We start from the raw sequence: 72,089 nt of genomic DNA, 5'->3' as shown, positions 1-72,089 counted from the left end.
CCATATCAAAATACATATGCACACAAAGGGCACAGAGCACAGCTTAATCTGTCACTGCGCTATTATTTTTAAAAAGCAGAGGCTCCCTTGGGGGGGGAAAGGGAATGTAGGATGGTTTAAGACTATATTGGAGAGAGGGATAGAAAAAAAAGTGGGACATTTTACAAAGGCTTAATAAATAAGAATAGACCATTTTAACAATAAGAGTCATGGTTCAAAATAATTCAAAATAAAACTAAGATCATAATAATAATAATAATAATGTATTCATTTAATCATAACTGTGATAATAACGTTATCAACCACAACAAATATTATATAATTATTATTGTTATTGATGATGATGACGCTATCACAGTTAAGATTAAATTAATAAATTAGAAGAAATTACTTTTATCCTACTACTACTACTACTACTACTACTACTAATAACAATAATAATAATAATAATAATAATAATAATAATAATAATAATAATAATAATGTTGTGGAAACGCACTGCTGTAGCTCCTGCCTGTTGTCAGAAGCCGGCTGGTCGTCTCCAGTCCGGTCGGTTGCTCTCCGGTCCCGACCTGACCTGGTGGTTCCGTTCGCCACATTCCACCCGCATGCGCAATTATAAACATCCTAGTCCCAGACCTGCGAGTGCAGGAAGTGCGAGAGAACAGGAATTCCACTCTTTCAAATTAGATTGAGGCCCGTTACAATGATGGCTCCTCAGCTCACTGGAGGCCTGCCTCACGCTCACATTATAGGAAAACTATGGCCTAGGTGTTGTACATATGTGGAAAATAAGTTGTGGCTGCGAGTCTATCATAAAAAGTAAACTAAAGTAAAAGTAACTTAAAAGAGCAAAACATTTAAACACTGATTGTTTTACAATTGTTGTGATTTGGATCATGTCTGTAGTCATCACGAAGATGGACTATATGGACTAAAATCTATATCGCGGGCTTGTAATACACATACTAAACATTCTCCTAACTTTAGGTGCATTTACATGAATATAAATAAAATATTTTTAGAAGTATTGGAAGTCTATCGGACTGTGTGCGGGTGGTGGGCCGGGGAGTTGGAGGCTTTTTTATTGGGAAGTTTTTCCACGAGGTGTCTGGGATTAAGCGATAACTTGAGAAGACTTTTGGAGTATGTGTATTTATCTAGGAAGAAGACACGGACTACTCTTGTCTCTCTGTGACAGCCTTTTGAGTCTCGGGAGTGCACGCCGCTATCTCGCCCATCGGATCCAGAAAATGTGCAGGGATAGTACTCATATCTGGTATTATTAAGAACAGGCAGAAATAATCCGAAACAACAACAAAAACGTTTGTGAGATGGATTTTTATTCGTGGGGTTTTTCAAAGCACAATTGCTAAGGTGCAGAGAAGAAAATTTCAAATAAGTGGAAGACATTTTAAAAAAATCATTGTTACTCTTCAGTTATACACCCTTTTATTATTTTTTATTAATTATATTATATTAGTAGTAGACAGTCTACAGGGAAGTTATTTATAGTCTATTTGTTTTTATTGTATGTCAAAGTTACCTTAAAAACAGGCTGTGCTCTCACATTAACATTCCCCAGGGCTGTCCTGAAGCCTGTAACTACTACAACCAGTTCAGGTTTCAGGGTCCTTATTTTGTTTACGGATTGTCGACATGCTGTTTACAGCTTTGTTATGTGACGTGAAGCGCGTGCGTGTCGCGCAACAAACCATTCCTCTATTAGGTTACAGGTAGAATGGAGAGAGACGGAGAATAATAATAAAATTGCCCTAAGACCAGCGGCTTGAACCTGAACAGACAAGTGTCAAGTAAGTCCTCTGACAACACAGAGAGAGAAGAAGAAAAAAAACATTTAGAGCTAGACTACCTGAACCGGAACCTAACGGGGTTACGTGGGGTCGTTTAGGTGACACAAATAAAGCAGGCCAATTATTTTGAGACAGCAGATGACCTTTATTATTATTTTCAAGACGTCATAGATTACAAAGATTACAGACTCTGGAATTACCTTATCAAAAGGCTATATTTAAATAAGCACACCCGTTTTGAAAGAAATTGCTGATTAAGTTTTGCTATTTAGCATTTTAGCCTAGAAGCGGTGAGATACAGGGTTTTACGGGTGCTGCACAGGGGCCACCGGGGAAGTTTGAAAGGGTTAGAGGACTACAATACATAATTAAAAGCGATAACAATGGGCTATATTTTGTAATGCTTTTATATATATATATATATATATATATATATATATATATATATATATATATATATATATATATATATATATATATATATATATATATATGAACGATCCCCCCCCCCCTCCCCGTCATTTTTTTTTTTTGTGAGTGCAGAAGCAGAAAACAGAAGAACAATGTGGAACAATAAAGGAAGACTAAACAAGTCATGGAATCGCGAGGTAAACCTAAACATTTAACGGCCGGGACAAAAGGTTTGTTTTTGTGATTTCTACTTTATTTGCACAAACGCAAACCACTCTACATATAGATGCCCTGTATAAATGAGTACAAGCAATACCTTCAAGTGCAATGGGAATAAACCTATAATTTTTTAAAATGTAACTTAACTTCCATGTATAAGCATTTAGCCTTTGATATTTCAAATTCAAAAGTGATTTCTCTGAGACAGGGTTGATTTTTCTCATTTAGGGCCGTTTCTTTGCACAAGTATCTTTTTTAACGATTTTACAGTTTTACGGACAAGTAAGTAGGAATTCTTAGTGTATACTCTTAAATAATATTTGTATTAATTAACATGATGATGTCATGTTTTAACCAAACCATATACTTGCAAAGTAAACCTGTAATGGCGGTGCAGAGCTTATCGGGAAGTGCTGTCCGTCGTAAACACGTGAAAAAGACATTGGAACAAGAAATAACAACGCGTCGTAACTCTCGAAAGTGTGAGTCGGCGGTAATTGCATGTTGAGAGATGGTTGGCTCTCAGCGCGGTTCAGCTGCTGCAGACTGGCTGCAGACTGGGTGCAGGGTGATGACACACATGGCAATGCTGCTCCACCTGCAAAGACTCCCAAAGCACGGAAATACACTCCCAGAGAAAGCCGAGGGGACCCTCATGGGTGGCCAGAGAAATGTATACTTCACCACGCACTTCCCTCTCCGCGGTGAGCTAATTAAGCACCACTAGCTATCCGGATTTTGTAAGAATTATGTGGACTCTACAGCCCTTTACAAATATGCATGACTCTGGTGAGAATGTGTGGACTAGATTGTATATTTTGGACTATATATTGAATTTACTAGAAAAAGTGAAATTTTATATTTCACATTCAAACGTGGAAAAATATAGATATATTAAACAGAATTACTTTGAAAATTGGAATACGTTTGTTCCAAATATTTAATTTTGGGGTTGTTTTGCGCAAAGACATATTTCGGAACATTTCTTTATCTGTTTTTGTTATTGTTATTATTAATATTTTCCACCCCTTTTTCTGAAAAGCTTGCTTCCTTTCTGACTCAAACAGCAGAGTCAGTCATGTTAATATAATATTTTGAGCAACGAATTCACTAGCTATAAGCATAATTGCATTCTTTCAACGAATACCTGTATTTCTATTTTCATTACTCACTAACTGCTTCAGGTTTCCTACAGTGTTTTATGCCTGCATTTTACTGTAAATAGGTGTTTATCGCGCATATTATTACTAGTATTTTGAACCCTTTCTGATTAATACAATTTTCAACAAGTGAAGAAGAGCTCGTTTTTTCATTGACTGGAACCACGGAAGGCGGAACTAAAATACGCACAAATCACAAAGCACTACGTCGCTCGGTGTAGAGCGCTAGAGCGAAAGCAGCCTGTCAGCGGCCCTGAAAAAAAGGGGAAAGGGCTGGCCTTACTGACTCACAGTCCAAAACTTGGGTTGCGCGTCCATCAGAAAACAGCTTAGAAAAATCTCAGCTGAAGAGAGAGGAAGGTCTGGTGCATGTCACGTACTGATCCGCAAAAGTACAATTAAGATTTCTTCGTGCGCAATTTGGAGGACAGTTTTTGACTCACTGGTGCATCCTGAGATTCTGCAGCGCAGCATTTCACCGATCGAGACAGAAGCGTCAGAAAGGTGTTCTTTTCAAAGTTTAGACTGGACTTGTTTGTTTTGGTGTGTGCGCAATGATGGCCACTTACCAAAACCCAGAGGATGACGCAATGGCCCTAATGATCCACGACACCAACACGACCAAGGAGAAAGAGCGCCCAAAAGAGGAGCCGGTTCAGGACAAAGTCTCCGAGAAGCCGGATCCGTCCCAGAAACCGCCGTACTCCTATGTCGCTCTCATTGCCATGGCTATCCGGGAGAGCTCCGAGAAGCGCCTCACGCTGTCCGGCATATACCAGTATATAATCACCAAATTCCCCTTCTACGAGAAGAACAAGAAAGGTTGGCAGAACAGCATCAGACACAACCTGAGTCTTAACGAATGCTTCATAAAGGTGCCGCGGGAGGGCGGCGGCGAGAGAAAGGGGAATTACTGGACCCTCGACCCAGCCTGTGAGGACATGTTCGAGAAGGGGAACTACAGGCGACGCCGCAGGATGAAGCGGCCTTTCAGACCCCCACCAACGCACTTCCAGCCGGGGAAGGCCTTGTTCGGAGGGGACAGCTATGGCTACCTTTCTCCACCCAAGTACCTGCAGTCTAGCTTTATGAACAATTCCTGGTCGTTGGGCCAGCCGCCCACTCCGATGCCCTACACGTCCTGTCAGATGGCCAGCGGCAACGTGAGTCCAGTGAACGTCAAGGGGCTGTCAGCCCCCTCATCATATAACCCTTACTCCCGGGTGCAGAGCATGGCGCTCCCCAGCATGGTGAACTCTTACAACGGCATGAGTCACCATCACCATCCCCATCATACCCAGCAGCTAAGCCCTGCCACCGCGGCACCACCTCCGGTCTCCTCCAGTAACGGAGCCGGCCTTCAGTTCGCGTGCTCCCGCCAGCCCGCGGAGCTCTCCATGATGCACTGCTCATACTGGGAACACGAGACCAAACACTCGGCGTTACACACGAGGATTGATATTTGAAGTTTACCAACTGGTCCGTGCAAAAATGAAGACTCTGGGAGAAAGAGACAGAGAGGTAATTCCTGTGATTTCAAAACAGAGCCGACAGTATTTTGAAGAGACCACTCTGACTCAGATCTCTTCGGTTCCAAGCTGACATCTAAATGCCGACGGGGAGCTATATGCACGAGGTAATGCTGAGAAAGTTTTATGAAATGGAAACAGGAGGTAAAGGAGTCATCGGCTGCTCATTCATCAGGTAGCACAACCTCTGGGAGCCATTTCGTGCGCCTGTATTACACTTGGACTGATGGCCATAACTCGGTATTGTAAAATCAAAATTGTGAAATGAAAAACTGATTATTTTGAATGGATAGACATTGCTGACATCGGTCCAGCTGTATTTTTGGTGTGCGTAATGATTTGTCTCAGCTTTCCTTCGGCTTACTGCCGAAAGACGTCCTAATGAAGTCAGAGTTTTAATGTGTGATTAAATCAGAGCTAATTTTGGCTTTCTTAGTAAGCTGCACCGAGAAAGGCCTGCACGGTGATACTTCACCTCCTGCTATAGTTGGATACTTTGTTAGGTTTAAAAGGTGTGGGTAGAGATCCAGCAAACTACCAAAAGAAAAAAAAAACAATTCAGGGCTTTTCATACTTTTTGATTACATGATGTAAATTCCAAAGTGACGCCAGCCAGTGTCAGATTTTGTTCTTTCTAAATATCGTTTTTATATATATATATATAAATGTGATTAGTTATGTTTCATTAATGTTGGGGCCATGTTTCGTTTTAATTAGCACTTTCCCTTTTTTTAGGTTTGTCAATTTCTTAATAAAGTTGTATTTCTTAAATAATTAAGTGGTCATGAAGTAATCTGTTGTATGCTTTAGGCTATTATAGCAACCACTGCTGGCAGTAGGCGAGCAATCAGTAATAAACAAATCTGTGAACCTAACACGACATGAAAGTGCCACATTGGTTATGATGCAGGAGTTTTTTTCACAGCTTGTTCAAGAAAGAAAATAACACTATTAACAGCGGCGCGTGGTCGGCTGAGGATAGGCTTACATAAAAATGGCTGATAGGCGCACTCAGTATCACTTTAAAAATTAAATATGTATTCTATTGAACTGTTTGGCTCAAATTAGGCACATTTTAAAAATCTATCGATTTATTATATTAGTGTGACCAGGTAAAAGCTTTCTCTTTCAACTAAGAATCAGTGTCTGCGTTGTGTGCAATACAATAAAAACACATTTAGACTTATTCATTAGTATTTATGCCCGCTAAGGACAATTAATGTCATATGTTTAATATTTTATATTTTTCCCATCTGCAGCGGCGTTGCGTGTAGGTAACAGTCCTCTTTTTTACTAGTTAATTTCAAACAGACAAAGAAACAAAATACACACATAAACTGGAAAATTTCAGCTCGTAATTTATGATCATAAATATCCAAATATACATATACATCTAAATAGTCTTTCTCTATAAGTGCAGCAACACTACTAATGCCTTCTACCGCTAGTAATAATAATAATAATAATGATATAATATAATAATAATATTAATCATAATAATAATCATAATCATAATAATAATAATAAATTCGATAATATGGTGGAATTGATTTACGGCATTAGTGTATTGTTTGTTTGCGTTTTTTAGTATTTTTTTAGCTATAAGTATTGGTAATAAACAAATAAAATCAGTTAAGGTGTATATATATATATATATATATATATATATACCAGTAATAGTAACACGTTACACGAAGAAAAAAAAAAGATAAAGTCATTATCCCAAATGTAGTTTACAAAATATTGACATCTGCTGACAGTCTGCTCTGAAGGGTGAAAGTGGGGCACATTTAGACAGCTCCTCCTTCTTCCCTTCTTTTTGTTTTACTGAGAGATTGCAGGACTAAAGAAAATAAAATTCCATGCAGCCCAGAGGAACATCCATAAAGAAAATTAAAATAGCCTTTTGGTAAAACTTGATCTCAACCTCTTCTCTGCTATTATCACAAAGCATCGACATATTGGCGTTATCTGCTGTCTGCGTTTACATCTGAGTGATCGATCACTGCAAATAAAGTGTCTCTTTCGAATAGGTTATAGCTTTCACGCACAGTGGATTACTAAGGAATCGTCGGGTCATTTAAAAAATATTATTTCCTAAATTAATTATTGTACTATCATTTAAAGATGAAAAACTCCCAACACATGACTTCAGGGCACCACAGGAGGCGCATCCAAGCATTCACCTCTCTCCAACTTTTACTCGTCACAGGGACGGTCAAACAGGGTCATCGTCCAGGTGCGCCAAAATAGGACGCAAAAATCCTTTTTCTTGTTTTTTTCTACTGCAGAGACAATCGGTGACCGAACGAAAGCCACACTTACGGCGCCATGGATACGCACATTACATGAGGTTTTGCTAAAGTAAGCTAACCGTAGGCAATTATTTCATTGCATATGTACAAAATGCATGTGGGTCATGGATAATTTAAGTAATTTATTGACAGAAAAAGTCGCATAGACTTTTTGCATGTATATAAACGAAATTCAAACGATAGCTTTTTCTTATATTTTCTTCTTTTTTTTTTGAGGACTGCATAAACAAGGAATTCTCGCCCCTGGGTATTGGCTGCTGATAAAGCGCATAATTCACTTATAATCCTCAGACACAAAAGTCAGCGCATGTCGCATGATGACTGTTTTTCATTTATTATTCAAGCGCATAAATAAATAATTTCAATAATCCAGCGAGAAAACAGCACATCACTTCATCATGACAGACAGACTCTGCACAAAGTCATAATCACAGATAAATTGACTTGACACTCGGCCCAACTGTAAACAGCGTGTCTTCTTCTTCTTGCTCAGCAGCAGGCAGCTGTCGGGGATCAGTGAGCTCAGACAACCTCTTAACATTGTTGCCCAAAGCTCGTATAAAAACTGCGGGAACAGAAACACAGAATGAAAATGCCATCAGCCGGGTCTCACTCAGACCAGCACTGACACTTCTCCATCCTCCTGTGTGCAGAGGGAGCGTCGAGGCAAGCCTGAAATGTAGCTGTGTACGTTCTCAGCTTCCTCACATTAATGTTTTGTAAACAATAAGGAGATAAGGGCGCTTTTGAAAGGCAACTGTATTCTAAACAAGCTTACAGAAATAATAAATACAGGGGTTTAACAAGAAATAATGTTTCGACCAGTGCAACCTTTTACATAAACTGTCCAACCAGAGGTGGAGTTTATTTTATTTCTTTCTCCTCCTGATTTAAAGTTGGAATCCATCAATCAGTACAGCAGCTTTTGTCATATATTTATTGATTTATTTGTGCGTTTGTTTGTTTGTTTGTTTTTAAAAGGGGAAAGTTGAACTTTTTGTTTATTAACAAAGTTTATTATTATTATTATTATTATTATTATTATTATTATTATTATTATTATTATTATTATTATAGGTCTATTTTATATGACAATTGCTTTTTACACTTTATATTGGCGAAAGCCTTTCTGCACCAAAGGCTTCCATATGTAAACATACATCGCTGTCTCTGTGTCTCTCACTCACACACACACACACACACACACACACACACACACACACACACACACACACACACACACACACACACACACACACACACACACACACCTTACTAGTTAAACTTGAGGACCAAAAGGCTCGCCTATAAAAGGCGCGAATATACAAAGACGTGTGCGGACTCGGGCGCAGCAGGTGTGCAGTTGCGCAGAAAGGTTGTCAGTTCAGCAGGGCGGCAGGGAACAATGGGCCTGCATACAGGATGTCTCGGGGGGCTGAGACAGATAAGGCCAGCCGAGGTTCAGCCCAGGCGACACAGGCCTGCTTTAATATAGTCTTCTTTTACGCTGACCTCGGGAGTTTATAATATATCGAATTCATTATGAATGAATTGGTGGAATTTTTTTTAGACATATAAGAGCAGCTTCCTTCAGGCCTTTACACTAAGAGCACGTTTAGCAGCCCATATATATCTAGATGTGGCTGTCGGAAACAATAATAGAGTTCACAATGACATTAGAGCTGCTGAGACATGAAGAAGAACAACGATTTAACTATGGCGAGCACAGCCTTATGGACACATCTCCCACGTATCATCTTAATTGGAAAGTGACGCTTTAGTGACTAAGCGGGAATAACAACAGCAACCGTGCAGTCAGAATTAAAATAACACTGGCTAATTATTATTAAATGTGAGTCGAGCGCATTTCTGCATCGGTGAATATTTCTGTCAATCATAATTATTTCTCCACAAGGTGAAAAGGTTTAGCGCAATGTGCGGTTTGTTTTCACGCGTCTTTTCCGCAGAGCGCGTTCTGAATAACCATGATTGTATCCTTTGTTGTGCTCTCGGAGATGACAGATTATAATCAACAAGACGAATGAGGTCAACTCATTGTGGAGGCAACGCATTTGACCCTCGCTTCTTCTCCGGCACACACACACACACACACACACACACACACACACACACACACACTGGAGCGTACCTGGAGTCGTTCCGCGTATGACAGCCTGCATGCTCCACGGGGCATCGGCGATGCGACCCGGCAGGTCGAGTCACACGCAGGTTGCAGGTTTCCCAATGCCTGCACACAATTGAATTCCTGGCATTCTGGTCAATGTTTGAGATTGAAGAGCAACAGTTTCCACTTAGACGCGGCGCACATCACCCCGAACCCATTGAAAAGGAGAGTGGGGGTCACCACTGTTTGGTATACATCTGCTCCAAACAGGAAAATATGCAGAGATTTGATTCGCAGAAAATCCGGCAATTGTTCCAATCAGCATGCGTTTTTTCGTCTTCTCCTGTCAGAGTAGAAAAACTCAAAGTTTCAGCCTTTCTGCCACGTACTGTGCTATGTCCACGCCATTACTGAATTTGGAGTTGTTTATTTTCTGAGCGCGTCCTCTGGTGAATCTCCAGCTTTCCACGGCGATCTACGTGATGTTTTCAGTGACTGCTGATCCCTATCTTAATGACAACTCGACGAAACAATGGATGACATATAATAATTCTTTTATTAAGCCAAAAATATTGCAATGGTGTGTGTTGATACACCGCCACAGTTTATAAATAGGAACCGCGCGTTTGTTAACTGGAACTTTGGGCAACAAAGGTCCACAAAATGTCTAGAAATACCATATCTATAAATACACAGGAGTGTCATCTATTCAAGGAAAAGACAGTCATCCATCTGCAGAGCAAAATCATCACGCACTGACCTCTGAGTACCCTCCAGCCACCACGGGGCCACTCAGATGTCACACACACGCCATCCTTTGAGTCTGACAGCCTTTGAGAGGAGAGGTGGTGAGATGCTGACAAAGAGCGACTGAAAATAAGCAGTCACCGGGCTAAATATTATCTCATCTCACTTTGGAGGCTCTAAAAATATACCTGTTTAATTTGTCATTTCATGTATGATAATCTCTGTCCAACGTGATAATCACGAGCTCTTATCAAATAACAGTGTTTTCGTGACGGAATATCACCTCTCAGCAACGACTGGAGGTTATGCTCCGGCTGACCTGTTAAAGCAAACAAACAAACGTGCACACAAGGTCAAGATTTACCAGCGTTTGGCTCACGCTAACTTCTGCTGTGGATGTGGCGGAACTGACCAGCTTATACTGTAAAGGGAAATGCGATAAAAAACGGTTTCCGTTCCCTTGATTATGAGCTGCAAATTGCTTTGTCGGGATTTAAATGGCAGGTCTTTTCCCAGCGTGCTCTGATGGAGTCTATTTTTAAAGCGCTTTCCTTTCTCGCCCCTCTAAAAACTTCCGCAGGGTTGGCAACAAGAAGCTATTAGGATAACTCTTCTCCTGTTAACATTCCAATTAATCAAAGACGAAAGCAAATTCCCACTGGGATCATTAAGGGCCAGCACCTGTTCTTCTAATACTGTAGGCTGTATAATAAATCAGTCCAACTTCATGGTCAGACTTAGGCCGACCTCTGGGGATGGTGTGAGACACATAATCACTGAAAGCCAGTTATACATCAGCCCACTATCAGTAATAGAAACCCCACGCGGATATGAATGCCAAACACTGAGCTTATTTAAAGCAAAACATCTTCTGGACGCTCTCAAATTTATACTCTCAGGAAGCCTTTTAGGATACAAATTGCATGAGATTAACGACACATCCTACGTTTAAATGGATTCAGTCAGTTATTGTAATGCTCTTTAACAACTGTGTTTTGCATTGTCACATTCTAATATTCTCCGAATTTCCTCTAAATAATGAGATTTGTGAATATTTGGTTTAAATATACGTATACAAAACAGGAAGTTGGCCCCGCCTCTATGTGGATGCCAAACAATCCCAGGTCACATCTCAAAACAATCCAATTTCAGCCATATTTCTTTCAAGCAATTACATACCTCTTGGCAAGGCTTCACAATTAAACGAATGATCATACTTGGAAATCCATAATTGTACCATTCGCATAAGGTGCCCTTTCAACTTAAATGTGTGTTTTATTACATGCTTATCATCCGCGATGAGATTACGCACAGTGTGGGTTTGGACTGAGTTAGAGTACATTTAATCAAATAAGAGGAGACGTAATGGAAGCATGCTGGACCCAAAGCTTCACTGCCTAAGATGCTGTCTTTGAGCCCAGCTTATGTTTAGCAAATTTCAGACAATGAGAACATTATGAGAGGAACTCTGAGGGAGAGCCTTTTACCCCTGCCCACCAGAGGTCATACGCATGGCATATAACTAACCTCTACATCTCTAATGAGGCCCATCAAACATAAAGGTACAGAGAGATGTTTAAGATTACGCAAACAGGAAGAAATGCTTTTGATTCATAGCAGGTCCGATCATCATGTGGTGGCAATGGATATCGTCAGCTTTCACTGATTTTGAGAAACTCTTACGATTTTTTTTTTTTTTTTCGTTTTGGCTCTTCTTGGGAACTGTCATGGTTCAGGTCAAGTTTGCTGTGTGGCTCTTTGCTGCTCCCTTGTGGCTCAATAACGCCATTACAAAGAAACGCACCATAGCAGACGCTCTTTCTCTCTGTGTGTGTGTGTGTGTGTGTGTGTGTGTGTGTGTGTGTGTGTGTGTGTGTGTGTGTGTGTGTGTGTGTGTGTGTGTGTGTCAGGTTTGTTGGTATTTTAAATTGATTTTTGAAATCAGTTAAGGGATTATGTCCAAAAGTTGATTCTGTTCATCTGGACGTAGCGTTTTTGTGGAAAAAAATGTTTCATCACTCATCCAAGTGACTTCTTCAGTCTCAGCTGACTGCAGGTTTCCTCAATCTTATAAACAGTACATTTGCATAATGACTGAAACCAGCCCACTGAAGGAACAATGGGCTGTGAGGTCAGTTCCTTAATCTTAATTATGCAAATTCTCATGATCAACAGCCACTGACCAAAACCCACTGATCAAAGCCCACTCATCAATGGCTATGAGTACCATTCACAGGGAGTTGGGGAATGGCTGCAATCACAGCATTGTAAGATGGCGAAAGATGTACCCTTAGGCCCCCTCCTCGATTCAGAGATGGTCTTTCCCTTTTCACGTAAATGGCCTCCTTGATTCCGCGCTCAAACCAGCGTTTCTCCCTGTCCAGGATGTGTACATCCTCATCATTGAAAGAGTGTTCACTGGCCTGTAGGTGTGAATAGACTGCAGAGTGCTGGCCTGACAAGGTAGCTCTTCTGTGTTGTGCCATCCGCTTCGCCAGAGGTTGTTTGGTTTCCCCGATGTATAAATCCTGGCAATCCTCCTGGCACTTAACAGCGTGCACTATGTTACTCTGTTTGTGTCGGGGGACCCGATCCTTGGGGTGGACCAATTTTTTGGCGCAGCGTGTTTTGAGGTTTAAAAGCCACAGAGACCCGGTGTTTAGAAAAAATGCATCTCAACTGCTTCGATACTCCTGACACATATGGGATCACTACAGATTTCTGCTTAGGGAGCGGTTGTCCTTCTCTCCTGGATCGGCTGGAGCTTTTTTTTTTGGCGCCTTCCCAGCTTTGACAAAAGTCCAGCTGGGATAACCACATTTACTCAGGGCCTTCTTGATGTCCCGTTCTTCTGCCTCCCTGGCTGCTGTGTCAGTGGGGATGGTGTTCGCTCTGTGTTGTAGCGTCCTGATGACACCCAGTTTGTGCTCCAGTGGATGATGAGAGTCAAACCTTAGATACTGATCTGTATGTGTAGGTTTACGGTACACGTCAGCTTTTAGATGTCCCCCATTACTGATGGAAATCTCACAGTCTAAGAAGGCTAACCTGACACTTTTCATATCCTCCCTGGTGAATTTGATGTGTCAGTCCACCGAGTTAATGTGATCCGTGAAATGTGGTACGTCCTGAGATTTGATTTTCACCCAGGTGTCATCCACATACCTGAACCTGGTGTTCCAGGGTAGGATGGCAAAGCCCTCTTTTCCACTTCTTCCATGTACAAATTGGCCACGATGGGTGAAACCGGGGAGCCCATGGCACACCCATGTTTCTGCCTGTAGAATTGACCCTTGTACAGTGGGGCAAAAAAGTATTTAGTCAGCCACCGATTGTGCAAGTTCCCCCACTTAAAATGATGACAGAGGTCAGTAATTTGCACCAGAGGTACACTTCAACTGTGAGAGACAGAATGTGAAAAAAAAATCCATGAATCCACATGGTAGGATTTGTAAAGAATTTATTCGTAAATCAGGGTGGAAAATAAGTATTTGGTCAATAACAAAAATACAACTCAATACTTTGTAACATAACCTTTGTTGGCAATAACAGAGGTCAAACGTTTACTATAGGTCTTTACCAGGTTTGCACACACAGTAGCTGGTATTTTGGCCCATTCCTCCATGCAGATCTTCTCGAGAGCAGTGATGTTTTGGGGCTGTCGCCGAGCAACACGGACTTTCAACTCCCGCCACAGATTTTCTATGGGGTTGAGGTCTGGAGACTGGCTAGGCCACTCCAGGACTTTCAAATGCTTCTTACGGAGCCACTCCTTTGTTGCCCGGGCGGTGTGTTTTGGATCATTGTCATGTTGGAAGACCCAGCCTCGTTTCATCTTCAAAGTTCTCACTGATGGAAGGAGGTTTTGGCTCAAAATCTCACAATACATGGCCCCATTCATTATGTCCTTAACACGGATCAGTCGTCCTGTCCCCTTGGCAGAAAAACAGCCCCATAGCATGATGTTTCCACCCCCATGCTTCACAGTAGGTATGGTGTTCTTGGGATGCAACTCAGTATTCTTCTTCCTCCAAACACGACGAGTTGAGTTTATACCAAAAAGTTCTACTTTGGTTTCATCTGACCACATGACATTCTCCCAATCCTCTGCTGTATCATCCATGTGCTCTCTGGCAAACTTCAGACGGGCCTGGACATGCACTGGCTTCAGCAGCGGAACACGTCCACTGCGGGATTTGATTCCCTGCCGTTGTAGTGTGTTACTGATGGTGACCTTTGTTACTTTGGTCCCAGCTCTCTGCAGGTCATTCACCAGGTCCCCGTGGTTCTGGGATCTTTGCTCACCGTTCTCATGATCATTTTGACCCCACGGGATGAGATCTTGCGTGGAGCCCCAGATGGAGGGAGATTATCAGTGGTCTTGTATGTCTTCCATTTTCTGATGATTGCTCCCACAGTTGATTTTTTCACACCAAGCTGCTTGCCTATTGTAGATTCACTCTTCCCAGTCTGGTGCAGGTCTACAATACTTTTCCTGGTGTCCTTCGAAAGCTCTTTGGTCTTGGCCATGGCGGAGTTTGGAGTCTGACTGTTTGAGGCTGTGGACAGGTGTCTTTTATACAGATGATGAGTTCAAACAGGTGCCATCCATACAGGTAACGAGTGGGGGACAGAAAAGCTTCTTACAGAAGATGTTACAGGTCTGTGAGAGCCAGAGATTTTCCTTGTTTGAGGTGACCAAATACTTATTTTCCACCCTAATTTACAAATAAATTCTTTACAAATCCTACCATGTGAATTCATGGATTTTTTTTTCACATTCTGTCTCTCACAGTTGAAGTGTACCTCTGGTGCAAATTACTGACCTCTGTCATCATTTTAAGTGGGGGAACTTGCACAATCGGTGGCTGACTAAATACTTTTTTGCCCCACTGTATGTGAAGTAAGTGGAATGAAGACACAGTTCCAAAAGCAAACACACTTGGTAGATGCTGAGAGTGGTCCTGTTGCTGAGGTTGGGGTCATCCTGTAATCTCTTATGCACTACCTCCAACGCTTCTGTGACTGGGATGCAAGTGAAGAGAGATCTAACATCGTATGAGACCATGGTTTCATCTGCCTCCATAATGACATCTCTCACCTTCTCAACAAAATCCAGGATGTTCTGAATGTGGTGTTCAGAGCTGCCTACCAGCGGGTTGAGGATTGAAGCCAGAAACTTGGAGATGTTATAGGTGACCGAGTTGATCATACAGACAATCGATCTTAAAGGTGCATCCTGTTTATGTATGTTCAGTAAACCATACAGACTTGGTGTAGATTCCCCTGGGTATAGCCTGTGGTATGAGGTCCAGTCATTAGCCTTGTCTTGTTCTAACTGGTTCAGACAGTCTATCACCCTCTTCCTGTAACCACTTCCTGGGTCTCGTTTCAGGAGCTCATAAGTATTTTCATCACTGAGCAGTGACAAAATTTTCTCATGATCTTTCTGGTTTAGCAAAACTGTGCACCTACTCCTGTCTGCCGGAATGTTGTTGTCATTACTAAGTGATGTGAGTGCCTTCCTCTCCTCCATGGTGATGTTGGATGCTGGGGGCTTTGCATTGCTGAGACAGGCCGAAACCTTCGTCCGTAGTTACTCTGCTTCCACTTCTGCAATATTGTTGTTTCGAATTGCTGTTTCTGTGGCTGTGATCAGTTCCACTAGTGGGATTTGTCTCAGTGTGACAGCAAAATCCAGCCCTTTAGCACGGATGTTTTTTTTTAATGCTAAATTGATTTCATTTGTTTTATTAATCCCTGTGATAGTTGGAGAGTTGAGGAGAAAATTATCTCCACTATCAGTATAAAAAATAACTCACTGCATCCTTTCAGATTAACCGAAGAGATAAAGTGTAAAGTGTAAATTGAGAAAAACAAAAAAAATTTATAAAGTTTTATAAAGTAATAGAAGATATAAACGTAATAATAGTGCTATCAGTAACCAAAACAGAAAATGACCTTATATGGTTGTGTTGATGCGTGCTCAAACATCCAGGTAAGGATGTTTGAGCACGCAAAAATTTGATTCATTTCATCTGGAAAACGCTACGTCCACAATGTCGTCTGGAAACATCATGGAGACGCCCGCCTTAACTCATCTATTCAACCCTCCATCACCACTGCAAACGAGAAGCAGCTCAGAGCAGATTCCTGACGTAACTCACCACTATCTTCATACATGCCCTCCTGCACTACCAGAGTTCCTCTCTTGGCACCCTATCATGTGCTTTCTCTAAATCCAAAAGACACAAGTGCAACTCCTGACCTCATCTCTATCAGCATTCTCAAAGCAGACATCACATCTGTAGCGCTTTGAAGCCATACTATTTGAAGTCACCTCTGCTGATAAGCTTCAACAACTCTTTCTCATATCTTCGTGGTATGGCCCATCAGCTTTATCTGTCTGTAGTTATTACAGCTCAGCACATAAACCTTGTTCTTCGAAAATCAATAACAGTACACTTCATCTCCATTCTTCAGGCATCCTCTCACTCACCAAGATTGTTCTAAACAATCTGGTTAAAAAGTCCACTGCCCTCTCTCCCAGACATCTCCACTCCTCCACAGGTATGTCATCAGGACCAACTGTGTTTCAACTCTCAGCACTTCCTCATTTAATAACTTTTCTCCATCCATACATTGTTTCTCTCATTTTCTTCAATCATCAGTTTATCAAAAATGCTGTAGTCCTTCCATCTACACTCTCACACATCCTCTCTTCACTTGTTACTTTCTCCACCCTATGACTCTAATCTGCTGCACATCCTTTCCAGCTCGATCTCTCTGCTTAGTCTTTTGATACAAGTCCTTTTCTCCTTCCTTACTATCCAGCCTCACATGCTATCATTAAAATTCTTGCCATCTTGCTGTACACCTAACCTCATGCCCTCTTTATCTCCCAGACGAACCCACCTTTTCTTGCTAACCTCTTGCTTTGAATACTTTCCTGCCTCCTTGTCTTTCTTCCTCTGTCCAGAGGACACACAAACACCTTCTTGGCAGTTTCCTTCAACACTTCAGCTGTACTCTTCCGGTCTACTCCTCCCTAAACTCTGCACTTCCTTCTTTAGCGTCAACCATTTAATCATTGCCTTTGCCTCCACCCAGTTCCTCTTATTGGTTTTCAGAATCATCCTTTGACTAACATTTGAAACTCACAACATATCCAGTATAAAATAATTTACAGGATGCACATGACCAAAAAGCAGGTTTAAAATGGGTTTAGGTGAGGCACAAAAATCTTCACAATGCACCTTTAGTAGTGCTGATGTTGAAAACAAACAAACAACAACAATACTTAAAATCTACATATTGAACAAATGCATTTTCTATAATCATACAATCACAAGCTTGCTGGGTGACCTGACCGAAACAGAGACATTTGGAATGATTATTTGGAAGAGATAATTATTTTTGTAAATTTGTTCTTTTAAAATATGGCAAAATATGAAAGGTAATCTCCAAAACGACTTAAGTGTGAGATACTCAGCAGTCAACTTCTTTGGCAGCAGGTTTGTCGTCTACACCTGGACCTACAATACAGAGCAGCTGTGCCTTCATATTTATAAGAAAATAGATTTTTTAAAACATCTTTTTCATTTGTGTTTCTCAAAATAACAAACTTTTATATTGACAGACCTCTGGATCAATGGCACTCATTTTTCTTTCTTGCATCCCTCTTTAGGAATTCAAAATATGCCTCACATAATATCTTTGAAAATGTATCTATGTATATATGTATGTATTATTTTGTTTGTTTGTTTTTATTTGGGTTTACCAGTCAATGACTGAATGTCTGAATTTCTACGAACATTATTGCTAAGGATTGTCTTATTGCATTGGAGTCACACTGGGTTAAATATGTACACTTGGGTTTTAAGGGGTATTTATTATTTTCTTCTTTTTTTGGGGTTGTATGGAAGCCCCAAACGCAATTTCATTGTTCTTGACAATGACAATAAATAAATAAATACTAATGCTAAATACTAAATACTAAATGAGAATATAAAATAATTCAGGTTGAACTTTTGTTAAATGCATAACTTAAATCACGCATAGCTTATGTGTGATTTCTAAGTTAGCTATAACACAGTTTGATACAGTGGTCTATCAGCGTTAGTAAGGTCACAAGCGGTCTCGGGTAAAACAAGCTCTTTATTTAACGTTTAGTTACAATCTGGCCCACAGTTTGGTTTATTGGTTGACGCATTAACCATAGATAATGATAGATTTGTTCGCCAGATGGCAGCAAAGTTCAATATTTTACTAGCACTGTAGAGTTGTGCAGGTTTTGTGAAGATTATAGCGATGAAAAGGGACACTGTTTAATGAGGCTTCGTGGCCTAAGTGAATGATTTGGGGGCTACATAAAAATAAATGGCGACTAAAGAGTCGCATGGATCCTGTCCATAATCCGTTGTGGTATGAGCAATTTGAATGCGGAGCTTGCTTAATAGGCTGCACTCACTCTGGCAAGCTATTTCTCAACAAGGATGTTAAGAAATGTTGTGACATTACTTCGGCGTTTTGTACATGCTGTGAGCGGCTGTTGGTGAAAAGCCCGGTATCCTTCACAGCTCATCCGGAGAGCTGCCTCACACAAGCCTCAGAGCAAATCCCCAAGTTGTCGCTTTCAAAATAAAAGCCTCGCCGTGTCGCCACATGTGCTTGTTTTTTTTTTTTTTTTTAATTATATTTAAAAAAAAAACAAAAAAAAAACAGCACTGAATGCAGAATTTTGTATCCGTATTTTGCCACAAACAAAGAAAATACTGTACAAGTAACAGTTTCTAAAAGAGCGAACCCACAAAACCCCTGCATATTTGTGTTTTGTTTTACATGTGAAAGAGACTGACCAGCTGCTGCAGTGACCCTGTAGGCCTAATCTGCATCAACGGGATGAATTTACTGTAAGGCCCACATTCAAACATGATTTGGATTTCATAGGCCCCATAAGGAGGGCAACAGGCAGTCGTCAGGTTACACGTGATGATCCTCGTTATAAGCAACGCTTTATTGCATACAACAGGATGTTTCTGAAAAGATGCAGTCTACAACATCAACATTCATAACCTCTATGTTGCAAGAATTTGTATTTAAATGCAAGACCGTGTGTTTCAAGTAAATCAAGATAAGAGCAGTTTTGTGTTGCCTTTGGGTGCTGCTGCACTGAATGCTCTCAGGGAGGTGTTGGGTGTCAACATATGAGTTCCTTTTCTGCATCTTTATCATATTTTAAACTAAACTGCAATTCCCACTCCAAATAATAGCTTATAACCTCTAAAACAAACAAACAAACAAACAAACAAACAAAAAGTTATCTGAAGACATTTACCTTCCATATAGACAACGCCATGTCTTATTTGTATGGCTTAAATTTGTATTTCACCGCGAATTCATGAAAATTAATTTTTATTCTTGAACATTTACCGGATGTCCTGTTCTTGTTTTACTGATCGGGCTTAATAGAGCCGGTGGCGGAGGGAAATGCAGCAACGGAGGTGGTGTTGGTGGTGGTTGTTCACCTTCTGAAACAAACAGGAAGCACACAGATCTCTTGTCCACCTGCGGGATCCGTGCTATTCGTGGAGAGGCTGTCGAGCGGTGTTGTCAGATACGCGGACTCGCTGTGCGTGAAAGTAGCCTGGCCCACTCCGTCGTGAAGATAAAGCAGCACTTTTAACTTTCAGCTCTTCTGGCGTGTCCTCTGCGTTTTTAACGACCTCCCAGGAGAAAATTAATGAAGGTAAGTCCCACTTATATATAAAAAAAATCACTTTTTAGCTGTGGGCTTTTCGCTCGGGGAGTGAGGACGTCATCACGCCAAACTCAGTTCATCAATTCGTCTAATGTTGCATTTATTGCTGTTTATATTTGGCATTAAAATCCCAGCCCTGCTGTGGAGAACGGTCACAACTTCAGCTAATCGTAGCAGTCTAGTCTGTCACCTTTTAATTAACCCCGATGAAGAGGTTTTTTTTTTTTTTTTGTTTTTTTGTAACCCCCTCTTAAAGCTAACTAATCAGCCTACCCGGTGTGGTGGGCGGCGGAAAAACAACCATAGTTTTAAGTTGAAATGTTATTCTGATGTTCACAGAAAACCTTGTCGGCGTGTTAAACGTTTAGATGTTGTTTGAGGGGTAGTGGATTTCATTATCTAAGCAAAACAAGTAACACATTCCCTTTATCGTGAGCTCTCTCCACACGAGAAAGGGACGAAGCATTCCGGAGTGATTACTCCTCAGCTGAGGGGGACTTTGACGCTCGCTCATCGTGTTGTTAGTTTTAAAGTCGGAAACCGGCCCGCACCTTTAACGGATCTGTAGTCTCTGTGCAACTGACAGCTGTGTGTATCTCATTGTTGAGAAATGGACCGACAACAGAGAGGATGTGAAACTTAAGGGAGCAATTCGCACAGTCAGCTTTTCTGCAATAAGCATGATGACCTTTTTGTTTTTATTTCATTAAGAATCTTACAACTACAACAAAAACCCTCAGTAATTTGGTAAACTTGAGTGGGGGTAAAGCTGCTACGTCAGTCTAAATCAGGGGTGGGTAACTCCGGGCTTTAAGGGCGGGTGTCCTGCAGGTTTTAGATGTGTCCTTGATCCAACACAGCTGATTTAAATGGCTAAATTACCTCCTCAACAAGTGTTGAAGTTCTCCACAGGCCTGGTAATGAACTAATCATTTGATTCAGGTGTGTTGACCCAGGGTGATATCTAAAACCTGCAGGGCACCGACCCTTGAGGCCCCACCCCTGGTCTAAATGGTAATGTGACACCTGTGGGGTTTTTGTGTTTTGTTTTTGTTTTTTTGTTTTTATTATTTTAAGTCTTGTTTGACTGTCCACCCAACATAATGTCTGTTCCAACTAGTCAGATGTGCCTTAGAGGTTGTATGAGACCGTGCATGATGTCTACCTGAAAGATGCACAAACCCACTCGATTCATTTATAATAAAATGTAATCAGTCTTGATAAAAGTCACAATTGGCGACAATCGCAATCAGACTAAATTAACAAACAAAAACGGCTGAGTTCTCTATCACTTATAGTACACACCGGGAAACATAAGTAATCCCCTGGAGTGTTGCTACTTGGAGTCAAGTGTTTGTGTTAAAGACAGAAGATTAGAAGTGTCGGTCCCTGTAAATAAAGCCTTACAAAATATGGGTCTGATCTTAAAGTTTGTTTGGAGTGAACCAGACTTTGATCACCTTCACGGGACCTTAGAAGAATCTTAATAGAGATGCGTGAAAAAGTATTTTTAAAGACCTTTGTGCTTGTCAGTCCGCAATACGATTAACACTTTTGAACAAATTCAAGACTACAGCTACTTTCTGTAGCTGTGAGTGTCTGAGATCACAATATGGAGTCCATTAGGAGGTGAAAAAGAATTCAAGGGTAACAGCAAGCAAGCAACAGCACTGAGATCTTTGCTCATTGTCTATGTTATTACAGGGAAAAGAAACACCACGACTGCTGCTCTCCAACAAATACTCTAGCCCTCCTCAAGCTTACAAAAGACCATCCCAATTTTCTTTAACGTTTTTCTGTGGACTGACTTTCAGTGACCTTTTGAATAGAATGTTACATTTGGAGGATTTTTTTGTTTGTTTTTTTGTTTTGTTTTTAAGTCTTGTATATCTACAGTGTAACATTATCCCAACTGTAAAGCATGGTAAAGGCTGCATTATAGTTTGGGCAGCAGTACAACTGTACAGAAGTACAATACCTAAAGCTTTGTAGAGACAGGGTAGTACGACAAGACAATCACCCAAAGCACAAAAGTATATAACCTATAGGAGAAAGTGCATGCTTTGGGATGGCCAAGGCAGACCTGACCTTAACACAACTGACATGGTGTGTTGTGACTATGTTGATGTTGTCGGATGGGAGTTATTGCTGTTAAAGAAAATTCTGTGAGTTACTGAATTAAAGATGTTCTCTACTTTTTCTACCCTGCACTGATTTCCCCAAGAGCCAACTACTTAAAAAAAACCAAAAAAAAACCCCAATGTTCTTTTTTTTTAAGAAATCAGTGCAGAAATCGTGGTGTTTCCAAAGGGTGCAGGAAATTGCAGCCAAACCTACTGATCATGTAATGTACGACTCAACAGTTGGGCTACTTCCTTAGACCTATTTTCATTCAGGTTTTGGCATTTCTAGTAAACCAATAGCCTTCTTTCCAACTAACCTGAGATCTGTGTTTGTGTGTGTGCACCTTAGTGTTAGTAAAGTCATTACATATCCTTTAGCTCAGTCTTAAATTTTTATTGTGAGTTTAATTTATGTGCATCTAGTTAATCAGCAGCTCAGTGGTGATATATTGCAGGCAGCACAACAGATGATACGAACACGCAGCTTTGCTAGCAGGCATGCAGCCACGGCCACCAGTCACTTTGTTCTTTTGGCCATTGTAAGCAAAGGACTTGGTTTTTCAGATTATCTAGAAATGTAAGTAGCACTGTCCATGTTTGAGTCCCCCCAAAAATGTAAACACAATATTCATAGCAAGCAAAAGCATTGCAAATGCTGCCTTACTGAACTTATTTTGTGTATCGCACACAGTTACACCTGCAGTGTATAACTCGCAGCTGAAGATCTAAATCTTTGCGGGCAGTAAATCTTGGACCTACACAACATTTTATAAAAGGGGAAAATAATTTCCCAGGGGAGCTGGGCAGTATTTGCTGCTTCTGTGGCACTTTGGGAAATATTGATGCCCAGTTCATGCATTTTGATATTATTTAAAATGGGCAATGCTCCTGCCTACTGTGTGTTGAGCAAGGTCTGCTGTCAGGTTCCCTCTGAGGTAAAGTTGGAGAACACTGATAAGGCTAACTGACGTCACTCCAAAGACATGAGCCAACAATGCAGCTATTTATTCCAAGCCAGATTTGGTCCCAAAGCAGGCCCCTGAGAAACGGGGGCACAAATGAAGGCAGAATTCTAAGCAAGTGTTTTCACAAAAAGAAAAAGTTTTTACAACTGTGGTGGTGCCTGTGTCACACATCATTTTACTTACAAGAATGAACACTATTGTACACCGAGGCTGTTTTCTGTGAGGATTTAGCTAGCTGGTTAATAAATGATGAATACTAATGTGTACAGCTAAAGTGGAGACAAAGCCAGGTGGACTACAAATAGAAGGAAGAGTGTATTAGAGGTCCCAGTGTCAAATGGTGTGGTGTAGCTAAGGCCCAGTTTAAGGGAAGAATGTGATTAATATAGTCAGTTACTTTACATAAAAGCAGAATGGATTTGATTTGATATACTTTTATTAGTCCCACAAGGGGAAATTTCCCCTATGAAGAAGCTATGTTTTTGTCATAGCTTCTTCATAGTGATCAGTGACACTTGGATTGTTGCACACACCATAACATCAAGGTTTTATTGGCATATAGCAGCATGGTGGAATTGAGGACAGTGCAGTCTTAGTATTTAGACAGTGGTGTTTTTCATTGCTTTGGCTTTACTCCACCAACTTGGATTTCAAGCAAAACAATGACTCTGAGGTGAACATGCTGACTTTCAGCTATCAGGATGTTCACATCCACTGTGTGAGCAGTGTGAGAAATCTCCTAAGTCATAGTTCAATTTGAAATGCATCATACATTTTTTGTTTGTTTGTTCCCAGTATGGTCCCTCTCTGGAAGGTGACAAGTATGGCCCAAATGAATGCACAGTTATGAGTAATCATTGTTATCCTTGAGCAAAACTGACGACCAGGATCACGAAGCCCCATTCAACAGAGTACAAGGGTTCACTGACTAGTTTGAGGATGAAAGGATAACCCATTTGAACTTTATTGTTACTGTTTCTCAAATTATTGAACACCTCTACAAGATATGACATCATTTTTGACTTTGCAGATGCTGCGCTTCATTATCAACAAAACAAAATGAGGGACTATCACCACTTTAAGATACCTTGCCTTTTTTTTTTTTTTTTTTTTTTTTTTTTTTGGTATTTTTGTTTTTTACCTTTTAGTTTGCCAATTTGTACTAGACTGTAAATATTGTGATTCCAAAAGCAATAGAAAATATTCAGACTTTCCTTTCTTCAACTGTCTAAATGCCCCATTTTAGCTGTTGAGCAAGGTTCCAGAGGATGCTCTTTAAATGGAACATGTTAAAGAGAATAATATGTTGTTTGATAGCACAGTATGCTCATAAGAAGTGTGTGTGCGTGCGTGCGTGTGTGTGTCCTGCTTTTGAAACCAGAATTGTGTTCTATTGGTGGTTTCTTGAAATGGAGCACATAGCTGTGGTTTGCAGTTTTTGGGTTGTTTATTTTTTAAATTTTCTTTTTGTCATCCCCCATTATATCTCTCTCACTCACTCACACACACCCACCACCACAATCTCTTTGACACTTCCTGCTGCTATACTTTTAAAGTAATGGCTTGCATAACATCCTCTCAAAGAGCAGCGTGTAAGATAGCCAGTAAAAGTAGTCTTCTTTCATTTGTGTGTGAGTAGGTGTGTTTGGTGTGGCACACCAGTTTGTCTGCTAGCTTTCAGGATCACTTGCATTAGATAAGCCCTATTTAAGCCATTATGGTCAATGAAAATGTTCAATTCCGCTAGCTGGTCCCAACTATACATAGAAAAGAAACTGCCACAGCTAGAAATGTGACTGACTGTGAGGTGAGAGTGGCCTGTTGGAATTCTCCACTCTGCTGCACAGCAGGCCAGGACCTGCCAAGGAATGCAAGGAAGACAGCAGGAGAGGGTTAGAGGGGGAAGAAATGAGCAGATTGAAATATGAGAGAGAAATCTGTCTGTACCCAAGCCAGATGTGGTCACTGACATATGTGGTTAGACACATCCATCCAGTTTCTTCCACTTATCCAATTCAGGGTCATAGTTGGGGTTGATGGAGACATATTTACCCTTGTTAAATCGAATGGTCAAGTGCCATAAATCAGCTTAGGTTTGACATGATCCTTTGAATCATCAATAGATCTTGTTCTAAGCCAACATGTTTACATTGTGTCAGCTGAGCAAAGGAAGTCTTTGACTTGAAGTTTTATGTTTAGAATCTACCGTAATTTAGATGCTCACTTGTCCGAAAGCCACAGATGTAAAAAGCTTTGAGAAAGCAGGAGTTTAAATCTGTTTTCTTGCATTTAAAGTTGTTAGTCAGGTGTTGAAAAGCGGTCTGTAAGCTTTTCTGGCAAGACAGAGTAGAATTCAGTTGATCTGCATTACAGGTCATCAAATATGAGAGAAGTGTGTTATGCACCATTGCTTATCCAGTCCTGCGTGCATGCATGCAGGAGCATAAACCTGTCACCTGATTGCATTTAGGCAAGTTATGTATATAAAGACAGTCCCAAAAGGTTAAAGCTGGGTATAAAGTGATCACTTTTGATGTAACATGTTTTTATAACAAGAGTTTTCCATGAAGTGCTCACTCGTCCGACATCCCTGTAAAGAAAACGTTTGACGTTGAGTGGATGTGAAAAGCTAATCTGAGATAAGCTCTGGAGCGCATTCCTAACTACACACTGTCCATATGAAAACATGGCAATGTCTAAGCTATGATTCAGTTAATTTTGTTTTCAGGTGAACACTGTAGTGGTGGATCATTCAAACGGGAATTAACTCTGCTTATTTTCTTACTGTCTGCCCACATAGCACATCCAGTAAGGGGAGCATCTATGCAGAAAATTATATTATCGGTTATGACATTACTACACTACATATAAATAGCTGAGACACTGATGACAAATTGAATTTGTGATATCAGACTGAGGATTGTTATTTCAATATGTTTCATAGAAGAGGTTTAGATGGTCCGTCTGTGTGTTTTGTCTTGTTTTTGTTAGCTTTCTAGATTTCAGTGACGTTCTAACATTTCACTAACTGGAAGACACTGACAGGTTTCTAGTGGTTGTTTACCCAGTATTTAAATTGTTATATTGCCCAGGACAGGCCTGGGATCAGCTTAGGCTTAATTAAATAATAAACCTTCTGCCTAATAAGCACAAGTAAAATCATTATTTATTTTTTACTAGTATTCAGATTTATTTCACATTGACAGCCTCCATTCTGTAACCTCTGAGGTCAAAACCTTAACCTGACGTCTCTATAGCAACACTTTCTCACAGCGCTGCTTCATGTCTGCCAAAGCTGATGACACGTGCACAGATGATGGCATTTGTTTTTCGCAAGGCTCGGTGTGTGCACACATATCTGCATATGCACGCATATGGCGCGTTCACATGTTACCAATGTTCCCTCACCCACACATCCATGCAAATGCTGAAAACTGGTAAGAGTTGTAATGATTAGAACGGCAGCTTGAATAAGTTGCTGTTTATCGGCTCTTTAATATGTGTATGCTAATCTGTAAAACAATCACATCGGTCTTAACTGCCTTTTATTGCAAAGGGATGTCTTCTAACTTCCTGTTGTCTTCGTGTTGTCCCTGCGTCCTTAAATTCCAGATTATGTCAAGACTTTTGGTCGTCTCTCTTGAGGTCTGTTTCTTGCTTCTGTTCTCTTTTTTCTCCAGTGAACTAAGTGATCTCAGTCAGAGGTCACAGAGTATCTGTTTTGTTTTGGCTTGTGCCAGTGTGTGAGCTGCAGGGAAGGGACCTTTTCTCTGTCAGCCCTGACAGAAGGTAACTGATTTACAGTGTCCGAGAGAGCTTTTTTTGAGAGTCAATGCACAGATAGTCTTTCACACCACCCACCTGAGGGCAGCCTCACAAACAGCCACTATAAATAGAGATTGAAGCAAGCAGCTAAAAAGGGGGAAGGTGTGGGTAAAGGCTAAGACATCGACTGAATGGGATTTTATCAAACACTTTAAAAAAACAAAAAACAACTTTAACTGTAAAAAATCAGCCTGTGTGTGAGTCTCCCATATTTGTTGGTGATTGAGGGTTCTAAACATCCCTCTGTGCTAATGAGCGGGTGTGTATTGTTTTTAGAAGACGACAGACAGTGGTCTGTTGTTTACGGTGAGGCAGTGATGACGCATGGTCAAATGTAAGGCCCCTTCAGACCACACTTGGTTTGGGGAGTGCTAAAAATGTGCATACTAGTGCATTCCTTCTGTGTGTTTTAGCTGTTGCTCTTTACTTGGCACCATTTCGACCCATATCTCAAAGCAGCAGTTTGTAGTTGTCGTTAACAGTGAACATTTGTTTTTAGCAGTCCGCTGACATCATACATCATGCACTATGTTTATGTGTTGGCTCTGGGGTTAAGTCAATGCACAAGGCACAATAAAAACATAGTTGTGTAGTCAGACAGGAAGTGCCCTCTAGGACATTTGTTGGGTAGGAGGGTGCCTTGAGGGTTGCATAATAAAGTAAAACACCTGATTAAAATCTGAGCTCTCACTGGTCTCTGTGGACTGGAAGTTGCAAGGAGGATACTAAGGAGAATAGCAACAGGATGGCAGCTATCCTGGCTCTCAAATAACTTCAGTGTAATCAATGTGGTCAGAGTACATCTGGGCAGATAAGATGCTCCTTACTGAGGACGGTGAGAAACTCTGCTGGTGATGAAGCCCCCCGGCCGTTTTAAGACTCCGCATTCCTCGCATTCCCGGACCAGAGGATGGGTGGAGGAGAGGAAGGGTGTGTGGTTATACGAGGAGAAAGAAACTCGGAGTCAGACTCCCACTGTGGTGTTTCTGTCACTCTTATCATTCTACAGGGAGTCTCCGAAGATGTGAAAATCCTGCATTAGGAATCTGTGTGTACCATAGCCTAATCCCTTTTGCTCAAGATGTACACATTACACTTGAGGTTAACGTCACTCACTACTGGGAATTGTTTTCCCCGTGCAGTTATCTTACAAAAATAACTTGAAGCTCAGGTACTTATTTGCTTAAACAAATGAAGTCTTCCTTACATGACTAGTTAGTATCCTGATAATGTAGCTGGAAACTCGTAGCTTCTAGTAAAGAGGCCATTTCAATCAAAATTGCCAGTCTGGAATTTTTATTATTAATTGACTTGAAATTTTATTAATCTTGAGTGTTCTGCTTTCTCTTCTCATCATTTTCAGACATGGTTCTGTTTACGCTCCATTGCTTCATGTGCAATGCCGCAATAGCAAGAATTTGATGATGGGCGTCTTATTTCTGTGCTTGTAATTTAATCATATTTTTAGTTTTCTCTTCCAGCGTTAAACAGAATAAAACGATCATTGTTCTGCATTCCATTTCAGTCATACCCTTGTTTTTGTCTTGTTATAAATCCCTTTACAGCTTTCAGCACTCTTCCTCCATCAGGCTCTGCACTGTGTGCAGGGCTTACGGCACCTTTGTTGCCTTCAACACCAGAGGGGAAAACAAACGCCATTAATGTTACAGATTTGATGCTCAAATATCAGTTCTCATGAAATCAGTGATTTGACGAGGCTAGTACGGGCTCCTTTACTCAGTTAAAATGGATGTTTAAGGGGCAAAATCTGTTTGTCAGAATAGTTGCTTGGTTATTATTTAGGTAGTAGTTATTTGTCAGGTGTAGTTGTAATCTTAGTGTTCTCACTGCAATTGTTTTAAAGTGGTCTTGTTTACGTGTGCAAGAGGATGGCAGAATGTCAAAATGATATAAGCTTTTTAGTCATTTGAGAGAAGAAAATGCCTGAATGCGTGTTACAGATTAAACGCGACATTATTGTCTGAATTTTCTAGTTCCTGGAAAATCACACGAGTGGTGGTGAGTTAATGAGTCCAAACTTAAGCATCATCTGTGACATTCAACCAGAGATCTGTGCTGAGTGATATCTCTGGAGTCTGCGATTAAACACGTTATTTTCGACTCTGTCCCAAAAACAAACTGGCAGCCACTGGCATTACAGTGAAGTTGTTTTGCGCAGAACAATGAAAAGGCTAAGTTTGGGGTTTGCCCTTCAGCATAAACGTCATCCCTGAATCACTCCATAGTGAACCCTCTGTGCTGGTTTGGAGCTTTCTCCTAAAATCTCAAACACACGCTTGCTGTGTATCATGTGATACTTTGAGTCAAATCCAGTCAAGGAGTTAAACATTGACCATCTCTGGCCTGAGATTTTATCACTGTTAAACAGCACACTTCCTGGAACTGGTCACCCCACGTGCCTTTCTCCTGTATCTGTGTGCGGTGAGTACAAACACATTTTGTGGTGAAAAGCCAAGTCTTACCTCTTTCTATGAATTTATTCTCTGCACTTTCATAAGTATACTCATTCTTACTTGAAATGTCCGAGTCTCACACACGCTCACTGCAGTTGTTCTTCTCCTAGTAAACAGGAGAGTGTCTTAACCACAGGGGAAAAAACGGAAGTTTACCAGCTTCAGTCATTGTGTGCACTGCGTGTCATCAGTGTGGTGTTTTTGTTTGGTTTTTTTTTGTTTGTTTTTTTAGATGCTGTATATTTGTTTGCCATATTGCCTGGTTCACATCTTGGCTTCCATAGTTACAGCTCTTTGAACTGTAGACGGTGTACAGATACAGAGACCCATGCATATCACTGCTTGAGGTGTTATATACAGTACAAACAGAGGTCAGGTCAGGAAGTCTTGTTTGAAGGTTTTGAGGTACCACAGAGTTTTCTATATTTTGCCATTTTAAAAAGTGGGAAAGAATTAATAAGTCTGCTTTTTATTTATTTTACTGAATTTATTTTTTATTTTGTAACACTCCGGATTACGTCTTGAAGGGCTTACTGACTCTGTTAATTTACCATCTTTTGGGATAAATAAAATGTATCTTATTATATTGACCAATATTTTGTTTAAGCATCAAACCTTATCCTTCCACTCACAATAATTTCCCCTGTTTAAACTGATAAAACATATATTTAGAATGAGGTGAGTCATCCACTGCTGTTTTTCAGTCATAGTGTTCAAAAGATAACACATGTGCTTGTTGCTCCAGAAGTTACAAATGCCTGCCGGATGACTGTTCTTGACAGGCAGTGTGCCTTGTTGGTCAGACTGTCTCCTCGAGGACCTGGGAGCCCTGATGCTCCCAGGTCCTGGAGGAGTGGGACAGTCGTCATAGAACAGGGGTGTCAAACATAAGGACTAGGGACCAGAATCAGCCCAGAAAAGACTCCAACCCAGCCCACAAATGTTTTCATAGGTTTTACAGCTTTTCCCAGTTATAAATTCCTCCTCATGGCTATTTATAGAAACAGTTAAATAACAGAAATGGGGGTTTGTTTTTTGTTTTTTGTTTTTACTGATATAGAAAAATCAGTTTGTGCAGTGGATTGGCAGTAAAATAATAATAATAATGGAATGATATGCCAGAACTTTTATAATTTATAATCTATTATAATTTAAGCCCAAAGAGTCGTGCTTACAGTGCTTTTATTTCACAGTGTGTGTCTGTTTACAGAAACCGACACACACTGTTGAAATTAACCTTCTTAAACTACACATTTACTCTGTGAAATAACTTCCTCACATTGACTGATGGGGAGTTTCACCTGTCTGGCACTTCAGCTCAAAGTAGGCTGTGAGTGGACCAGGGTGTTAAATGAGTTTGACATTCCTGTCATAGATGGAGGCGGCAGAGGAAAGGATTGTAAGAAAAGGACAGTTAAGAGGGTCAGTAAGGAAGTTTTGGTTTCAGTGCTCAGCCTTTTCTGTTTTATATCACGTTGCAGGTCAGCTGGGCCATGGAGGTAACACCAGGTTGACAGACTTGTTAATGGTATAATTTCTCACCTACAGGACCAGTCTCGTTCTGTTTCCGTTTTTCTGTATTAAATCCCTTTTTATATTTCCTGTTTATCTACCATCACCTAAACATCTTTTTTTTTTTTAATTAATTAATTATTTATTTATTTTTTTACTTTCTCGGTCCACAAAAACAACTACAGAAATGAGTAACAACATTCAGTGCTTTCCCCTCACCCTGACACTTTGTTCTTTTTCTTTATCAGATGCAGTGTCCCAGAAGCTATCCAGATCCCCCCAGCCAGGAGCTGAGCCACAGGAAATAAGTGACTTCAGGAAACTGGTAATACATGTGCATGTAAACATGCTGTATCTTGTAATTCCTTGACCTATTTTACCTGTGATTCTGCTGCTGTGTGCATGTGGAAGAGGAGGAATAGCGCTCAGTCTTAGCTGGAATCTGGGCGAGTAGGCCTCGTCCTGACAGGCGGGGAATGTGTGGAAGCCAGCCAGCATACCTTACTTCCCTGTTAGAGATCAGTGTTACACCATCTTGGTACACTCACTGCTTTTGGTTTATGATCCTTTATATCCTCCTTTCTGGGCTTTATTACTGTGGATCTTGTCTGGACAGTACAACAAAATCGAAGTCGTGCGTTGTTTATTTTCATGTCACTGCAGCTAGGTGTGGTGTTACTGCCCCCCCCCCCCCTTTGCTTCTCACTTGACTTTCGTTAATGTTGTAAAATCATTTAAGGTGCCGCTGGCCTTGGCAGTCATTTCCTTTCTGTACAACCTTCAGCCAGGCTTGAGACTGTTTATGTAATATTGTCCTCAGTGCAGGAAGTGGTGGCTCTGTGAGCTGATCTGTAAGTCTTTTTTTTTTTTAAGAACACACATGATGATTTGATGAACAGCATATAAAATTAACAGTTGCTGACATGCAGTGCACTCAGCATTAGTGGTTTCATTTTATCAGTCCAGCCCTGACTGTTTTGTTTCTGTCCTCGCTCATGCCTTCATTTCCTTTTACAAGTAGACTGAGATGAAGCAGTTTGACAAACTTCTTTCAAAAAGTCTAAAATAAGTGGTCAGAAATTAGTCCTAAAGTCAACCTTCTCAAAAGTTCTCCACTGAGAATCAGCAGATTTGTGATGGTGCTTGCTAGTCCAGGTGATAAATGGGAATAAAATGCAGTGTTTCTCACACACAGGCAGGTTGCCTACGTTTGTTAACTGCCTGATAAGTAGCTGTGGCAGATAGTTTCAGCATTTTTAATCTAATTTCAATCTGTCAGAACAATTCTCAGTTTACTAGTGAACCTCTCAAGTCCTCTTGGTCTTATTTTGGCTCTTCCCATCTTGTCTGCTCCCTACTGCCTGGTTCCCTGGCTGTTATAGTGGCCCTGGAAATTGTGCAGCTGCTTCTTCGGATACGATCTTATTCCAGGGTCAGACATCCTTCTGCTCTGGAGATCCACTGTGAACTGGCAGGCCACTCTAAGCAGGAGAATAACTGGCTCACGTGCCTCTATACCAGGCTGCACTTGAACACAGCTCCCAGCTGTAGTTCAAGTGGTGGTGGGGTTCATCCACAGGGTTGGACTCCCTGGAGAAGCATCTGACTTTTTCGCAGGGATTTGTTTGCTCTATGTGGTAAATGAAACATTTGCAGAAGAGCAATTCAAAAACTGTTTTAATTAGTAATTCACTTCATGAAGCCTGCTTGTGTCCCCTTTCGCAGCGCACATGTTGTACATACACATGTATGGATATGAACACAGCCCAGGTACAAACACAGTCTAAATCTGCGGGTGTGCAATGATGTGTGCTAGCTGCGAATGCTGACAGAGTAAACACTGGGTTAACATCCTTCTCCTCTCAATCACAGCACTGCATAACTAGGGCTTTACAGGTGCAGTTTTGACATCTGTCTGCTTAATAACCACATTTCATACGGTTGGTGTCTGTGGCCAGTAATCACCAGTAATTGGTACGGTCGCCTCCTACCTGCACTCCGTTTCTCCCCTCCCCCTCATCCTTCACTCCCACTCAAATGTGGAAAAATAGCTCAATCCAATTACTCATGCTGTGTTACTTCTCCATATCTTTCCACTAACACGACTGTATTGGAGGGTTTCCATGTTTCATCAGAAGTCAGTTGAGGGTCAGTCTGTGCTGACCTTTTTGTTTTTCACAGAAATGACCTCAAGTGTTCGCATTCTTGCTTCAAATATTAACATCAGTGTGGCTATAACCCTATAACACACAATCCTAGGAAGCCCAGCCCTTAAGCTTATTCTTAGGAGTGTGTTTGCTTGGCATTATCGTTATGGCATTGACCTTTCTCCCCGTGGTATTACAGAGGTTGCATATAATTAGACTTGTGTGTGTGATTTTTATCTGGACAATAGGACGAGAACTTCTGTATTTATCTAATTATAGATGGGTGGAAAGACACAGTGCCCTCGCATGCTACATGATGTTTTCTGTCACCGCAACGTGTGTGTGTGTGTGTGTGTGTGTGTGTGTGTGTGTGTGTGTGTGTGTGTGTGTGTGTGTGTGTGTGGTTAGCATTAGCTTGAGTTCTGTATTAATAGACGCCAAAAAGGATGCAGATGAGCGAGTGTAGAGTCGAGCCGCCCAGACAAACAGATGGATGCATAAACTGAAGAGGCGGGCATCAGCGTGTCATTTACCGGATCTAAGTGTTCCCAGCAACCCAGTCACCTCTACAGTGAAATGATAGCTGGAGCCAAGAAATGTCTTCCATTTCCAGGCTTGTGTGAGTTTCATTCATTGCCAGTGTGTGGCTCTTTGTTTATGAGGGAGATAAATGGCTGGGAGACGAGTGCTGAAAACTCAGCTCTGTTTGTGTGTGCCATCCCTGCTACATTTCACAGCAGCTTAGTGTTATATTTGTCTATTTCTTTCCACTGTTTTCACAAAATAATCAGTTGCTGCAGTCCTGTGGAGGCTATGTGACAGGCTGGGGTTTTCTTCAAGTCTATTTTCGGGCTTTTCCCTGTGAAAGGATCTTGTTGCAGTCAATTGTTCTTCTGACAGTCACCTGAACCGCAGTAAGCTGTGTTGTTTTGTCGATAAATTTGTTGTTTCATTGAATTCTGTGAGACAAAGTGACCCGACGATTGTACATTTGGCCTGTCATAAATAGAGCTGAAGCAAATGGCCTTCCCAGGGGGCTGTGGTGGAGCTGTCTGTGGGTGGAGGGAGACGCAAAACAAGAATCCTGGGTAAGATAAGAGAAGGCCACATGCAGGTGCTGTAAAAGCAGTGGGAGGTTAGTTTTTTTTTTTTTTTTTTTTTTTTTTTTTTTTTTTTTTTTTTGTAGGTTTGTCTGTTTATTTGCCATATTTATTAACACAGGCGGCAATTACAGCATCGACACCTTAATGCTGAAGTTTGGAGCGTTTCATTCTGTGTGAGGTAGCACTTGTCTTATATTTTCTATAGCTAGTCCAGAAGATGCATAGCAGCATAACGATTTATAAATAAATCTCGGGTATACGGCTACACATCTAAAACTAAATCCAAGCCCTTATTGGATAAAGTGGAGACATGACCATGTGAATTTCATTTACAGTGGCAACTGTGAGAAGATGTACTTTCAAGGAAGGTAAGTGTTGTAATCAGTAGGAATAAATTGATCCCAAGTGATATAAATAAGGTGGCCAACATGCTCACTCCCTCATATCATAGCTGTTCATTGTTTCCTCTTTGTCAGAGTTTCCGAGGAAAGCTTTCTCTGTTCTTTTCAAAAACAGAAGCTGTTGTGTCAAATCGAACAAAGGCTAATCCTTATGTCACCCTCACAGAGCAGCTTGTAGAACAGCTAACTACAAAATGGGAAGAATTAGCCGGGCCACCTCCAGTATGTCGTCTATGATTTAATGGATGGTGATTCCAAAGAAAGTCAGACTTTCAGGCTTCTGTTATGCAAATTGGTTTAAAGAAAAGAAATAAGGAAGTAGCTTGCTATAAAGTATTCAAAACATACTTGATTCCTGTTTTAATGACATCGTGTGTATTTAAGGAAGAGAACCTAAACATTTTCCATGAGTATACTTTGTCTGTGTAAAGTTTTCTGTAAGAGAAGGGGACAAGAGGTGTAGTAGTTTGTCTAGATATGCTTGCGATTAATTTTTTTTTCATTTCCTCTTTCACAGAATTAGATGGGCAAGGCTAACTCTGTATATAGGGGTTTATTTCCCCTCTAGGGCTTCCTTTTGCCTTTTGCGTTAGTATCAGAACTTGCTTTGAATAGTCGTATGTGGTCGTGTTCAGAGTTTGCATAGATCTTTAGCTTTTCAACAAAGGTATGGTTAGCACCAGCTATGTTTGGGTATGTTTGTTTGCATGTCTCACATGAAAGCTGGATTTCCAGTGTTGTATTTAAAGTATCTCTTACAAAGCAATTTATTTACATATGCTGATGACCCCGGTGTGCGCGTGTGAAAGCTACTGAAGGTGTGAGAAAGCCGCCTGAGGCTGCACATCCCACACAGCAAAATATGGCTAGCACTGTGTGACGACGATGCCCCCCTTCAGCCTGTGTTTTTTACTGCTCAGTATGTGTTTGTTGGTCTGCGAGGCCAAGCTGGCAGGGCAAGGGCAACACAAGGGCAGTGTTTGTGCAGGGCACGGGACTGGCCTTGGTGGCACACACGTACACATACAAACATGCGCGCACACACTTGGCAAAAACAGAGGCTTATTGTGGACTTCAGGCCCAGTTTGGTCCACCCACTACAGTCACACATTGTGTCACATTTTGCATTTTATCTCTGCCTTTTATCTCTTTTTATCTCATTGTCTATCACGGATTGGTCTGTTTTTTGTTTTTGTCTCTCCCCCCCCCCCCTTTTTTTTTTTTTTTTTTTTTTTTTTTTTTTTTTTTTTTTTTTTTTTTTTTGGAGTCTTTTAGTGAACTCATGAACTTAACATTCCCATTTATTTTCTACTGCACCTGTTTCCCTTTTTAATTCATCATCTTTTCTCCTCTCTTTTCCAGCCATCTCAGAACTGACTGCTTCTCAGACCCTCCTGAATAGTCTTTAACATTCCCTCTTTTTTGCTCTCAGCCCTGAAGTCTGACAGTATAGTCACAGAGATCTGTGCTGGCGCTGCTTGTATTTATATCTGTACGTAACTTGTCTGTCCTTATTTGTCTCGTGCCTGAGAAGTGAATCAGGCTCTGTGGGACATCACACTTGCACATCAGACGAGCTCACCCGCTATTCTGTCACCTGCCTCCTCACAGACACAGACTGTGATGAAGCTAAAAAGGTGAACACTTATTCAGCGTTTCAAAATCTTCACTATGCTGGTTTCATTTGTAGTAATTATTGCTTAATGCTTAATATTACTTAACACAGTCGGTATTTTGAAAGGATCAACAGCGTTACAGGACTAATTGTTGGATCTGCACCGCGTATTTGTTCCTTTATTCATTGCTCCCTCCACACTTTGTTGCTTCTGCTACTTTATCTTCTCGTGGAAAACATGCTCAGTGATTCACCACTGTCCCAATATGATGGCTTGCACCACTGAAGCATGATTATGTTAATAATTACAAGTATTTTCATTGTTCTCTGGCAGTTGGGCACCTACCAATATGTATACTGCTGAAAACCAACTGGTGGAATCGGGGTGGACATTTTGCTATGTGGACTCAAGAAACTAGGGTGTGTACCACAGACCATGTGATAATGAGACAACCACTCTCCCCCCGGCATAGTTACCCCATAGGCTTGTTGCATCTTTACATGTATGCGAGTTATAATATAGTTACATCTTGCATACATGAATATTCAAATGTACATCTTCTATTACACTCAGACATGCTGAACGTGACAAACCTAACCTAAGAGAACCAGCTGTACTTTCATTGAACATATTTGTTCTAGTTGGGATAAAATGTGTCCTCTTTTAAAAGGTACCAGTTGATGAAGGGGATGAGATTGGAAGGGTTTTGGCTAGATCATCTCTACAACCCATACTTCCACTCAAAATCGGGTTACTGATAAAGTCTCTGGTTAGAGCAAGCAAAACTGTGATGACTTTCACAGGTCTCATTAATAATGATGCACCAACCAAAGCAAGGATTAAAAACACTTATAAAGTGTTTTTAATCATGAACTCAGAGATGACCTTCTCCTAAGGAATGGTCATCCTGCACAATCTAATCTAAAAGTCTTAATGGAAAGATGTAAGGGTACCACAAGAGTCTCAGAAAAAGTATTCAAGCATGTTTCTATGAGCGCACTTCCCAGACATTGTGTGGTGGACACATGGGATACAAAAATGCACTCTAAAAGAAATTCATCACTGCACACCAAAACCTTATAACTGTGAAACATGGTGGAGGGAGCATCATGCTTTGTGCCTGCTTTGCTACCTCAGGACCTAGAGCCTACCATGGAGTTACTTAAACAGTGATTTCAATATTGTTTGTAAACCTTGGAAATCCCTTCAAAGCCCTTAAGGCTTGAGCATTTTTTTTTTTTTTTTTTTTTTTTTTTTTTTTTGAGCTTGGTTAAGTCCATACATCAGAAGGCAAATCTTCATTCCGTTCTTTCTGCTATATTCTGAACATGGAGTTAAATTCCCTGGGGTCTTACTCATTCCCTTTGGGAGAGGAATATGAGGAGAATTATGCATTGATCTAAAAGCAATCTGTGGTGCACAGGAAAAGGATGTTTCCATTGCTCTGTCTGTCATGCTTCATTTCTCCTCCACTCAGCTAATGACCCGGTCTTCCTGATACACAAATAGAATGCAAGGAGAGCATATTAGACCTTTTGCTGTCATTCAAACTTGATACCATCTAAACGCAGTCTTGCACGGTCACAATTTATCTGGTGGAGTGGCACGTCATGATGTCACAGATGGATGTAGTTTGATGTGGTTGTGCACAGTTGTCACAAGAGATTTCTCAGACGTGGATATTAAAGAAGATGGAGCTTTGCATGTTGTTTCGTGTCTTGTCTGTGATGTAACCGTGTCATAATGGCTTGGATATGATTAGTGTCAAGGTGGATGAATGGTGATGCAGCATCTGTCACATTGATTCCAGGTTTACTAGTAATTGTCTTTATTGTAATGCATCAGAAAGTTTGGCATAAAGTGGCTCAGTGAAGATGTAATAACCTGTTTATACAAGATGATGGTGTGATCGCGATGTGATGCTCATTTTCTGGCTTCTCTACTGTTTGGCTGTAATATTTATTCATATAGCCTTGAATAAGGCATTGCAAGTGATACCATGTTCAACAGCGATGTTTTGGCCTCATTGGTGGCCAAGATATCACTCTTGAACATAATGTGGAAGGATTTGCTTAATTTACTTTCTATGGAGCCGCATGTGGGCAGAGTGGACACTCTTGTCATGTGTTTGACAGATTTTCTATGCACAAGCAAGTATTATTGTGCATATTGTATAGTACATTGCATATACTAGGTATTGTATATTGGGTAGTCTACTACACAGCAAATGCCTATTTAAAAACTGGCTCTGTAGTGATTTTCAAACAACAACAAAAAACCTGTCCAGTCTGTGATTCAGCGTCCATCAGCTTTTATGAATGACTAGTTGGGACTTTTTTTTTTCCCTGGGTTTTTTTTTTTTTTTTTTTTTTTTTTTTTTTTTTTGGTCACTCACTTCCTGTCTGGTGTCATTATTTCCTCTTTAAGAAGTGGGTGTATACCATTGTGTCACAGGAGCCAGTGACACATGGCGCACTCTTGGCTGACCAGATGTGGTTTGTTCATGTCAACCCTAAAGATACGCTCACTTCATTCATGTTTTCTCCCGGATACAGTATGGATGTCGTCTTGTGACTGAGAATATTGTTTTGCTGGTGAGTTGGTTTCATTTCTGGTCCCTGCTCGTTTCCTATGTTGTGAAGATGATTTGGTTTTATATCATCAGATGAGTCATGTGGACAATGAACAAGAAGGTGTTCGGTACAAAAGAAAGGAAGTTGATTTTGTTAGAAATTGAATGCTTTAAAGATGAAGTGTTTATAAGTAAGTCTCATACTTGGCACGATACCTAAAAATATTACACCGCTGCATCGCTCGGCAGTCACTTCTGTGGAAATGTCTGAAAAGATGTGCACACAAACATGTCTAATCACCGACACAGTCACAGTGTGTCACAGTTGAAGTGACCGTTATGCCTGAATGTGTGTTTACCGTCTACAGCCACCACCTATGTCCACTCCTAATGACAGTAAGCAGTAGTACTACTTCTACTACTACTTCATGGGTGAATCACAGCCAGGGCTACACACCTCAGCTGATCACTTATCCACACAGCCGCCAGATAAACTCCTACTACAGATCTTAACAGCTTTTCAGTCAACCTACACACAGACTAGACTGTGTAGCTGATTCAAAGCAAGCGTTAAAGTTATGAAAAACAGTTGATTCATGCCTGCCTCTGTGGTAGCATACCAGTCTGTAATACCTGAGGTAGTCATTTCCTGTTGTTTTTTTTGGCTTTTTAAGTAAACATAACCCATTTATTAAAAAGGAATGCCTTTATCTCCCACTGCTGATTCAAATTTCAGGGTTTTTTTTGCTATCTGTGATATGAATGTTTTGTCTATGGTTTGTGTGGAGGGAATAATCTTTGTTATATTCTACAACTTCTCACGCTGAGTTTCATTCTGTGCCATTGTGGTTTGTGGCTGAAACTGAAACAAGAAATGTGGTGCAGGTGCTAATATGCAAAGTAGTACCGGTATACCAAGAAGTACACTGCTGGCATCAGTGCTGAAGCTGTTTGCTTACTATAACTATATATAGACTCTCATTTAAATGGCACCAAATCACTTTTTCAATGTATCAATGTGCCCTTTAGTTTATAAAATATATGAAATCTATAGAAAATTGCCAAGCCTAAAGTGATGTTTAATAGTTGGGGGTTTTTTGTTTTAGTTTTTAAAGAAGCTTGTTTTTAATCTTGTGCACAGTCATGCCCACATCCAGACAAATGTACGCACATGGACACACGCGTACACACTGCATGCCCAGAAGTGGAAAAGCTGACTCAGGCAGCGTCTGTCTTGCATATATTTGTCTGTATAGTCATTTACGGGAGGACAGTGGTTTGGAGTGGAGAGGTGAAGAGGTCCTAGATCCTCTTTGTGAATCTTTATTTTTAGCACAGTGTGAAGGAAAATGTGTCACAGGACCCTTAATCACCAGGCGTGACCTTTTACGCAGACACCATTTATTTAAGCCCTGCTCCCCTTCTCTTTTTTTTAATTACTTGTACACAGAGATGCACAGACACACTCACTCCATTGTAGAGAGCCTCACAGGCTTCTTACTGTTAAACAGAGAGAGCTTTAGAAAGGGAGTGCTGAGTAATACCAGTGTTACTGTTAAATGCATCTGGGCATGAAAGCCATCACAACATTCAGACTAGTTCAGAGGAAGCAAAGGTTCACTTTGTTTCTTCTGTGGTGTGAACTCGGTGATTACTTGGCTTGGTTGTGGTGTCTGCTAAATATCAAAAGTTGGTAGTCAGGGTTCTCCGTTACCTTTTTGTTAATTAAATAAAAAAAATAAAATCGTAACAAAGGAATTACTTCTCTTCTTTTACTGGTCTCCTTTGATTTACCCACAAACCCTGTTCCCAGTGCATTGGCAGCTGTCTGATCAAAAGACTAAAGGATTCTGGGATGTGAATAGACTGTAGCTGTGTTCTTCCCAGGCAATTTCTTTTGTTTTCTTTTTTGTTTTGTTACATTTGTGAGAGGTTAATTCCAAAATAAAGAAATGTTAGACAAGAAATATCCATTTGTGCTTTGTTTTTTGAAAGTGTTGCCTAATAATCGTCCTCATATTGCACAGAAAACGAAGGACATCCAAGTAGGATCATATTTCTGCGCCTCCAACCATCAGGAGTCATCAGAGTTTGCCTGTGGAGTTTGGGAATGGAGGCTAACATCGTGATGCGTTGTTTACTTAGCCAACTTCAGGCCAACTGGATGTGCACCTTCAGGCTTCTCTGTTTGTTGCCACATGAAACGCTCTTTCTTTAACTGAGCTTGCAAAGCCGCTTGTTCTTCTCTGATCCTCCCGCTGAAACCTGACCTAGCAGCAGACCTCTGGCTGACTGCCACCACATCCTCAATAACCCTGCTCACCTGTGTGTGTGGTATGTGAGAGCGAAAGCGGCTGAGTGTGTCTGCATCACAGCAGGATGAGACTGTATTCAAGCTGTCTGCTGTGAAAGTGTCATTTTTGAAGCATATAATTAGAGAGAGGGATGTTACATGCGTAGATGAGCTTGCACATGCACTCGTTCATCCATCCCTGATAACATGGTGCTGTGCTGTCAGTGTTTCAGACAGACATGGTGTCAAGTTACTCGTGTTTGTAACTGCGCACCTTTGTGGCATAACAAGTTTGCCATTGTCTGACCTGTGACTGTTAGTCTCAGTGGCTACTTGTGGTTTTCTGTTTGTCGTGTGAGAACACAGAGCAACACGAGCACACACTGTCTGCAGTATCTGGGTGTTTTGTTTTGTTTTCTTGGTCAAGGCAATAGTCTATAGTTCCAGAGCATACAGAAACACGCACGAGGCTGATTCCATTTGCATGGTTGATCATGTTAAATGGCTGGGATCGTGGCTCCAAATGCACCGCAGATAATGCACCACACTCAGACACGTGCTGAAATGGTTGCTCATATATGGCTTGCATGAGCACTTAACATAGAGGAGAAAGGCCATTAGAGGCAATCAGAGCTGTTGTTTTTAATGGGCTGATCGAGCTGGAATGGAGATGGCCCTGTGGCCTGGAGGAAGAGTTAATGTCCCGGGCCACTCGAGGACAACGTAATGAGAATGCAGGTGGAAGTGGTGCGATGTGCAGCTGTGGTTGAGGCAAAGGCCCAAATGGAAACCAGATTGTGGATTTTTTTTTTTCTGTTTTTTTTTTTTTTTTTTTTTAACACTAGAAGATGGAAACTCACTTATGCCATCTGTATGGAACTTTACGAGGTAAACTGGGTGGGTGCATGAGTTTGTCCGCCTGTCTTTGAATTGACTATATGCATAGTATGTGTCGATTACATGGCTTGGAGACTTTTGCATCTGCCAGTAATGAACTGTTACAAAAATAGCCTCACCATGCTCGCTTTCACTTTGGCACCAGCCTCTGAGTCTACCGACATATTCAGTAAATGTCTGTATACATGATTCATATTTGTGTGCATTCCTATGCATGCAGAACCCCGTTGCCAGTGTTTTCATTTTATGTGTGGTTTTTTTCCGGAGGCACCAGATTGTCAGATGAGGGGAAGGCAGGCTGAACTTTTCTGTTTGCTTAGTGGGCATTCTTCTGCACTCTGGCCCTCCTCCAAATTAAAGCAGCGGCTTCCCACTGGACTCAGCACAGCGCTTCCGTCACAGGGACACAGTGACACTGAATCATCTGCGCCTGTCAACTTCTCGCTAATGAATGTATGAGCGTAAAAATGGCACTGTGTGTGTGTGTTGTTGTGTCTGGAACTCTGATTTAAAAAGTTGGTGTTGTTGTTTGGTGAGGCTGGATTGTGTTTGGAGTCTAAGAAGCAGTTTTGGGGTTTTTTGTTTTTTGTACAAATGAAAGTTTAAACTTGTGACAACTGTTTGCTGGGTTGTTGAAATGCAGTACAAGTTTAATGCGTGTACATCTTTTATTCTTGAAAAGCTTTAAACATCTCCTTTTGACCATATTCAAATCTCTTACATCAGTTTGAAAATGCTGTCAGCTTGTCTCTTAAGTTAGTCGAGCTTATTCTGGGTTAGGTGGGGAATTACTCATTATTTGGCATCTGTTAGTTGTTTTTGTTTGCTTTTTACAGTAGAATAGCAACAATGAACTTAAGTGTACAATTTGTTTGTCTCTCCAGGTCCTTATGGTTGAGGTGGTGTTAACTTCCTCTTGCCATGCCTCCCGCCATGACAGACCTCCTGGACATATGGGCGGCACACTCACCTCTGGCCGGACACGCTCCGGACCAGATCACTGTGGACTTTTTGCTTCCCACTGGTATTTATATCCAGATGGACGTTCCACGCGAGGCTACAATTCAGCACATCAAACTGGTGAGTGTCACTGGGTTGGTGACTGCACAGGTTTCCTAAGCAACAAGGTTATTTAAAGTTTTTGTTTTGACCAGTGTTAATATTACACCTCAACTATTTAAACCTCTTTCAGTATCCTGCTCTGTTTGCACACTATCTGTACTCTAATTTTAACTGTACTGTACTCTGCTTTGGTAATTATTGTCCATGATGTAAATATGTAAAAAGTGTTTCTGTTCTGTGTCCTGTTCTGTTTGTATATGGTTTTTGTTTTTGTTTTGCTGTGGATACAACCAAATTTCCCCTTGTGGGACAATTAAAGGATTATTCTAGTCTAAATACTTAATCAGTTCATATAAAATTCAACTGGGAACCTACTTTGAGGACTTCTTTTGCTTATTGTGTAGTTGTTCCTGCATGCCTGTAGGCTTGCTGTCACATTAAGGGAAAACAGAGGCTGCAGCCCAACATTCAGACAGCTGGTCAGTCAGTCAGACATTATCCAATGCCTGTTTTGACAGAGGTGATTGTTGTGGCTGGCAGAGTGTTTTTCTGTTTGCAAATGGCTTGTGATGTCAGCTTATAGGTGATGAGGCCATACAGTGGGGCAAAAAAGTATTTAGTCAGCCACCGATTGTGCAAGTTCCCCCACCTAAAATGATGACAGAGGTCAGTAATTTGCACCAGAGGTACACTTCAACTGTGAGAGACAGAATGTGAAAAAAAAATCCATGAATTCACATGGTAGGATTTGTAAAGAATTTATTCGTAAATCAGGGTGGAAAATAAGTATTTGGTCAATAACAAAAATACAACTCAATACTTTGTAACATAACCTTTGTTGGCAATAACAGAGGTCAAACGTTTACTATAGGTCTTTACCAGGTTTGCACACACAGTAGCTGGTATTTTGGCCCATTCCTCCATGCAGATCTTCTCGAGAGCAGTGATGTTTTGGGGCTGTCGCCGAGCAACACGGACTTTCAACTCCCGCCACAGATTTTCTATGGGGTTGAGGTCTGGAGACTGGCTAGGCCACTCCAGGACTTTCAAATGCTTCTTACGGAGCCACTCCTTTGTTGCCCGGGCGGTGTGTTTTGGATCATTGTCATGTTGGAAGACCCAGCCTCGTTTCATCTTCAAAGTTCTCACTGATGGAAGGAGGTTTTGGCTCAAAATCTCACGATACATGGCCCCATTCATTCTGTCCTTAACACGGATCAGTCGCCCTGTCCCCTTGGCAGAAAAACAGCCCCATAGCATGATGTTTCCACCCCCATGCTTCACAGTAGGTATGGTGTTCTTGGGATGCAACTCAGTATTCTTCTTCCTCCAAACACGACGAGTTGAGTTTATACCAAAAAGTTCTACTTTGGTTTCATCTGACCACATGACATTCTCCCAATCCTCTGCTGTATCATCCATGTGCTCTCTGGCAAACTTCAGACGGGCCTGGACATGCACTGGCTTCAGCAGCGGAACACGTCTGGCACTGCGGGATTTGATTCCCTGCCGTTGTAGTGTGTTACTGATGGTGACCTTTGTTACTTTGGTCCCAGCTCTCTGCAGGTCATTCACCAGGTCCCCCCGTGTGGTTCTGGGATCTTTGCTCACCGTTCTCATGATCATTTTGACCCCACGGGATGAGATCTTGCGTGGAGCCCCAGATCGAGGGAGATTATCAGTGGTCTTGTATGTCTTCCATTTTCTGATGATTGCTCCCACAGTTGATTTTTTTCACACCAAGCTGCTTGCCTATTGTAGATTCACTCTTCCCAGTCTGGTGCAGGTCTACAATACTTTTCCTGGTGTCCTTCGAAAGCTCTTTGGTCTTGGCCATGGCGGAGTTTGGAGTCTGACTGTTTGAGGCTGTGGACAGGTGTCTTTTATACAGATGATGAGTTCAAACAGGTGCCATTCATACAGGTAACGAGTGGGGGACAGAAAAGCTTCTTACAGAAGACGTTACAGGTCTGTGGGAGCCAGAGATTTTCCTTGTTTGAGGTGACCAAATACTTATTTTTCACCCTAATTTACGAATAAATTCTTTACAAATCCTACCATGTGAATTCATGGATTTTCTTTTCACATTCTGTCTCTCACAGTTGAAGTGTACCTCTGGTGCAAATTACTGACCTCTGTCATCATTTTAAGTGGGGGAACTTGCACAATCGGTGGCTGACTAAATACTTTTTTGCCCCACTGTATGTGAGTGGAGGTCAGAAGTCACAGACGTGATGAGGTTCACAACTCTAAGAAAATAACTTTGAGGCATTTGTTGTCAGCGTAGGTGTTTGTGTGCGTGTGGCCCTCATTCACAGCACAATCAGATTCCTTCTGTAATGACTGACTGTATGAGAACACAGATGCTCAGTCCTAAGATGTACCAGCTTCTGCAAAGGTAGCATTTATTGCTCTCAGTACAGGGCTGTTTATTGGATTGCACAGAATTTTTATTTTTATAATTCTGGTGTAAAACAAACATGTGCTGCACTGAAACACAAAGTCATTATTTCCCCAAAAAGGGCACCATTTAAAGCCTGAGGAGGTGGGTTGTTGCTGTGTGTACAGAGTGTCTGCTATTCATTGACCGCAAGTCCTGATTTCTCTCTGAAATTCATGGGTCTTTGAAATAATTTTTTTTTTTTTTTTTTTTTCTCTTCCCCACTGAGGTCTGCGTCCTTGCACACTGGTATAAACCCATACACGGACGTGTTTGCATTTTAAAAAGTACATAAACCTGTGAATAAAACAGAAGCCGTGTTTGTGAAAGGCCAGAGGCTGTTAGTTTAGCTAAAGGGTAGAATATTCTTTAACTTTTTGCAGGCTTTCAGACCGTCTGTACAAAACTCTTTATTAGTGATCATATGGCCAGCAGTGGGCTTGTGAATGACTGCTTCTTTCATTCACAAGCCTCCATTCATGTTTCAGACTACAGCCGAGCTCCCCAAAATGTTTTACAGCGATTCTGGGAAATGAGTTATCATTTGAAACTCTTTGTTTTCCATTTGTCACATGTTGAGATCACTTGCTCACAAAAGCAGTTCAGAGAAAGTAACTGTGGGAAATGTTTTGAATGTTTGTGGAGAGGAGAGAGGAGGCTTGTTCTGTTTTGCCAGAGTGCATCCCTTTTTCCTCACAAAAAGACTCGCTCTTTGACACCCATCCTGTGATCAGGCTGTGGGGGGCAAAGGGGCATGAAGTGTACCACCAGGGGCTGGCAGGCAGGGGAGTCGTACTCTGATTGCCTCACCCAGAAACTGTGTTGTAAAGATATGAGTCACGTCCATTTCTCATTCTTGAAAATGCTCTCAGCCTTGTTTTATGAAACTGTCAAATAAAATGTGATGTTTATTACAGTTGCTCATTTTATGTAAGATTTATTTAATATGGGCTAATGGCTACAATTTTTTTTTTTTTTTTTTTTTTTTTTTTTGTGTGTGGGGCAAAAATACCTTAGTGGAACATATTTGTTCTTCTCCCTTCTAGCTCTTATGGAAGCAGGCTCAGAGCTTCCCACTGTTTCCTGCACTCGGCGAAATGGAGAGCCACATGTTCGAGTGTGTCAACCAGGCAGCCGTACACGAAGAGCTGGAGGACGAAACGCGTCGGTTGTGCGACGTTCGCCCCTTCCTGCCCGTTCTCAAGCTGGTGATGCGCAACTGTGGTCGAGCAGAGCGCCTGTTGGACTCCAAGATCGGCGTGCTCATCGGCAAGGGTAATGCAGCATCGCTTTTAAGACTCTACCTCGGTTTGAAGCAGTACATTATCACACAAGATCTCTCACATGCGTTCCTCCGCTCCGGATAGATTCCTTTATTCTCCGTGTTTGACATTTCCAATAAAGAAAAGCACTTAAGAGCTGGTAAATGGGACTGTAAATCTTTCCTACCTCACAACAAGCCGTTAGCACCTCCTCCAGTATGCTAAGCAGCTCTCCCACTCAGCATGCTCTCCCATGCATTCAGACCCAAGGCTCCTGTGCAGATGGCTTCTATCACTAACTGATAGAGAAGCGTGATGTTTGACTGGACGTGTTCCTGACATGCCTTCCATCACATGTCACTTTGCATTTTCTCTGAAGATTGGGCCTTTTCAAAGAACACAGGGGCTCTGTCACTACCGTATAACAGCCCAGTCCTCTGAGGTGATTAACTATTTGGAGGAAAAGCGGTGTTAAGTCTTGAAGCAAGGTGAAAACCTTGCGTCATGATCAACACTCAGTTTGTTTATCATACATGAAAGAAGGCACAGTAACGTTGAGTTTCGGGAGTGATTCCTGAAAGCAGGCGTAAACGCATTACAGCGGGCTGCAGGTAAAGTATAGTGGAAAGTCTTTTCAGAGATTTTAAAGGCAAAACGATGCCGTGACTACTGAAGAGAATAACAGAGAGGTTAATCAGTAATGAAAGGGAAGTAGTGTAGCCCCATTGGATTATTAAACAGACACACATTCAGCATTCTTCCAACCAAGAGATTACGAATTGGAAGTCCTTTGTTCTTCAAAGAAGAAGAGAAGAGGCTCTGAGTGTAATTGATCAAGACTCAGGTGATATTGATATTCTCCCCCCCCCCCCCCCCCCCCCCCCCCCGACTCCACTTTGGTCTGACCTGATCTCTTAAAGGCTTTTGAAAGAGTAAAGCGGTGTTTCAAAGGGAACCTCACAGGCTTGTCTAGAAGGTCAACACACACACACGCGCACACACAGGCACACATACACGTGTCAACCATGTTTTCCCCCTCCAGTAATGCAGCCACACAAACTTGGTCTACACAGCTAATGTGCTTCAGAGCCTTCTTGAATGCTGAGGGTCATATGAATGTGAAATGCCTTTAAATGTCAACATGTTTTCATTACTCAAGAGTGAATGAAAAGTACCCTTTAAAAAAATTATAATAATAATAATCCAGTGATAAAAGCAGAAGGTGGACTGTGATCAGCCCAACAGCAACTTATACCTCTGTGTGTGAATATTAAGGGGCTCTACTGTAATCCAACATGGAGACAGTCATCATTTTATGCACATTCATTACTTCTGGTGTCTGGCACTGAACATCCCACAGGTTGTGCATTTTCTATTAATTTTAAAGCCTCTGTGTTCAAGTGTGTTACTTTAGGAATATTCACCATCTTCCTACTCGTTTCTCTTATTTCAGAAGTTTCGTACTGACTTTAGTTAAAAATGCTAATTAATTTTGTTCCATACTAAGAATCCACATTGCCATTTTTAATAAAAACTCAACTTGACCATTATCAGTCTTTAAATTGAACCTGTTATGCTTTGTATGATGTAAAAGAGAGGGAATATCTTTACTGTGTTCCTCTCAAGCAGATGGCCCCCACAATGTGCTGTTCAAACCTTCTGTTTGTGAGTCAGAAGAAAGAAATAAACTGGCTTATAGGGAACAGCTGGAACAGCTTGTTTCAGTAGATGAACTGAAGGGCTGCAAAGTTGTTGATGAATTGGTTGAAGTCAGTTTGTTTTTTTGGGGGGGTTTTTACGCTGATTTCTTGTAACATTAAGAATCATCAATTTAGATTTGTAGACAAATTACTGATATCCAAGTGCCCCTCTTTCTTAAAGTGGTGGCACGGCTTTCTTTTGCAATGTTGTAACGGTGTCCTTTACTCGTGTTCTCTAGGTCTCCATGAACTTGATGCCTTAAATGACCAGGAGGTGAAGGATTTTCGGAGTAAGATGTTTCGGATCAGTGAAGAGAGGATGCAACAAATACAAATGATGGCATTCTCGGAGTGGGTGCAAGCCTGCTACTCCCCACAGCTGGAGCCTGCGGCAGTGACCGCGATCACAGCCGGAGTCAACGATGCACCGGTGGACCTGAAAGTCATTATCCACTTTGACCAGTCCCAGGTGAGGGTCTGTAATGCAGAACAGTGCAGCGTAGCTTAATCAGTGGCAGTTTATGTAGGATAAATAAAAAGGATACACTGAACTATAGATGCAGGAGGTAGAGCAGGTCTGCTAATCAGAAGGTTGGTGGTTCGAGCCCTGGCTGCTCCAGTATGGATGCCAAAGTATCTTTAGGCAAGATACTGAACCTCAAGTTAGTCCTTTGGAGTGTGAATGTTACATAGAAAATTTGGGTATAAAAAGCATTTAAAAATGCCTGTAAAGTAGAACAGAAAACTAGTCTTTACTAGTTTAGTCTTTTTGTTTTGTTTTTTTTGTTTTTTTTTATTATCAAAGAAGGCTACATTTTCATTTCATTCAGATGCATAAACATGGGTTGGAATAAATGAGTCCTGCACAGCTTTATAGCCATTCTGTTTCAAAATGGGCCTAAACAGGATAATAGATGTTTTTACCTTCACTTCAAAATCATTCTGTAAAAAAGTGTTTTCTTTATTATAGTCCTGTAATTTCATAAATGCAAGGTTTGTGATGAAAAACTCAATCATGTAGTTCACAGGTTGCAGCTTTCTTTAGAATGCCTCATCCAGTCTGGTCTTTCTACCACAATCGCTGAACCTCTTACGGCTGTCCTCTTTTCAAAACATCAGCTTTAATCATTTTTACAGCATCAATAAAACCTGTTATACTTCCTCTCAACAGGCTCTGCACTAGCGTTGTAGGAATAAGTCAAAAAGAGAACTTATTTTGGATGATCTTAGACCTTTCCTGAGGGTTTTGACAGCTCTGACATTAATTCTTAATTTCTATTTTTAAAACAAGTTCATATAATGTATCCTCGTGTTGCTTCATTTTGTGCTTATATTGCACGATGCTGAGAAGGATCCTCAGTGAATTGTGGCTAATTTATATCTATTCTATCGTTTTTCTACTGCAATCAGCAAGAGTAGACAAAAAGACACTTGAGTAATATTTTTGGTGTTGAAAAGAGATAGCATGAGTGCTAACAAAGAAGCTGTCTTTGTTTTGTAATGAGCTTTACAATATACGTGTAAAGTTTTGTCTGTTCAACATCTCTGTATACATAATGAATTGAGAATAACCGTGTGACTTACTGCTCCACTACAGAAGACAAAACCACCTTGTTTTAGAAGCAAAAGTAACCATGTGACTCCACCAGCGCAGGCACATGTACTGTAGCTCAGCTTTTTTTTTTTTTTTTTTTTTTTTTTTTTTTTTTCCCCTCCCCTGCTCTCACAGTTGGCAGCTTCACAACAGTCACGTGATTGAGCCCAACTAGCAAGACATGTGACGACAATAAGTGGGTCAAAACCATCAGTGAAATTATGCCATTCTCTCAGATGCACGCACACATTAGCATGGCAGCTCAAGGGACCAAAATGCTGATTAAAATGAGCTCCCTTCTTTTCTCTGAACTCACTTGACTATGTCCCTCCATCTGTCTCGGCCTTTCTCTTTGCCTCTGTAATAGAAATAATATTATTTAATAATAAAACAGATGGTCACATCCCTCCAGACTCCTGTATATCAGCTTTGATCAACATCACAGGCACACACATGCACATAATACAAAGACTGACCATCTGTGCCACCGCACTCGGGTGAACATTGGCAGGAAGTCTTATTTTAAGAGATCAGACACAATAAGCTACATTATAGACAGGAAGTGCAGTGGTGTCGTTTATTGTTCAGAAATAACCAGGGTTTGGTGTGGACTGTCTAAATCATTGACCGACTTCCTCCTCCATGTTCACGTCAGTATCCAAATCAAGTCTCATTTTAGCGTTTAAAATATGGCTTTTATAGTTACCAGCTTCTAATTAGAAAAACTTTTAATATCTCTGCTGTGTGTAGATCCTCACTAATGCAGCTAAGGTCGCTTTTTTTTAAATTACTAATGAAGGATGTTTTTATTAAATCACCAGGAAATTAAAAGCAATTCCATCTCTGGTATCGGGTCAGTGCTGTGCTATAAATGGCATGACGCAGTGAGCCTCACGGTCACACAGCAAACCTGGTAGATTCCCTGTGATAAGGCGATGGAGGCTAACACGTATTTGAACACACATCAGTGGAAATCCTGAATGAATTCAGCCATCAGTGTACCAAGTGATTGCATGTATATGAACTCACTCTGTGTATCAGTTACTTGTACACATGAAAATTGAGAGACTTTTGTTATGGTCTTATAGATCTTATATCATTACTTGTTTTACTGTGCTCTTCCTGTTTAAGATAAACAAGCAAATGCAGCTTTGTGTGTGTGTGTGTGTGTGTGTGTGTGTGTGTGTGTGTGTGTGTGTGAAATGTTTGTATTTAAATCATAGAGGGTACCAAATATACACACAAACGATGATTTAAAAAAAACAAACAGCTATTTTATTCTCAGATGGTCCCAAATACATTTTGACCAGTAATAAACACTTGACTGTCTATTTTCCCTTCTTGCAGGACTCTGCCAGTCTGAAGGTGTCATTGTCTTGCACCCCCAATGAGCTGATGGAGCAGGCTTTGAAAAAGTGGCTGACCACCCACGGATCTGAGGACGCGGTATGGAGGGGTCAGTATATACTGAGGGTCAGCCAATGTCTGGAATTCCTTGGTGGAGACCATCCACTGATTCAATACAAGGTCAGTGGCTGCATATCAAAGCTGTGTTTAAGTGTCTGTGAGTGGCTGATGAACTTCAACATCAACTTACATGTCTCACTTTCAGGTTCATGCACAGATATAGCAGATACAGTCTTCTTAAAATGTTGTTGCTGCTGTATAGTAATACCAATAGGGAGACCACCGCAACTGAAGGTCAAAAAGGGTCTCGCAGTGTTATTACTGTGACAGCAACACACCAAAGCCTGTTTTCTGATTGCAAAGAAAGATGTTTACAAGTTCAAATAGTATGAGGTTGTACTCGAACCATCAGCATCAAATTGGTTTCTAAGAAATATTTTCAGTAGAGGTTTATTTGTGGGTTCTATTTCTTAAAAAAAATCAAAATAAAGTGTGTTTATGTACAACTCATTTCAGCTGTTTTGGAGACAATTTGGAGCACGATTACAGCTATTTGCTGAAACATATGCTCGCTAGTTACTCTTTATTCCCCTTAAGAATTATACGTTGTGTTTTGTGGGGTTTTTTGCACATTAATTTTTCAGAGTAATCAATTGCAAGCTTACGTTTTCTTGTTAGTTCATTCTGAATATGAAACAACTAAGCATGATAAAGTTTAAGTGATATTGAGCAGTATGATGGATGACTCAAAACTGCCAAAGTATTAGCTTGCAGGTAGCTGTTATAAGCTGAGAAAAAATATATACATGTGTATCTACATGTTATGCTTCGTAAGTTCTTGTCTTTCTGTTAAGTATATTGAAGTGGTTGCTTGGTCTGTGATTTTTTTTTTTTTTTTTTTTTTTTTTTTTTTTTAATGTTTTTAATTTACGTCTGAAATTCCATTGGGAAACACTGCCAGGTAGAAATCATGAAATATTTCGTTTTATAGATTTCTTAGGTCTGTTTTTATTAGTCCAGCAGTGTAAACGCGTGTGTGTGTGTGTGTGTGTGTGTGTGTGTGTAAAGATGTAGTCACATTTTTATGCATCTGAATCTTGTTTGGATCCATGTGGGCAGGCTGCATGATGTGCTTTTTAAACATTAAAAATATAATCAAGATAATAATGAAATACCTGAAATTGTTTGTGCACAGTCTTCCATGTTACATTGAAGTCTGCTGACAAGTTGTGCAGAGATTAAATTTCACTTCTCATTTATTCGGTCTCTAGCTCATTAGCTTAAGTGACTTTAGCACTTTTTCTGCTCCAGAGACTGCTTTAACATGACATGGCTACAACCTCCTAAAATCTCCTGTCCTGTCTTGTGTGCAGTACATTCGCTCATGCCTGCAGGCCAAGGAGGCTCCCCACCTCACCCTGGTCCACACCAGCACTGTAAAGACTATGTTTGACAAGGAAATCTCAGCCATTGGCGCTGTGGTTAGCCGCAAGTCCTCCAACCCACCTTTACCGCTACCTCCCAAGAGAAGGCCTCCCACGGTTAGTCCAAATATTATGCATGACTCTGTGAACAATATAATTTTTATGAGTGTGTCTGCTAATCGGCTGATGTTGTTTTCGAAGAAACTGTGCTTTGCTAACAGCTGTACATCATCTGATTTGATGGCGATTTGTTTGACGTGATCAGGCCTAAACAGGGGGTTGAAAATGTAAGAAAACGTTCTTATGTGCACTAGATTACAGTGACTTGATATCCACCAGCATTTGCTGCTCTCACATCAATATAAGAAAAGTTGCACACTTTAGTTGATTCACCTGCACAGGTGTGGAGGTTTAGTAAGTAAACAAGTACTTTTGGCAGGTGTCTCTTTTATGAGGCAGTGTGTCAGCCTGTACTGCAATACCAGCATTTGCCACGCTGTCAGGAAATCATTGCCAGCGTCTTAGCACTGCTTGCAGGTGCACAGTGACATCACAGCTCAATGCGTGCATCCACATTTTAAATGTCAGGTTGAATTTCATTGGCCTTCATTAGCTAGTCTCCTAGGGGTTTTAATTGCCTGATACTGTTGAAGCCCCGGTGATGTGTGGTTTCAAAAGTTGATAAATATTTCAACCATGAGTCACCTGATAAAGGATTGAAACGTTAAATTTATTATGTAACGCTGCAGGAACAGCTACGGCTTCATAACCTTTCCTTATACTTTGCACCTGCTTGATTTAAGATCTCTGTTCCTCTGCAGTACTAACAGCCAGTCATTTCACTGCCCTTCCATTTCTCACTTTGACTGCATGTAGCATACACTCCCTGCACTGAAACTATCACAATCATTTTGTGTCATGATTTGTGTCCTATCATGAAGTGACATTTATTCCAAGAACACAATTCCCTGTGATATCTTGTACCTGTAATTAATTTCACTTGAATTAGTTTTAATTGCCTCAGCTCTAAAGTTGGTATATTTTTTTCCTTTTTGTAACGCCTCTTGCTCAACATTGGAAATGTCTGTTAATCAAAACAAACTTAGCGCTTTTTTTTTTTCTTTCTCTCAACATCACAACAAGAGAATTCCTACCTCAGTTATCACCCTCTCACTAAACAGCTGTAACACCTTGCTTGTTATCTGTGAAGCCTTGATTGTGATTATATGTATGTCACTTGGACCTGGGCTGATATGGAAAGTGTAATCAAGGTTTTCTATTTACTGATGGCGCAGTTTTTACCTGGCAGGGTTTTAACTACAGTTAAGAAGCATTATGATTTTTCAGTAGTTGTTGTGGTTCTCAATGAAAATGTGTACTAACAGTATTGTGAAGATTAGGGTTTTTTTTTTTGTTGTTTTTTTTTTGGGGGGGGGGGGTTACCTGCCATCATAAATGCACTAAATGCTGCTCTGTTTAAGGGCTAATAGTAGAGCACAGTATGAAACTAGATCTGAAGCACAGTGTATGATGCAACCACGCATCTCCAAACTTTGTCATATAAGTGGCTAAATCACACTGTTCATCACAGGTAAAGGAAACTCATGGATGTAACTCTTTCCACCGTATTAAATGCAGACAGATATAGATATAGATATATGTTCTTTGTCCACTGAGTTAAGATATAAATCATTTTGAGTGCATGGCACGTGTAAATAAATGTGTTCATGGTCTATGACGATTACATCTCCTATCACTTCCTCTTGTTGTTGTTCTAATTAGTCTAAAAAAAGCTTACATTTTAAAGTGTTTTTCTTTTGTTTTGTGGACTTTTGCATATTTTCTGTGCTTTTTCTTTATTATATCGGTCTTGTCAGTGTTCTTTAAAGTACCATAGAAAAGAATGGTGCAATAGAGGAAGCAGACAGAAACGGACACTGGGCAGACTTTAATAAGGTTGCTGTAGAATTGCGGCTATTTGAGACAGGAAGTGAGATTTTATTTTCTTGCAAGGAAGTGGTTATTGGATGCTCTGCTGTTGGAAAGCTGACTGATAATTAGAAAAGAAAACAGAAGTACGGAGTGGTTTTTTTTTTTTTTGTTTTTTTGTGATTATGCTTTACTTGACATGGAGCTGTTTCTGCCTGCAACAGTAGAATCAAACAAACATACTTCCATCTTTTCTGATAAGGGATCACGTTGACATTACATCAGTCTAATCACATAGGAGCAAAGAGACGGGCAGGAAGTGTGCTGTGTTGTTCATAGTTTGTAGGTGTCATGTGACTGTTTGTTCTGCTGACTTGCTGACCCTCACAAATCCACTTGGCTTGACATCAGACTGACCTGCCTGACCTTTCCTGTTGTTTGTGCCTGTGTCTGGAACTGTTGCTGTTTTTGTTTTTTTTTATTTAGTTTTTAAGCATTTGAGTGTGTATATCTTCACAGTACATTATGCCAGTCCCTCAGTTTTGTTTTGTTTTTTTTGGGTTTTTTTCCCTCCTCTCACTCTTCCTCTGCAGCAAGTACAGACGTGTGTGTGGGACGTGCCTAAGCCCTTTAGGATAGTTCTTGTGAAAGGCAGCAAGGTGAACGCAGAGGAAACTGCCAAGGTAAACTCTTCTTGTTTGCATCTATTAAAAAGTCATGTGTGTACCTATTAGTTTGTCACTGCACAAACCCTGCAAACCTGTGCCATCTGTCTTTCCAGTTTCACACAAACTAGCAGAGATATTTTGTCTAAGTTTGCATCTATGGCCATTGGCAGGTTGGCTTGTAATTGTAAAATTCAACCCTTCCTGCCGTACACAGGTCCAGGTTAGGGCGGGGCTCTTTCACGGTACAGAGCTTCTCTGCAAGCCGGCAGTTAGCAACGAGAGTAGCGGGCGCTCAGAGCACACGTGGAAAGACAACACAGTGGAGTTTGAAATCTCCGTTTGTGACCTGCCCCGCATGACCCGCCTTTGTTTTGCTATCTATGCCGTGATGGACAAGGTTAAGAAGCAAAAGTCCACCAAAAATCCACACATCAACAAGTATCAGACCATCCGCAAGGCGGGGAAAGTGGTGAGTGGGACGCACATTATCAGACAAGTGCCTTTTTTCCAAACTATCTTATATTGACTAACATTTAATTGTATGATCCAGCACTACCCCATAGCTTGGGTAAACACCATGGTGTTTGACTATAAAGGGCAGCTGAAGACTGGAGACATCATCCTGCACTGCTGGTCATCATTTCCTGGTATAGACATACACAAAGTCACGGTATAATTTAATAATTAATAAAGGGCAAATTCATATCAGCTATGCATGTGTGTCTCTCCTGCCCAGATGAACTTGAAGAGATGCTGAACCCCATAGGAACCATTCAGACCAACCCATACACTGAGAACGCTACAGCACTGCACATCCACTTCCCAGAGTACTCTTCACACCCCATCGTCTTCCCTCCTTTTGACAAGGTCACACAGCAGTCAATCGTCATATTCAGTCAAATTAATAAGATGATACCCATTTGCCCTTTTAAAACATACCAATTAGATTAGATTTGTGATGTATGGATAAACACTATTCATCTGCGAATGGAAAAACTGAGTATGGGCTTTTTTTGATAGCATGAGTTCAGCTGAAATTGTCAGCAGAGTGGCTTAGTGCTCTTCAAAATAGTACCTAGTGATTATGATGAAGTGGTAGCTGTTAGCATGAGAGGATCAGGACGTGCTCGGCCTGTTTAATGCACTCTGATGCATCAGTGTGCGTTCACTCATGCATTTTTTTTTTTCATTTGAATTTTTTGCAGATACTGGAAAAAGCTGCAGAGATGGTCAGCGCTGACTGTGTGTCCATTGTGAGTTCATATACAAAAAAGGAGTTGACTGTGTGCGAATGTGTTTAGATGATTGAATTCATTCAGAATACATAAAAGTGCAGCGAAGCTGAAAGCACAGTAGTGATTGCTACATGATGGCTTACACGAAATGTGAGAAATGATGCAGCATGCCCATCTCTCTCCTCACACACTCTTAGAGTCACACAGTACAAATATAACCTCAACAGGCACCCGTTTGCTAGTTTCCTTGGAAACCCATTGTTATTACTTTGGCAGGGTGTAGCTGCAAAAATATTCAAATCCTCTTCAAAAGTACAAAACTACGCACGCTAATCAGATTACATGTACGTTTTCCTCTTACCACCCCTCAACTGAAAACCTACTCATGGGTGTGTTACAGCCAGTTACGTAATCTGCTGTTACTTAGAGGGCATGCCTGAACACGGTCTCTTTTTTTCCTTTTCTTTTTTTAAATATGCAGTCTGTGCGTGAGAGAAACTAGATTATCGCTGACTAAAAGTTGTAATTTCATTGTTACAGCGTGTCATGTTACATATTAGTATAGAGCGCTGTACAGCTCAGCTGTTATTTACCTGTAAAGAACGTGAATGTCAGGACTTGGGTTACATTTTGTAGCTACTAAAATCCTGCCTCTTTGTTGAATCAGACACTTTACAAGTTTTTAACAAACAAATGAATGCTAGTTCTTGGCCCACTCATGCACATTGCAAAGATGGTGAGAATGTTACTACTTTAATGCTCTCCTGCCCTCATGTGGTTATTTACAGTAAATGCAGTTGCTCATCTACACGCTCTGAGTTCCTTACGTCCACCTTTCTGCTCCTTTGTATCTCAAAATCCCAAACCCAGCTGACCTTTTCTCTCTTTTCTGAACCGTTTTGCTCTCAGGGTCGTGGTGTTAAGAAATTCTACATGGAGCTGAAGGAGATCATGGAGCGTGACCCGGTCTCTCAGCTCTGTGAAAATGAAAAGGATCTGATCTGGACACTACGACAAGATTGTCGTGAGACTTTCCCCCAGTCGCTGCCCAAGCTGCTACTCTCTGTCAAGTGGAGCAAACATGAGGACATGGCCCAGGTTAGGAAGCATATCCATTGTTATGGGGTGTTACTGAGGATATAATGATATTAAGTCAGCACTTGTTTCAAGGTTTTAAAAAATTGATTCTTTAAAAAGCAAACTGTTTGATTCAGTGCAATCCCATACAATTCAGAAAAGGTCATATTTCATATATTGAGCTTATGCACAAATGTCAGTCTCATATTTTTACTACTTTTGACATAAAATGTGTGACAGTATCTCTTAATGTATAGTAGTCTGAGCTCTACAAATGTTATGGGTTGGTGTCAAAAATGCACAGCACGGATATGATGTGCAATGTTAAGAGGGTCCTATGAAACTTGGTCACACCTTCATCTACGTCTATGAGTGCAGGCAAGTTGCACTGAATTTAAACTGTCCTCCTTGAAACTAAAATCTAATTTAATAATAAACCCACAGCTGCCAGCACTGTTGTGAGAAGCAGAGCGTCATCGGTCACGGCACAGATGAAGCAAAAAGCCTGTGATAGAGTCTCTACTTGGGGGCAAGATTATCACTGTTGAAATGATTAACTGCATCATAATAAAGTCACTCACACTCAACCGTATTTACAGGAAAGAAATTACAGTCCTAACTGTTGTTGCTATAGAATTTATTAGCATCTTTATTATGTGTGACCCCATGGGCATTTGATTCACAGGTCCATTTAAAAACTAAAAGCATTCCCTGATGTAAAATGTATCAGTCTCTATCTCTGTACTATTGCTATGTGTAGCGTAAATTAGTCCTCCGGGGTGAGGCTGTCGGCTCTAATATTCAGACGAAATGATCACAACTGTAGTGTGTGCTAAGGAAACATGGGAGTTTTTTTGGCCAGTCTTGCTCACCACCTAGGCCACTTGCCAGATTTGGCTTCCTCGAACTTAGTCAACTTCCCTGAAATGGATAACGAGTTTTGCACTTCAGAAGTTCTACAGTGTATTTAACAGGAGTGATCTAAAAATAAGAGAAGGTGCATGAGAAGATGGCTCTAAACAGGAGAATGATTTTGATGCTTTAGGATCTGTTGTCCTTTTTGGTCACACATCATATCTAACTGATTAAATGTCAGCATATCTGTTTCTAAAGTTGTTTGTCTCTCTCAGCTCCAGGCACTGCTCCAGATTTGGCCCAAACTGAGTCCTAGAGATGCTCTGGAGCTGCTGGACTTCAACTATCCTGACCAGTATGTCAGAGAGTATGCTGTGCGCTGTTTAAAGGACATGAGGTAAATCCTTGCACACTTTTATGAAATGCAGTAGACTTCACTGTCATATATTACATTTATTATACGCTCCAATAAAGTATGCTTTTTTTCTTTGTTCCATATACATCAACTGACCACAAACACACTTGGTCTGTTTTAAATGCTGTTAATCATACACTGGATTACATTACTGTTTAGAAAAATGGTCTTTCTAAGTTTCTGTCTTCCTGTTTCTTCTTTCCCCTCATCAGTGATGAGGAACTGTCACAGTACCTGCTACAATTGGTGCAGGTGTTGCGTTACGAGCCCTATTATGACTGCGCCCTCACTCATTTCCTGTTAGAGCGTGCTCAAAGAAACCGCCAGATTGGACACTTCCTCTTCTGGCATCTACGGTGGGTGTGGTTGTGTGTGCGCGTGTGTGTGGAGGCAATTGAGTGTTGTGGAAATAAACATGCAGGCTTTGAACAGTTACATATTCAAATTAAGGGAGAAGGAGAGGGAATGTTTGAAATTTCTAGATGTTTCTCGTTTGTCCATTCCTCCTCTGTGCTGCCCTCTACAGGTCAGAGATCCACATGCCAGCTGTTTCAGTCCAGTTTGCGCTACTCCTAGAAGCCTATTGTAGAAGCAACATCCCTCATATTGAGGTTCTAAAGAAACAGGCAAGCTGAACGCACCCACACACACCTATTCTCTCACACTATTAAAAAAAAAATAGTAAAAGTGATGACTGCTTTGTTTTAGACTCCCACGTTTCATTTGCAAATCTTAAAACTTGCTGGAGGCAGAAATCTTAAAGTATTGCAACTGTTATTTCAGGCAGTCAGGACATGATGTAGATATGTCATTATTAAGATTTAATTAATAAATCATCAACATTTTTCTGTTACTCAAATATGCTGAAATGTTTTATTGCTAGAAACTGCAATTTTACTTTGAAAAATCTGCACACACCTGACAGATTAGTGCTGATCTATTAAGTTCAGCTGGGGTAGCTCTATGGTATTTTTAGCCTCTCCGGTGCCAGCATTGTCACCCATCCTGCCCGCTGACCTTTGGCCCCTACACTGTTGGTTTTGACAGTCTCTTCTCAAATCATCCTGTGACTTCCTTATCATTTATCTGGCCAAATTTCCTGTTTGGTAGCGTATACACAGTGGTGACACAATGCTGACGTTGTCTATTTCAGGAGAATTATATCAGTTCTTAGTAACAGGAGAACTTTGTTCACGGGGTTAAATCAAACCTGTATGTTTGGTTCTGTTACATTGTTCTTCTCTTGATATGCCAGGTGGAAGCCCTGAGTAAGCTAAAGTCAGTCAATGAGCTGATTAAATTAGGGACCATCAAGAACACTCGTAGTAAAACCAAGGAAGCAATGTTGACCAAGGAGGCCATGATGACATGTTTAAGACAGAGTGGATACTCGGAGACTCTTTCAGACCTTCACTCCCCTCTAAACCCCAGTGTCCTGCTGTCTGACATCAAGTAAGATTACACAAGTTTTTATGTATTTATACCGGAGTGTGACAACCTTTGCTCTTACAGGAAGCTGATGGGTCTTTTTTTGTCTCTATAGTGTGGAGAAGTGTCGGTATATGGACTCAAAGATGAAGCCCCTCTGGATTGTTTACAACAACAAGCTGCTGAGTGGAGACACCCTGGGAATCATCTTTAAGAATGGAGACGGTAGGGATCAGAGAAGGGGGGAGGGGGGTTTGGAAAGGTGGAGATTAAAAGAAGCAGGAAGTGGCAAAGGAATGGAAGGAGAAAAGTCATCCTTCTAGCTTAATATTGCCTTTTTTTCCAAACTGAGGCACTTTCCCAGTATTCATCTTGACTTTTACTCCTAGACCTAAGACAAGACATGTTGACCCTCCAGATTTTGAGGTTAATGGACCTTCTCTGGAAGGAGGCAAATCTGGACCTCAGGTGAGTTTTTGTGTGTGTGCGTGTTAGACTGACAGATTTTTGCCAAGATTGTTTTTCTTCTTCCTGTGCTCTGTGGGGAGTTAATCTCCCCGTGCTAGTTAGACCTCTGGCCTCATTTTCTAAACATGTATACAGAGTTGTGTACAGGCACACATGTACTACACCCTGACCCATATATTCTATTGCTAATAGATAATAATATTTAAAAAATGACCCCATCATTTTTCTTTAAAATTACTTGAACATGCTGTGTACATATGTTACACAGGGTTGCTCTCTAAAAGCTGCATCAACCCCAGAAATTTTCTGTGCAATTCTGAAAGTCAAAAACCTTTTAATCAAATCCACACTTCACACTTTGCAAAAACCCTCTCTATACATAGACCTACACATCTGGAGCTAAGCGGTGGAGGGGGGTGTTTTGACAGTTGAGCCTGTGGCCAGTGTTTCAGATTACAGGGACACAGGTTCACAGTTCAAAAGCAGTGGGACACTGGGAATAAAAACAGGGACGATATAATAAAAATACTGAGATATTTTATCACTTGCAGTCTTCCTTGTCAGCTGTCTCTATTATAATTTACTTTGCTTTTTAATTTTTGAGTTAGACTGAGAAACAAATGCCTTTAAGACATTTGGTCTCCATTAAAGTCTGTCAAACTGCTAATACAATCTCTAACCTAAGCCTACTCTGAGTATTAGGTTTAAAAGACTAGGAGGGCGCTGTGTTTAATAGAACAGTGAAGAGGTCATTGTAAGCAGGTCCACGTCACAAAACAAGGACCTGCTGCCATCTTGTGGAACTGAAGGAAGTTAAAGTGAAAACATTGGCAATAACATGACCAACCGCATAACAAAGTATTGTTCCACACTGGGAGTGCAAAAACAGTTGGGGGGGGGAAAAAACCCTCACGGTTACATTTATCTACTTACCCAGAAACCTGTCACACATGTATTACTGAGCAAGATCTGAGAATTTCTTCATTTGTACGTTAAAGGACAAAAGTCACTACATCAGATATTTCAAGTGTCTATCCATGTATAAACCAAAAATAATAATAATAATAATAATAATAAATGTTCTGATATTGTTACGCTCTCCTCCGTCTATACAGAATTGTACCATATGGTTGCCTGGCAACAGGCGACCGCACCGGGCTGATTGAGGTCGTCTCATCTGCAGAAACAATCGCAAACATCCAGCTGACCAGCAGCAATGTAGCAGCAGCTGCGGCATTCAACAAGGATGCTTTGCTTAACTGGCTCAAAGAGAGGAACTCTGGGTAAGCTGGAGCCCAGTGATCAGATAAAAGCCTGCAGCCTCAGAAATGATCTTAAGTGTTGTTTGTGGTTGTGCATTTACAGTGATGCTCTTGACCGGGCCATCGAGGAGTTCACTCTGTCATGTGCAGGCTACTGTGTAGCCACTTATGTCCTGGGTATTGGAGATCGCCACAGTGACAACATCATGGTCCGCAGCAATGGACAGGTTAGACAATCTGAGTTTTCTTTTTCCATTCTCCACCTGGTTTTTCCTGATTCCACAGGCTTCACTGATTGGCCTTGTGTGTTTTGGGGTTTTTTGTTTTCTTTTTTAGCTCTTTCACATAGACTTCGGTCACATCCTGGGCAACTTCAAGTCCAAGTTTGGCATCAAAAGGGAGCGTGTACCATTTATCCTCACACACGACTTCATCCATGTCATACAACAGGGCAAGACTGGAAACACAGAAAAGTTTGGCAGGTTTGTTTCACTTTGCTGTTTACCTCCAGCCCCAGCACCTCTGTTCACACGAACCACTGTGATTCAAACTGTAACTTCAACCATTTATTGCAATTCAGTCAAGTTTTTGTATCATTAAGATTAATTTGATAATCATTTACATTTGATAGCTTACTCTGTTTGGACTAATAATAAACCAAGTACAGTTTAAGGCCCTAATTCTGGTTTTCCTGTCTGATGCTAAGTTTGTGTGGCACACTTTAACAAGATGGCTACCAGAAGTGCCTTTTGTAAACTACATCATGGTGAAATGTATTATTATTAATATTATTATTATTATTATTATTATTATTATTATTATTATTATCATCATCACTCATACAGGAAAATGTAACTATTTTAATACAAGACAAAAATAAAAAGCTTTACAACTAAAGAGAGTAAATGTTGCAGTATAGTGTGGACCATCGGGGGGGCCAGAACAGGGGGTGCAGCAACAGAAGGAGTTTGCTGTCTTAAATGCATGCTGCCATTCTTCATTTCATTTAAATTCATTTAAATGGCGCAGACTGGCTACACAATCTGGTCAAAATACAACTATTACCGAGAATTTTCTACAGAAACATAGTGTCCACTCATACCCAGAAACCTCCTAAATTGACGTCTAGTGGGTGGAACTAGGTAGCTCAATACTTGATAAAACATAATAGTTTCAAAAGAACTACAGGAGTTCAGCTATTACACTTCATGTATCTGAACACTGGTTCTCCAGTTTTGTTTTAACTTTGGGGACGTACACAAACTTTATTCATACGAGCAGATCAGAAATGCATTTTCTCTCAAAGCTATTCAGTGCTTTGAAATCAGTTCTTTGACAGAAGTCTGTGTAAAGATTGGAGAACCGGAGTGATCTGATATGCTTTCCTGTTCTTGGTGAGGATTCAAGAGTCAGCATTTTAGAGAGACCTAGAAACATCCCCTTACTATAATGGAGCTGAGTAAATTGTTTTAGCAACTCACAAGCGTATGATTGGTAAGTTAATAGAAGACTAAAATGTTAAGTTTTTGTTTCTTGGTTGATTTTTTTTTTCTTTTTTTTTTTCCTTGATTTACCATCCTGAAAATTGCAACTGACTTCATCATGCTATGAAAAAGCTACATACATTACATGACAGAAAATGCTCAATTTCCATTTGTATTTCTAAGTAACTCTGAAGTGATATTCCATCTGCAAACTTTAAAAAAAAAAAAAAAAAAAAATTGTTTCAGCCACATAGGAATGACATCACAGCTTTAGCAGTGTCAGTGCAGTACCTTCTCCCTCCAGCAGTTGGCAGTAGAGACTCAGTGAACAGCATGTGTCACTGAGCAAAAATGTGCTCAGTGAAGGATACAGCTTTCTACTTTTATTCTTCCTTTATATGAAATTTGGACAATCCAAATATAATAGAAAACATCCATGTAAGGCATTATGTTCTCTAGTAATCTAAAAGCTGCTCTGGTAACTGTTGTTGCTGGTTCTTTTTTTCTTTTGCTAAAGGAAAGAAAAAAAAAGTTTAAAAAAAGAAAAACCTGTGCAGAGCTGCTGCTGCCAAGTCAAGAAAAATATGGGTTTGATACTACATTAAGTTATTGCTCAGCGATAATGATACCTAAGCTCAGACATGTCAGTCACGTGGAATGGTGCATGTATTGTGTTTGCAGAATGAGGTGCACGTTGGCGGTGGTGTGCAAAGGCATTACGAAGCAATGGCTCTCTGTTGTTTACAAAGTTCTGATCTGTTGTGGAACAAGTAGATGATTCATTTTGTGACGTGGAAATACCCGTGTGGTATAGTAATCTGTTATTGTGGCCTATATGCATATCTGCATTTGTAACTGTCTCACAAGAAGGTAGATGCCTAGAAGCAAGTCCTGTGAAACATCAAATGTTTTTGCAGCTGAAGTTACTATAATTGAGCAATAAATGAACCAATAATATAAATAATGTCTTCATTACTACTGAAGAGCTTAAAGACCAGCCCAAGGCATTAAATGTTTAATTACAATTACCTCATGTCTGCATGCATAAGACCCAGTATGCTGAAGCAACATTTGAAGTTATCCAACTAATCTGCACAGCAGTGCGCTGGTGAAGAGCAGCGCAGAGATGCACATCCTGCATGATGTGAGCTTGAAAATAACCTTTATCGCTCAGCAAAGCATACTGTAAAAAGAAAAGTGGAGTAGCGGCGCATTGCTGCGTCAGTTGTGGTTTAATATCTGGCACATTGTGCACAAAATGTGACAGTTGGCATTTCCCTCTGGATCACAAGTAGTATTTATCAGAGGTGTCTTTTTGTGGTCTTTGCGTGCTTAAAAAAAATTATGCAGCAAGCTTTTATTAAAGCTAGAAGAGCAACTGTGATTGTGTCCTTCAGAAGTCTGCAAGGAAAAAGGTGGATTCAAAATGCTTCTTACAAGCAGAGACAAAGTCATGAGTGCAGCGAGTTACTGCATGGTGAAAAGGAAGTGTGGCACGTTACGAAGAGCGTGTTGGTCCACCCTTTAGCTCAGACACATTTGTGTTGCTAGCAACAAACAGTGTAAACAAAAACCTTGAATCACAATCACTGACTTCACCATGTGTACTTTGTTAGCATGGGTGGTTGTAGTTCAGGAGGTAGAGCATGAATGCATGCGAATGTTGGATAGAAAGCTCTTATATTGAAAAAAGCATAGAAAAAAGTGCTGGTGTGAATGAGGCAAGTTTTGTGAAGCACTTTGAGTGCTCAGGTCGAGTAGAAAAGCTCTGTGTAAAAACAAGTCCATTTAGCATTGTTTTATACATCAAATAACTCAAATACAGTTATGAAGTGAACTGCAATAAAAAACAGGCATACAAATGGAGTTTTTGTTCTTTTTGGTTTTTTTTGCTCAGTTATAGTCTGTATTTACAGTTTCCTGTAAAAAGACAAAACTTGAATCAAATGGGCACAGCAGTTTTTTTTTTTTTTTTTTTGTTTTTTTGTTTTTTTTTTTTTTTTTTTTTTAATGGGTTCAGTGGCCAGCAGTCTGTGCTCACTAAGAAATTCTGTGCATAAGGTTTTGTTAGAAAACTGAAATGTATTTTGGAACATTGTATTGGTTTTAGGAATGTGGAAAAAAACCTTTTTATAATAAAGTTCAAGAAAGATGGGGTTTGATTGACGAGTGAATCATCCCCTAAAGCCCCATCTCACAATTTTAAAAGGGAGCGATTTAGAGCCACAGCAGAGCAGCCTTTTTCTCAAGCCTTTTTCCACCTCTCTTAACAACTCCATTGAAAGTTTCAATGGATGGTACTGTTCGCATGTTCTCTTTTAGCTTTTGCTTTCACATTGGTGCAGATAAAATCTGACTGATTTATGGTTTTTGTTTTATTTGTTTGTTTTTAAGAAAATACAATAGACTTCATTAGAAAGCAAATAATTGAAACCATGTTCCAAAATGACTAACGTGTGTTTGTCTCTGTGTGCTCCTGTAGTTTCCGACAGTACTGTGAGGAGGCCTATCTAATCTTGAGGAAGAATGGCAACCTCTTCATTACACTGTTTGCCCTCATGCTGACTGCTGGACTACCTGAGCTCACTTCAGTTAAAGACATCCAGTACTTAAAGGTACGACAATCACAAGTGGCAATGCAAGGAGAGCACAAAAACTGTAGTTCTGTTACAGTGTGCATGTATAGATATGGTGTTGTAGTGGTGGAATGCACAAACATATCAGTATTTTATAAAGATTAACCAAATATTTTAGCTTAGCTTAGCATCCATATCATCCCGTTTTCTTTTTAGACCTCTACCTATGGTAAATGGCCTGTATTTGTATAGCTTTACACACCCAGTCATCCACCCATTCACACACACATTCACACACTGGTGGAGGCAAGCTACAGTTGTAGCCACAGCTGCCCTGGGGCAGACTGACAGAAGCGAGGCTGCCATATCGCGCCATCGGCCCTTCTGGCCAACACCAGTAGGCGGTAGGTGAAGTGTCTTGCCCAAGGACACAACGACCGAGACTGTCCAAGCCGGGGCTCGAACCGGCAACCTTCCGATTACAAGGCGAGCTCCCAACTCTTGAGCCACGATACCTTTAATTTTAATTTCCATAAATCATCTTTAAAAAAGAGCTGCTTATAGCTTCAGGACCTTCGTAAGAATCTTGATACTAACATTATTTCTTCAGTGTCAGTAATTCAGTCATTGTTCCTAAACCTTGCTATTTTTCGACCATTATGTCATCATGAAGTTAATTCACATGGGGGTGATTTGTCTTCCAGATTTCAGCGTAGAATCCTTTTATAAAAATATTAATATTCTCCAAATTGGTACTCTACAGATACACATGTCTATAACATTTTAAATAACTGAGTGTCAGCATGTATGCAGGGAGACTACATCTTCATCCTCCTGCCCACATGACTTATCCTGTCTTACTTTCCGCTCCCTTTTCAGGACTCCCTGGCTCTGGGTAAAACTGATGAGGAGGCCCTCAAGCAGTTCCGCCAAAAGTTTGATGAAGCCCTGAGAGAGAGCTGGACAACTAAAGTGAACTGGATGGCCCACAATGTGGCCAAAGACAACCGGTCTTAGGGCAGCTGTAACCTTTCAAAGGCTAGGGGAGTGGTCCCAAGAGGACGCAGTGAGGGAACGTGAGAGTGTGAGGGAAGAGGCAGGATGTGCCAAGGAGACAGGGTGACAGAGACCCTAATTTAAAGAAGGGAATCTAGCAGAATATCCAAAACTTGAGCAGAGTCGCCCCCCTCCTGTACTATACAGAATAAAATCTGCCCCCTCATTCTTCAGTTAAGCTACTCTGCATCCTTACTTGCTGTATCCCTCCTCACCTTGCATCACACTGGCACGGTGCCCCGTGAGCCATCTTCATTCATGGTCTTGTGACATTTCAGTGGAATCACGGTGGGTAATGTCATTGCAGATTTTGCACAGGCACGAAAGCCGATGGAGCACGCAGCCAAAGGAAGGGAACTGAAGCACCCACTGTGCCCACGCTAAACCTTCTCAGACAAAACTCCACACAGAACAGGCTGAACTACTGGCTAACAAGATAAAATTTAGGAGTGGCTGAGTTATGTCAGATGGACTTGAAACTCTGCCTGAACAGACCCTGATGGAGTGCATATTGTGCCCACACCCCTGAACTTGTTTTAAGTAGAGCTAAGAGATGGGTGTAGAAAGGACAGAATGGAAAAAAAAAAAAAAAACCCATCTGACTCTGTGTCTTAAAATGGTGTGCACCACAGCCACAGGAAGTGCATCTTAACACTCGCTTCCCGTCTCAGTGTGCCTAAAAGAAAATTCAGGAAGATTGTATCGTTTCGGACATTTCTTTTTCCTCTGCCATTTAAGAATGTATCCCTGGATGTGGATGTGCCAGAGTACAAGTCCACAAAGTCAACTTGTGAGGGAAATGATGAAAGAGAAGGACTGATGCGAGAGATGCTCTGAGCCTACTGGTCCACTGTCTGAATCTCACTTCACTTGGACCGTTGAACACTGGAATGTTTATAGAGAGGCATATATAAGAAATTTTAAATAGTCTTTTAATAAACTAAACAGTTCATTCTAGTTTATTTTATTCTGAATTGACAATGTGCGTCGTCTCTTTGTCAAATCAAAAGCATTGTTGGCCAAAGTGTTATCGCCTGCCAGTTACCACTACCCCAGATTGTCCTCCTTTTTAAAGAATTCAACGCATTAAAGCCACCAAGTACACTGAGAAATAACTGATGCTTTTAACATGGTAGGACCAAAACAGAAAAAATGTTTAGCAGTTTCTTTTTGTTCTTTTTTTCTACTGTATTTTTAACAGTCTGTTTCCATCGAATGTGCAGATATGTGCCGCTCTATTTAAGTGTATTTAGCCCCTTTCAGACATGGGATGAGTAACATTACTGACTGACTTGTCAGTGAGACAAGCTGCATGGTACTGCTGAGTGAGCTGCCCCCACCCTTCCCACACAGGCTCCAGTGAGGAAGATGTCTTCTGGACCGGCAAAGATGAAAATCATCATTTAAGGGCATTCTCTACTGACGGAGCAACTCACAAGGATGTTTAAAAGACGGGCCCAGTCATGTCATGTGACCTGAAGTGTACAAAAATGCTTATGGTGAGACTGATAGCTCAACTTTTCCATTAAAGTGAGCAGACATGACGGTGGCCTGTTCAGGTGCCCACAGGTTAATTGGAAGGAGTGCATTTCTGAAAGGGCTTTTTGTCCTCATACAAGCAGATGTGGGCGGAGTCTGAAGTCTGGACCTGTGTGGGTGGGATTTATCAGTAGGGACATTACACTGCAATGTAAAGCTATTTACTTGTTTCAACATATGGTGCTCTACCAGCATCTGCGTCTGTTTGGAATTTTTCTTTTTTTCTTTTTTTCCTGTGCAATATCCCAGTATATGAACCATATCTAATCATATGAAACATTGGTCCCGGGCCCAAGCCTGTAATGGTTTTGCCTGCTGGTTTATGTGTGATGCAGCTGCATTTTGCACTACCTGCCTTCAGAAGTCTCAGACACTGGATATTGTCAAATGTACAGGCTTTTAATGTTTTGCTGGTTTCTGTTTTCATAGGAGTTTTATTAAATTTATTTTCCACTGTGCTGCATTTCTGTCTGTGGTCTTTTTTTTATTCTGCTGCTTGATGTGGGCTGAGTGACTTCTGCGCCTACATAGGCCAATGGATATTTTTTTTCCCTCTTCTAAGAGGCAAGAGAACTTTTTGATTCTAGACAGAAATATACACAGGCTTATTTTCGACAGCTATTTTTGCTAAAAAATATAAAAGTCAAACCAGTTTGTATACATCCAGAAATGAGTGAGTCTAGTTATAAGAGAAGTTTCCCTCTTTTTCCCTCTATTTTAATTTAAATGAAAAATATCAAAAGGGCAGAAGGTTTCAAACCCTCTGAAATTTTACAAAAATGTGATGCCCTCTCTAGCAAAAACTGCAGGCAACTTTTTTTTTAAGACCAGTTTGTGTATTATGAATAATCCCATGTTCTCATGCTGGTACGTGTCCACTACAGAAACATGCTTTAGTAGGAAGATGGCCCTTACTGCACTGAATAAAACATTCAAAAACAGCTATAGGAACGTGACTGTTAATGCTGCTTTAGTTTCCAAATTCCCCAGCTCTCAATTAGATTGAACTAATAATCTGCAGAGCCGTCTCACTGCACCTTTCAACTTATCTGCCATTAACTTCTTGGTGACTCACCCAACAGATGAACTCTGAGGTCTTGAGCACATACCTTGAAAAGTCAGAGCTTTTCTGGCAGGGTGGGGGCAAGCTGAATTTAAGTATAGGTGGCTTTAATGATCTGGCTGCATGCATAAATTTGCACGTACACTCAACAAAAATATAAACGCAACACCTTTGTTACTGCTCCCATTCCCCATGGGATGGACGTAGAGACCTAAAATTCATTCCAGATACACAATATAACCATCCGTCACAAATCAGTCCAAATGTGTGGTAGTGGGCACATCTGCTATATTGAGATAATCCATCCCACCTCACAGGTGTGCCACATCAGGATGCTGATCTGACATCATGAGTAGTGCACAGGTGTACCTCAGACTGCCCACAACAAAAGGCCACCCTGGAATGTGCAGTTTTGTCTCACAGCAAAATGCCACAGATGCCACAAGCAATGAGGGAGCGTGCAATTGGCATGCTGAGAGCAGGAATGTCAACCAGATCTGTCGCCCGTGCATTGAATGTTCATTTCTCAACCATAAGCCGTCTCCACAGGCGTTTCAGAGAATATGGGATGGATTATCTCAATATAGCAGATGTGCCCACTACCACACATTTGGACTGATTTGTGACCACTGTTTGGGAGGGATGGTTATATTGTGTATCTGGAATGAATTTTAGGTCTCTACGTCCATCCCATGGGGAATGGGAGCAGTAACAAAGGTGTTGCGTTTATATTTTTGTTGAGTGTAGTTAAAAAAGTAATATTTCCACCAGTGAAATTAGCTGTTAAGTGTAGACTTGAAAAACAAAAGCAAATAGAAATCAGCCATCAAACTTGCACATGTCAGTAGCGCTGTTTTTCACCTATCTCTACAGTTAGAGGACCATAAGGGGATTTTTATAAATGCCACCCTGCTCATCATGAAGCTCCTTTTGTGTCTGAGCGGTACAAAAATGCTCTTTATTGCTGTTTGGATGACTCAGGGACTGATTTTTATTTTTCTCTGTGGGCAATGCTAACAAAGTCACTACCTCCAGAGATCATCAATTATCAGTTCTCTTTCACTTGGGCTACAATCAGTGCTCTGTGTGACTCATCTGCTGTACGTGTGTTGTTCTTCAGTGCAGTTACATAATACAGTAACCTGTAGAAGCTTTGGTCGTAGGGAGTGTAGGCACGGTGTCAGATATTGTGTATACTGGGTGAAAACATAATTTTTTTTTTTCTTCAAATTTTCAACAAATTTGACACTGTTGGGGATTTATTTAAAATAGTTGGAAAACCACTTCAGGTGACTACACAATGAAGCTCATCCAATGCAAGGAGTGTGCAAACAGTCATGAAAATAAAGGTGTGTCCAACCTTTTGACTGGTTTTGTGTGTGTGTGTGTGTGTGTGTGTGTGTGTGTGTGTGTGTGTGTGTGTGTGTGTGTGTGTGTGTGTGTGTGTATATTTTTTTTTCAACTATTAAAATGTGTAAAAGTTAGGAACGAATCTGTAATAGCAGCTTCATATTAATATAATTAGTATTACATCACTGATGACTTCACACTACACCACAGACTGTATATTACAGATAGATGTAGCTACTTCGATGTGACTGTTTGTGGGCATTTAGAAGGCTCAACATTAGCATTTTGTCCTGCCACCATGGTAGGTTTTTTTGGAGACAAATGTGACCATATTTATATGGGATGGTGGCTTGCTATGTTATCAGCTAAGGCTGGCTAGCCATGTTAGTAAGCTGCATTAATAAACTATATAAGTTCAATACACAGACTAATTGGTGCCAAGTATCAGACTAATAAAATAGTAGATTTTCTTACTGAAATTTAAAGCACAAACCTTTTAGATAGGTTGCACCACACAGTCTATCATATACTTCCATTAGAAATGCTCCAAAAAGCACACGGACACAGGTCATGTTCAGGACACTGAACTACTTAAGTCCAGAACTGATCAGATGTAGCACCTATCAGTACAAATGGCAACACTTCTGAAGAGACTTATGAGCTAGAGTCGCAATACAATAAGAACTAGAAATTTTGAAAGGACTTCATCCTCCCTAGTTTTTAGAAGTAACTGTATATATAAAGATATACAGAATTATTCCTTCATTTGGCATTAAAATAGTATAAG

At 40.7% G+C, this 72,089-nt stretch overlaps 2 protein-coding genes across 2 annotated transcripts; both read left to right on the top strand.

The window, feature by feature from the left end:
* The first annotated feature begins 3,867 nt into the window (after nt 1-3,867).
* foxl2a (forkhead box L2a) lies at nt 3,868-5,877 on the top strand. The gene has a single exon (XM_080889493.1). The coding sequence runs from the start codon at nt 4,159-4,161 to the stop codon at nt 5,068-5,070; it is 912 nt and encodes a 303-aa protein (XP_080745619.1). The 5' UTR covers nt 3,868-4,158; the 3' UTR covers nt 5,071-5,877.
* Nucleotides 5,878-19,826: 13,949 nt separating this feature from the next.
* Nucleotides 19,827-69,352, top strand: pik3cb (phosphatidylinositol-4,5-bisphosphate 3-kinase, catalytic subunit beta). The gene is made up of 24 exons (XM_080889943.1): nt 19,827-20,068; nt 31,228-31,304; nt 42,893-43,088; nt 46,557-46,785; nt 48,712-48,941; nt 51,414-51,593; nt 52,847-53,014; nt 55,420-55,509; nt 55,709-55,963; nt 56,045-56,141; nt 56,231-56,361; nt 56,700-56,747; nt 57,639-57,827; nt 58,937-59,058; nt 59,289-59,432; nt 59,603-59,702; nt 60,332-60,528; nt 60,620-60,729; nt 60,894-60,972; nt 62,088-62,255; nt 62,338-62,461; nt 62,571-62,716; nt 66,201-66,333; nt 67,174-69,352. The coding sequence occupies exons 3-24, from the start codon at nt 42,930-42,932 to the stop codon at nt 67,309-67,311; spliced, it is 3,237 nt and encodes a 1,078-aa protein (XP_080746069.1). The 5' UTR covers nt 19,827-20,068; nt 31,228-31,304; nt 42,893-42,929; the 3' UTR covers nt 67,312-69,352.
* Nucleotides 69,353-72,089: the final 2,737 nt, after the last annotated feature.

Source organism: Rhamphochromis sp. 'chilingali' (assembly GCF_963969265.1).
Source record: "Rhamphochromis sp. 'chilingali' genome assembly, chromosome: 8".
Taxonomy (NCBI): domain Eukaryota; kingdom Metazoa; phylum Chordata; class Actinopteri; order Cichliformes; family Cichlidae; genus Rhamphochromis; species Rhamphochromis sp. 'chilingali'.
This window is presented reverse-complemented; position numbering and strand designations above follow the sequence as displayed.

Coding starts and splice junctions, on each gene's coding strand:
- foxl2a (XM_080889493.1), top strand. CDS start 4,159: ATGATGGCCACTTACCAAAACCCAGAGGATGACGCAATGGCCCTAATG.
- pik3cb (XM_080889943.1), top strand. CDS start 42,930: ATGCCTCCCGCCATGACAGACCTCCTGGACATATGGGCGGCACACTCA. Junction 60,973..62,087: donor GAGGCAAATCTGGACCTCAG/GTGAGTTTTTGT, acceptor CCGTCTATACAG/AATTGTACCATATGGTTGCC. Junction 66,334..67,173: donor AAGACATCCAGTACTTAAAG/GTACGACAATCA, acceptor CTCCCTTTTCAG/GACTCCCTGGCTCTGGGTAA.